Below are 72,089 nucleotides of genomic sequence, written 5' to 3' on the forward strand. Positions count from 1 at the left end.
TATGTCTGCACAAAAGGTCAAGGTATACTTAGTTCTTTCCCTAGCTCTTTCATTTCAATTTTTAGCCCCCAGTTGCTGTTATGTCTTCCCATTAATGATGCTTTCAGATTTCGATTTTTAGATGCCCGTGTCATATGTCTGAGTAGGGTGAGCCTTGGTCAAGTGCCAAGTCCTATTGACAATGTCTGATGATTTTTTTTCAAAGGGGATTAGCAAGCATTTGAATTACCATGAACGGGTGCCCTGAGTTCGAAGGAACGATGGGGCGATGCCGTAGAACAATCCTCTTTATTGCAAGCTTACTGCCTTTACTACTTGTTGGCGATTATGACTGTGTCTAGTGGTGAAAGAAGGTCTTTAAGCGAACGACTTATGTCTAGTGGTGAAAGAAGGTCTTTAAGTGAGTTAGTTCGCTTTAGGGGGGGTCAAGTCGAGTACTTTAGAGGTCATGGACGCTTGCGCTAGCCCCCCATTCAATTGAGGCAAAGCGATCTTTTGAGTCTTGGCTAAGTGCCTAGGAGTGTGAGTGCTCCTTCTGGCAAGGGTACGTGCCCTTATTATTTTTCGATGTGTGCTCGTTTTGGCATCTTGATGACTTGGATTCTTCCTTTGACTTAAATTTTTCTTTCGACTTGGGTTGCAAGTAATTAAATTTCAATAAGGGACTCTATTTCTTATTCTTGTTATTCTATAGGCTCTAACATCTTTGCAAATGAAGGAAATAATGCCCTTGGTCCAAGTATGCATTCTATGTTAAATCTAATAAATGCGGTTCAGTATTAATTAACAAGTTAATAATTCAGTGAGATCAAGTGAGCTGAATGCCTAGCTAGAGGCCGCTTCAGTTCAAGTGGAATTAATGATATTAATCCACAGCTTACTCTTGACTGAACCCGTAGGGTCACACAAATAGTACGTAAACGGATCAAGTATTTAATAGCATTAAATACTCCATCTATGAATATTCGGAACCGACGGATCTTGGTTTCAGTGGGAGCTAAGATCGTCACAGGCAAGGAATGAATACTCCGGAAACGATGATATTGCCGGAAACGGAAATATGGATCGTATCGGAAATATAAATATTATCCAAGTCGTAGATGTTGCCGGAAACGGAAACATGGTACGTGTCGGAAAATATTATCGGAAATGGAAATATTGCCAGAATCGGAAATATTGCCGGAAACGGAAATATTTTCAGAATCGGAAATATTACCGGAATCGGAAAATAATTCCGGAAACGGAAATATTAAATATTTGTTCGAAACGGAAATTAATTCCGGAATCGGAAATATTAAATATTGTTCGTATCGGAAATAAATTCCGGAATCGGAAAATTTAATCGGAAGCGCATCGTACGAATAAGCATCGGACGAGGCCTGCCGGACGAGGCCCAGCACGAAGCCAGGCCATCGCCCAGCAAGCCAAGCGCGCCGCACAAACAGCAACGCCAGGCCCAGCGCAAGGCCAGGCCCAGCAGGCTGCGCGCAGCGCGCACAGCGCGCACAGCACGCGCAGCGCGCAGCGCGCGCGGGCGCTGAGTGGGCTGCTGCTCGCGCGCACGCATGGGGCCCATCGTGGCTGCCGTGCATGTGTGTGCAAGTGTTTGTGTTCGTGCACGTTTCCTAAAACATGCAGAGTTCGGTTAATGATTAAATTCCTAATTCTATTTGATAAATTAATTAAATTAGAGTTCTTGTAGGATTCTAGGTTTAATTAATTTGTATCTGAATAGGATTTCGATTCCCTTTCCATACCGCTATAAATATGAGGCTAGGGCTCACAATTTATAACACAAGTTTCAAACTATTCAAAGTGAGTTTTTGAGAGAAAAATTCAGTCACACATTTACCTATAAAGTGCCGAAAATAATAGTACCTTAAGGGCGATTCTAGTTGGTCAATCTTAAGGCGGATCCGGACGTGCTGTGGACTATCTACGGAGGGACGACACTTGGAGTCCTAAAGACTTGTTCTTGTTCGGTTCGGGCGCAGCTAGGGAAGGCACGCAACAAAGAGTATGCATCTAATCTATGCTAAATGATTATGTGTAAATAATATGTTTTCCTGGGTTTATGGTTTTTCCGCATGATTTATGAATTGTCATATGTATCATAACCTAACAGTGGTATCACGAGCCCCTTATTATTTTCATAATCTAAATTGCATGAACATGGTTAAATATTACAAATTTGCAAGAATTAAAAGGGGTGATTAATTTTCGTAATTGTTAATTAATTGCAAATTGCGTTTATTTAATTATACGTACGCAGTTTTTCGGCAGTTTCTTCGTTACTCATCCGAATTGAGTGATTTTTGTGTCAATTCCGCATGTAAAAGGCATTCTAAAATTTTGACAAAAAAAGTATTTTTCTGCCGAACCTACTGCATATGTTTAACAAGTTTGAATGCCTAGTCTTGTTAATTATGCAATCTAATTTGTAATTATGATTAATTTGTTGAAAATTAGAATAATTTAGAATTAATTTGATTTTCATAATTAATTGTAATTTAATTAGAAACCTATGATTAAAAACCACCATAAAAATTGTAAATTTACGATAAATTTTAAATTTTTATGACCTAGACTTGAATCCATAACAATCGGAAATCAATTGGATAATAAATTTTCGATTTTTCGCCCTAAAATTATGAAATTAATATTATTTATTAATTTGTCATTAATTTTAAATATAAATTTTAAATTTTTATGCGATTCGTTCATATAACTTGCACGCACGAAGCAATGGACGCTTCGTGTTACCCTTAAGGGGTGTTGTATAATGCGGGCATGCGACGACGAGCAAGGGAGCTCGTCGCCCATGCGGCACGAATGCAATGAGCAAGGGCGTAGTGCACGAGCACAAGGCAGCAGCCCTGCCTTGTGTCGTGTGCCACGACCAATGGACGAATGGGCATGGGCGTAGGGCGAGCCAAGGCAGTCGCGTGTGGGCAGCAAGCGAGCTGCGCCACAACGCGCGCTGCCTCGCACAAGAGCGCGCAGCCTCGCGCGCAGCGAGCGCAAGCTCGCGTGCCACGAGCGCTGCGCCTAGCATTGCTCGCGCGCACAGCGAGCGATGTCGCCCGCCCAGCGAGCGATGTCGCGCGCCCAGCGAGCGATGGCTCGCGCGCCCAGCGAGCGATGTCGCGCGCCCAGCGAGCGATGTCGCGCGCCCAGCGAGCGATGTCGCGCGCGCACTGCGAGCGATAGCCCGCGTGCGATGAGCGCTGGCGCGCGCAGCGAGCATCAATGCGTGCGGAGGCTTGCGATAGGGATGCAGCAGCTATGCGACGAGCGCATGGGCTGCGCGCACATGGCCAGCAATGGCTGTGTGCGTGCGGCCTATGGGCGTGCAACGCGTAGGGTGTTTGCGTTACGATTAGATCGTTCTGAATGTTTAATTTGAAAATTTCAGTTCACGTAATTTTAATTAATTTTAAAATTAATAATTTAAATTATTTTCTTGGATTTTAATTTTGAATATTATAATTATAATAAATGTTATTTATTCTAATTATTTTACTAAAATTAAAAATCATGAATTAATTTAAATGCGGCTGAAATTAAATTAAACTTTTTGGATTCAATTATAAATTTATATGAGCTTTAAATTTTAATTAAATTTGTATGTTTCCGGTTAGACTAGAAATACATTTTTATGTTTAAAATTGGTAAAGCATATGAATTTATTGGTTTAAGTGGGAGCGCTTTTTAGTCATAAACTCTTGATTAGGTCTACAAATCCTTAAGGTTAAAACAACTTGATTAGAATTAATAAGGACTGAATAATTGGTAGATTATTGGTGCCCTTGATTAATTGCTGCAAATGTTTACGTGATGCATAATGTGTTTTACTAACCAGCTATGTGGGCCATTCATGATAATGAATGGGTGAATGGTATATATTGTATATGTACTGTTTTGCAGGTTATGAAGTGACTAGTATGGCCCAAATAGGATAGAAAATATGGTCTGCGTACCATTAATTTGAATGTAATTGGTCTAAAGTACCAAAGTTATTTTTCAATTCAAATATGGTCTGCGAACCATCAAATAGTTGTAATTAGTTATAGCTTATCCTATTTGAAGAAAATGGTGCCTCCCACGGAGATTTTCAAGACGGACTTTGAAGTCAAAGCTTCAAGATGAAGTCGGGCCATACTAGATCACAAATATCTTATGCATGTTTTAAGTTATTTATTGCTTTAAATATGTCTTAAAATGCATGAGATCAAAAGCTTGATTATGTTGCATGATTAAGGATTTTAGTTCACTTAAAATCTAACCAACATAGTAAGAGCCTTAAGTTCCAAACTTAAAAATTGAGTTAAAAGGTGCCATGCCAAAATATACACTTGCTTGGATATCCTTTACATCAATCTAGTAATAGTTTTCGCTCAGCGAGGTGTTACTTATTGGTCCTAAAGGGGCAAGGTACACAAATAATTGTGAGTACATGTTAGTTTTGGTGAAACTCAACGATATAAGTAAGGAGTCCTTTTATGTCGTGGCAAATTCGATAGGTTTACCTAATAAGTTCTTAGACGTACCTATCAACCAAGAATAGTTTCTAGACTATTAGCAAAATGCTTTTGCTTACCTAAGATGTTCTAGGATTAAGTCGACAAACTGTGCTTAGTTCTTCAATGATTTTAGGATCTTGGAATCATTTTATTCACACCTGCCGGAACACATAATTTGAATAAAATGCTTAATAAACATTGAATTATGCATTTATGCTAGAATTTAAGTTTATTAAGAGAAACTGTGAATGGTTATTTATTTGTTTATTCTTTTCAATTGTAGTTTTTAATATGGCAAACAACAATTCATTCAACATTCGATCAATTCTCGAAAAGGAGAAGTTGAACGGGAAAAACTTCCTTGACTGGCAAAGGAACTTGCAAATAGTTCTTATGCAGGAAGAAAAGGAGTATGTCCTAGATGAGGCGATGCCCGAAGCTGCAGGCGACGGGGTCACTCAGGCAGCCCTCAATCGTTGGATTGATGCCAACAAGGATGTGAAATGTCTAATGCTCGCCACCATGAGTGCGGATCTGCAGAAAACGTTCATCAACTCAGATGCTTTCACAATCATCAGTGAGTTGAAGAACATGTTCCAAGATCTGGCTCGAGTCGAAAGATTCGAGACTCATAGGCAAATTCTTGAGACCAAGCTTAAGAAAGGCGAGCCCGTAAGTCCACATGTTCTCAAAATGATTGGACTCATTGAGAATATGAGTCGGCTGGATCAGCAATTTTCTCAGGAAATGGCTATAGACACCATCCTCCATTCTCTTCATAGCGGGTATGATCAGTTCAAACTGAACTACAGTATGAATAGTCTGGACAAAACGCTCACTGAGCTTCACGGTATGCTGAAGACCGCTGAAAAGACGCTCAAAAGTGATAAGCAGGATGTGCTTATGGTGCGTGGGGGCAAGTTCAAGAAATCTGGAAAGAAGAGGAATGCTAAGAAAGGTGGCAACAAGGCCAGCCCAACTAAGCAAACTGGCGCCAAATCTGTAAAGAGGAAGGTCAGTCAACCCACTTCTGAATCCGAATGCTTCTACTGCAAGAACAAGGGGCATTGGAAGAGAGATTGCTTGAAGCTAAAGGAAGATCAGAAGAACGGAACAGTCGTTCCATCTTCAGGTATTTTCGTTATAGACTGTATACTTGCTAATTCAACTTCTTGGGTATTAGATACAGGTTGTGGCTCACACTTATGTTCCAATCCACAGGGACTAAGAAGAAGTAGAAAGTTAAGCAAGGGTGAAGTCGACCTACGAGTGGGAAATGGAGCACGGATTGCTGCATTAGCTGTAGGAACTTACTATTTGTCGTTGCCCTCCGGGCTAGTTTTGGAACTGGAAGAATGTTTCCATGTTCCAAGTCTTACTAAAAACATCATTTCAGTTTCTTGCTTAGATGCTAAGGGATTTTCCTTTATAATAAAAGACAATAGTTGTTCGTTTTATTTTAAAGAGATGTTTTATGGATCTGCTAGATTAGTCAATGGACTTTATTTATTAGATCACGACAAACAAGTATATAACATAAATACCAAAAAGGCCAAAAAGGATGATTCAGATCTCACCTATCTGTGGCATTGTCGATTAGGCCATATAAACTTGAAACGCTTAGAAAGACTTCAAAGGGAAGGAATTCTAGAACCATTTGACTTAGAGGATTATGGTAAATGCGAATCATGTTTACTTGGCAAAATGACGAAGCAACCTTTCTCTAAAGTTGGAGAAAGAGCAAATGAACTATTGGGTTTAATCCATACAGATGTATGTGGACCAATGAGTACAAATGCTAGAGGTGGTTTCAGCTACTTTATCACTTTCACTGATGACTTCAGTAGGTATGGTTATGTCTACCTAATGAAGCATAAGTCTGAATCCTTTGACAAATTCAAGGAATTTCAGAGTGAAGTAGAGAATCAATTAGGCAAGAAGATTAAGGCACTGCGGTCTGATAGAGGCGGTGAATATCTGAGCTATGAATTTGATGACCATCTGAAAGAATGTGGAATTCTATCAGAATTGACTCCTCCTGGAACACCACAATGGAACGGTGTGTCAGAACAGAGGAACAGAACCTTGCTAGACATGGTCAGGTCAATGATGGGTCAGGCCGAACTTCCATTAGAATTTTGGGGACATGCACTAAATACAGCTGCACTCACTATAAATAGAGCTCCGTCTAAAGCTGTCGAAAAGACTCCATACGAATTATGGTTTGGAAAGCCTCCAAATGTGTCTTTTCTTAAGATTTGGGGATGTGAAGTATACGTCAAACGATTAATTTCAAAAAAACTTCATCCAAAATCTAACAAATGTATCCTTGTGGGCTATCCAAAGGAAACAAAGGGGTATTACTTCTACAATACATCTGAGAACAAAGTGTTTGTTGCTCGAGATGGTGTCTTTTTGGAGAAGGATCACATTTCCAAAATGACAAGTGGGAGAAAAGTAGACCTCGAAGAAATTCGAGTCGAACAACAAACTCTAGAGAATGCTCAAGATGACATTCAGGATGAAACTCAGAGGTCTTTAGAAGAATCTGGTGAGAATCATGGTCAATCTAGAAATGTTACCCCGCGTAGATCGCAAAGATATAGATCTCAACCGGAAAGGTACTTAGGTATTTTGACGAACGAGAGCTATAACGTTCTATTACTTGAAAGTGATGAACCTGCGACTTACAAACAAGCTATGACGAGCCCTAGCTCCAAACAATGGCAAGAAGCCATGCAATCTGAATTAGACTCCATGTCTGAAAACCAAGTATGGGATTTGGTCGATTTGCCAGATGGCTACCAAGCCATTGGAAGCAAATGGGTTTTCAAACTGAAAAAGGACAAGGATGGGAAACTTGAAGTTTCCAAAGCTAGATTGGTTGCAAAAGGTTACAGGCAAGTCCACGGTGTGGATTAGGATGAAACCTTTTCACCAGTTGCAATGCTAAAGTCTATTCGGATAATGTTAGCAATCGCTGCATATTACGATTACGAAATATGGCAGATGGATGTCAAAACTGCTTTCTTAAACGGCGTTTTAACAGAAATTTTGTTTATGACACAGCCTGAAGGTTTTGAGGATCCAAAGAATGCTAAAAAGGTATGCAAGCTAAAGAAGTCAATCTACGGATTGAAGCAGGCATCCAGGAGCTGGAATATACGTTTTGATGAAGCAGTCAGTGACTTTGGTTTCATCAAGAACGCAGACGAATCTTGTGTATACAAGAAGGTCAGTGGGAGCAAAATTGCTTTCCTAGTATTGTATGTCGATGACATATTACTTATTGGAAATGACATTCCTATGTTGAACTCTGTCAAGATTTGGCTTGGGAAATGTTTTTCGATGAAGGATCTAGGAGAAGCACAGTACATATTGGGCATCAAGATTTACAGAGATAGATCTAAAAAGATGATTGGACTTAGTCAAAGCACTTATATCAATAAGGTGCTTGATAGGTTCAAGATGGCGGACTCCAAGCGAGGCTACCTACCCATGTCTCATGGAATGACTCTAAGCAAGACTCAGTGCCCAAAAACACTTGATGAGCGTAGACGAATGAATGGGATTCCATATGCATCATTGATTGGTTCAATAATGTATGCTATGATATGTACACGCCCGGATGTTGCGTACGCACTCAGTGCTACGAGCAGATACCAGTCAGACCCAGGAGAGGCGCATTGGACTGCTGCCAAGAACATTCTGAAGTACCTGAAAAGGCACAAAGATGACTTCCTGGTCTATGGTGGAGATGATGAATTAATTGTTAAAGGCTATACGGACGCAAGTTTCCAAACCGACAAAGATGATTTCAGATCACAGTCTGGGTTTGTCTTCTGCCTCAACGGAGGAGCAGTAAGCTGGAAAAATGCTAAGCAAAGCACCATTGCGGGTTCTACAACTGAAGCGGAGTACATTGCTGCACATGAAGCAGCAAAGGAAGCTATATGGCTAAGGAAGTTCATAGGAGAACTTGGTGTAGTCCCCTCCATTAAAGGACCAATAGCCCTGTATTGTGATAATAACGGAGCTATTGCACAGGCAAAAGAGCCTAGACACCACCAGAGAGTCAAGCATGTACTTCGTAGATTTCACCTTCTACGAGAGTTCGTTGAAAGAAAAGAAGTCGAGATAAGCAAAATTGGAACTGATGACAACATATCAGATCCATTAACTAAACCTCTGCCGCAGGCGAAGCACAACTCGCACACTGCAGCTATGGGAATCAAGCATATTGGAGAATGGCTTTGATGTCTCTGTTTAATGTTTTAAAGTTTTAGAGTTTAAATCTTTGTAAAACATTATTGGTTAATCATTCACAATAAATGAAAAGAATTCATTTATCCATTTAATTTGTGGTTTATTAAATGATGAGTCCCTTCAATTTGACGATATATTCAAGATAGACTGTCAGGACCAGTCCTGTGACTAAGAAATGTCTATCAAGTGAACTTGAATGTCAAAGGTTGAAAATGGTCCCTAATCGGAGTTTTCTATAAAATTGGACGCATAGAAAACGTTAGACGATTAGAATGCAAGATGACTAGTAGTTCTGTTTCTTGAACTATGTGGACATGGCAATGTCATAATCATTTACATAGATACTTACTTTGGGAAGACTAGTATCGGACGAGACCTATGAAACTTTACTGTAAGAGATGAAAGTCTGTCATAAGTAAATTTCATTAAATTATTAGACACTAAATCCTCAATACCTGAGTGATTTGAAGATTACTTGTTTGAGAACTGGTTGCTTTGACGTTGACCAACCATCGCACCGTAAAAGGAGGCTATAAAGGCAACGCTCAGGTAATCACCTATCAAACGAAGTCTAATCTCAAGATCGCAAGATTGGGATTGTCCTCCCATAAATCGGGATGAGATGCTTAAAAGTTGTACAAGGCCACTCGGAGAGCTAGAAACTGTGAAATGCATGGCCGTGCTCGGATGAATCATAGGCTATGATTATCTGTTTATTTGATCAGTTGAACTCTGAAACCGAGGAACACCTCTGGACATAATAAGGATGACAACTCTTACCTTATGTTCAAGAGCAAGCATCGAGCGACAAAGGAATTAGGAAATGCACACTTGTCCCTAAGGACAAGTGGGAGACTGAAGGAAATAATGCCCTTGGTCCAAGTATGCATTCTATGTTAAGTCTAATAAATGCGGTTCAGTATTAATTAACAAGTTAATAATTCAGTGAGATCAAGTGAGCTGAATGCCTAGCTAGAGGCCGCTTCAGTTCAAGTGGAATTAATGATATTAATCCACAGCTTACTCTTGACTGAACCCGTAGGGTCACACAAATAGTACGTAAACGGATCAAGTATTTAATAGCATTAAATACTCCATCTATGAATATTCGGAACCGACGGATCTTGGTTTCAGTGGGAGCTAAGATCGTCACAGGCAAGGAATGAATACTCCGGAAACGATGATATTGCCGGAAACGGAAATATGGATCGTATCGGAAATATAAATATTATCCAAGTCGTAGATGTTGCCGGAAACGGAAACATGGTACGTGTCGGAAAATATTATCGGAAATGGAAATATTGCCAGAATCGGAAATATTGCCGGAAACGGAAATATTTTCAGAATCGGAAATATTACCGGAATCGGAAAATAATTCCGGAAACGGAAATATTAAATATTTGTTCGAAACGGAAATTAATTCCGGAATCGGAAATATTAAATATTGTTCGTATCGGAAATAAATTCCGGAATCGGAAAATTTAATCGGAAGCGCATCGTACGAATAAGCATCGGACGAGGCCCAGCACGAAGCCAGGCCATCGCCCAGCAAGCCAAGCGCGCCGCACAAACAGCAACGCCAGGCCCAGCGCAAGGCCAGGCCCAGCAGGCTGCGCGCAGCGCGCAGCGCACAGCGCGCACAGCACGCGCAGCGCGCAGCGCGCACAGCGCGCACAGCACGCGCAGCGCGCGCGGGCGCTGAGTGGGCTGCTGCTCGCGCGCACGCATGGGGCCCATCGTGGCTGCCGTGCATGTGTGTGCAAGTGTTTGTGTTCGTGCACGTTTCCTAAAACATGCAGAGTTCGGTTAATGATTAAATTCCTAATTCTATTTGATAAATTAATTAAATTAGAGTTCTTGTAGGATTCTAGGTTTAATTAATTTGTATCTGAATAGGATTTCGATTCCCTTTCCATACCGCTATAAATATGAGGCTAGGGCTCACAATTTATAACACAAGTTTCAAAGTATTCAAAGTGAGTTTTTGAGAGAAAAATTCAGTCACACATTTGCCTATAAAGTGCCGAAAATAATAGTACCTTAAGGGCGATTCTAGTTGGTCAATCTTAAGGCGGATCCGGACGTGCTGTGGACTATCTACGGAGGGACGACACTTGGAGTCCTAAAGACTTGTTCTTGTTCGGTTCGGGCGCAGCTAGGGAAGGCACGCAACAAAGAGTATGCATCTAATCTATGCTAAATGATTATGTGTAAATAATATGTTTTCCTGGGTTTATGGTTTTTCCGCATGATTTATGAATTGTCATATGTATCATAACCTAACAGCAAATTGGTTGGACCGAATCATGGATTGCCTACGTATCCGCCTTAAATAGATTTAATTTGGAATCAGGTCTTGCGTAGTTCTTAGCCTAGAAAATGGTTTCTTAGAATGCCGATTTTAAACAAGTACGTTCTGAGGTTGAAACATATTATTTGAAACGGTAGAATAAGTGAAGTTTATTATTATTTTAATCTGCTGCCTTGCCGTAAGCCAAAAATTTGTTTTATATTATTTTTTGAGTACATAATTTTTTGGTACGTATATCGGAATACGTGTTGAACCCCTCCAAGTGTTCGTTATTTTTCCGTGTATGTGCGGATAAAATGACGAGCACTTCTGGGCAAATTTTAGCAAGCAGAGAGTTTCAGCGCCCAGGCTGGGGCGCTAAAGATTCCGGCGCCCAGCTCTGGGCGCTGAAAATGATTTCTGGGCGGATCTTTTTTGGTGCGCTAAATACTTCTTTTTTAGACTAACTTTAGAGACGCTTTGCAAAGTTTTTTTTATTATTTGTTTTTTTTTATTTTTTTTATTTTTTTACGTTAAGCGTAGAACGTACTCTTCATTTGTTTTTTTTATTCGTGACTCAAGACGGCTTGAAAGACGGGTCGAATGAGTTAGGATAAGTTGTATATGTATTGGTCAAGCATGAGGATTATATCTGCTAGGACTCACAATTTGCAGCTTCGTGCTAGTGTCGTGAGTTTACATCAACCAAGGCCGATGAGTAGCATGGGGACGGCTCAAAGGTATATCAACAGGATGTATCCAAACAAGTTATATGGTCATTATGCTTATGGTGGTGTAAGAGCAGGTTTTGGATATAATGGGTATGACGCACGTGTCAATGGCCGTACGTGGTTTGCAGTTGATAACAAGTTCAAGAACAAGGGTCGAGGTAATGGTTTCTTGGGTTATGGCAATGAGAACATGGATGGGTTAAATGAGCTGAACAGGGGCCCTAGAGCGAAGGTGTCTAAGAACATAAGGACTGGAAAGGGTAGACATCGTAGAACTTTATGTAGCTTTTGTGGCATGATTTGGATTGGTTGACTCAATTCTTTTCCTTCGTCTGTTTGGGTAAATTCCGCACTTTGGGGGGTACGGGCTAACTCAATTCTTTCCCTTCGTTTACTTGGGTAAATTTCGCACTTTGGGAGGTACGGGCTAAGTACTTCATGGCTCGCTCTTTTTTCGCTCTCCCTTTTCTCTTTCTCTTTTTTCTTTTTGCTTGGGATTTCTCCCCAACATAAATCCTTCACATTTTTTATTTAGGCTAAAAGGTAGATGGTTGTGGTCTTTGAGTCAGGAGCAAGACTGAGTGAGCCTCGTTTGGTAGGCCTATAGTGGACCTTTAATTTTAGTAGGCCTAGGGTGGACCTTTAATTTTTGTTGGCCTAGGGTGGACCTTTAAATTGTCTTACTTTGCAAGCGTATTTAGTCGTTTCTTAAAATGTGCAAATAGCGTAGATTCAAAATGTTGTTTTTACTTTATTGTAATTTAACGAAAGAATTACATCGAAAATAATTTTTTTTGCTTCTTTTCAGATTCCAATTTTCGGGATTTAATTGGAAGTTGTGATTTAGACTCGAACTTTCATTAATCTTTCTGATCATAACCCGTGTATGACTACAAGGAGGTGGCCTAGACTCAAAATAATGACGTGGCGTAAGCCTATAACACTTGATCAAGCGACTCTCAGACTTAGGCTAATTGGACCATACCTTTCGTTGGTTGACACTTTAGATTTTAACCCTTGGGTGTTCATTTGTCCTGCGCCATTTTTCTTAATGTTGGCATGGTAGTTAGTTGGGGAGATCGAATTTTTATTTTTGCAAGACTAGAATCATTAGTGCGGCTTCCCTCTTAGTGTGTATTGCTTTACCCCAATGGTAGCCTTATGGTATGCCGATTTGGGTATTTTCATGGTTGGTCATGTTGCATTCATGGAAAATCTTTTAGTCCGTACTTAGGAGTATTTAAAGGAGCGAGTGGCTCGAAAGGACTATGATAGTCGTGACCCAATGTGATCATAAGCCTTGAGGCCATTAATTTTTTGTTGATGGTATTGACACCTTAGGTTCACTTTGGGGGTTGTGCGACTATGGGGGAATGATTTTCAGAATGTGACTCTTTCCATTTTGCAAATACTATAATATATTCTTTTTATTGGTGAGAGAGAGTATGAGGCCGTAGATTCTTAGCAAGGGATGACAATTACATATGGGTGCTTATTGATTTAAATGTTAGGAAGGGAGACTCAATATGGTTTAACCTTTTAACTTGCAGAACGACACCAAGCATTAGGACCGATTATATGGATAAGACAACTAAGACTTATGATCTAGATTGTACTTCGGCATAGCCTAGTCTAGACTCGGATTTATTTTTTTATTCGAACATTATTTTTCCTTGAAAACTTCATTTGAACATTATTTTTTGAATACTTTGCCCATGTGACATTCAAGGTTATTTCAATTAGCGTGCTCGGTTTTGGAGCCGAACATTGTCGTCATAGGAGGCCTAACAATGAAACAAAGAACCGTGACGACACAAAGAGTTATTTTATTTTTTACAAGTTGCTTTTAGAATCGAGTGCCTTTTCATACGCCCTTGCAGCAATTTCTACGAAAGGTTTTTTTTTTGCTACGTATATTTTTTTTACGCGGGCACCGAGACTGCTGCGCCTGACCAAAAGGCCAGGAAGCAACTTCAGCGCCCAGCAAAGGGCGTGAGAAATATTGGCGCCCAGCCAGGGGCGTTGAAAATGCGTCCCTGGCTGATTCTCGTTTCTCGTTTGCGTATACTTTTTGTTTATGCGACTTTGATTTTGCGTGCTTGCCTAATAACGTCCTTTACGCGTTGTGCAGCGTTTGTGGGATTCGTTACGGGCCATCCCGAGCGTCGCTTATTTTTGTGGCGATCGTTCGGGTTTGCGGAACACGTATCTTCGTATAACTCTTTGGCCAATTGGTTTATGAATGTTTGGGCAATTTTTAAGGTCGTTGGTTTTCTAGCATTATTTGTCACACACAATCACGTATTTCGCTACACATAACTAACATTACATCATGAGGCAATAATAATATGTCATGTAGTTTATGATAGGCTTCTATGGGTAGTATTTGCGCCTGGCTTGGTACCGCTTCTATCGCAGATCCAAAACATGCCCTGGTCGAGGTAGTGCCTTCAACAGACGAATTTCGCCCAGGAGGCCAATCACGATGTAAGCCAAGGGGGCATGCACCAATGAGAGGGACCTAATGGGCGAGCGATTGGGTTTGGGACGGGTGTACTACTAGCGAAAGTGCCGAGTGGACAACATTCGAAGCGTATGCACCCCCCGGTTAGCGATGGGTATCCTTACTCCCAACTCCCGGGATGAAACATCCAAGGGAGCCAAGATTCGTTATGCGGTTCTGCCCGTTCACATTAATATGCTGATTTTCAGGTCGTCCCAACTTGATGGGGAAATAAACGCGGGGTGGGATCGTTTCACCCTTCGGCTATTTTGATTACCTACAAGCACGAGTATTTCCTTCACTATCCCCAGTGGAGTCGCCACTGTGAGGGGGTCGAAAAAGCGCGAGGCTAATGCGTGACCTCGTCCCTCGTGGGTGTGACGTTTCTTTTTGTCAAATCAAGTGTAATTGGATTTCCTTTGAGTTTACACCCAATTGACTAGTAATATAGGAGTCGCCATTCATTTTTTAACGACAATGAGAAAAACTGACAAAACCCGGTTATCGTGACATAAAGGGAGTGCAATTATGTTTGACCACGACGGCCGTAGGTTCCCTTGTGATCCCTGGTGTGGGGATCTCTCAATATACACCCGCAAGGTAGAGATTGAGGGTTCGGGGGACTGTAACTACCGAGAGGAGTACTCGCTCGTCGATAACTCCAGAGGCAGGATATCCTTACTAGCTCAGCATAAATAATTGAAGGGACATGCGTTAACTATTAAACTAATCTGAGTTGATTTTAACAATATGCAACATATAATACTAGATTGATCGCGATTATCTGATTTAGATTGTATTAAGGGACCTAGCATGATAATCCAATTTCCCAAAAATATTATCTTTATTAGGCGTGATAGAACAATCAGATTCAATTAGTTTAACAGTTCATAAAAGGGCGAGGAAAGCAATTAAATCACGCGAAGGGGCACATTACGACGCACCCTTGAGAGGTGCGTCACGGTTCTCAGAAAACTAACCACTTTGACTTTGCTATTTCTCCTTTTATTTAACGAATCTCAAGTTACGGGACAGGATACGTTCTGTTCGATTTTTGGATCGATTGCGACAGAACGCGTGATCAATTTCGCAGCGTGAGGCTTAGGCTTAGGCTTAGGGGTTGGAGTCAATACTCAGAATATGAATTGTGCGTTGTGTTTTTTTCACGTCGAACTTGGGCTATATTTATAGAAAAGAGTTCGTGGAAAGATAGAATTGTAGAGCTCTAATCCACGGGGAATTAGGAAAGAACACGTCCCAGGTAATTTCAGGGCCCAGGCCTGGGCGCCGAAGATTTCGGCGCCCAGAGCCAGGCGTTGAAAATAGGATCTGGGCTGTTTTCTTAGTCAGACTCGGATTCCTAGAATCCGGAGTGTTTGAGACTCAATCGATTCTTTTAGTGCGTATTAACCTTGTGACGGAATGCGTCTGGGCCCGTTACGAACTCTAGGCTCGTTAGGATTTCAATTAATACGTGACTCTTATTTTCGAATCATATTAGGAATAGGATTCTCTCGTAATTTCTATCTCATTTAGGATTTATGTTGGAGTGCAACACCTAATTCTGACAGGTTTCTATCTTTTATGACTTGCCACTTTTAACAACTACCCATTACGGCAGTTACTATTTTTAGCAGGTTTCCATAAATAGCAGGTTTCGGGTGAAATGAAAAAGGGGGATTGAGATTCGTTATTTCATAGGAGATGCGTTGTCAAGTGGAGATTTATGCTTTCATCATCGAACCTTCCCTTTCGGGAATGAGGACAAAAGTAGGTGTCTACACCCCTCATGTGGTGGCCATTTCTCTTTAATTGTTGGGATTAAGTGGTTGATTAACATGGCCATGGTTGCAATCTGATTTACTTACTTAATTGGTTTTGTCTCAATTGTCCCCTTCACTCTGTTTTTGGATGATCTCTTTGCTGCCACTGCATCTGTGAATGGAAAAATCCCTAGTTTGCCATCAAACTCACACTGCCCATCTTGTCCCCACCTTGGCCTTGCTACTGCTGCCATGAACATGAAGTTTGGTATTTTTGTTCTTGATTTTGCACTTCTGTGTGGATATGGTTCATTGTTTTCTAAATAAACTCTTTGACTTTTCTGCGTTAGAAGAAGCATTTCTCATCTATGTGAATGAAATCATACATGCTGTAATATGTGGGATCATTTGGTACAGTGTAATCCATTACGAGTCTAAGTACCCACCTCATCCTTGCCATCTTGCATTCTTCTGAAATGCCTGGATGCAAAGGACTTTAGTGTGGATTAATCTATTTCCTTTTCACCATTCTCCAAACTGTGGTTGCACTCAAATTCGCATCTTTGCAAGATCTCTTATGCCTGTTCTGCCCCCCATGCTTATTGATGATATAGAATCATATGTCACTTGAATTCTTTTCCTAGCTACCACATTTGTGATATTTGCTTTCATAAAGATATGAATCCATGGCTTCCTTCTGTCTCCTTGCTTTGTTCCATATCCCTCCAATTGTCTTCCTTGTGTAACCAAACTTTTTAACAGCCACCTCAATTGTCCCATAAATATATGAGTTTTTCTGAATCTTTAATTTTTCTGCATAGTAGGAACAACAGGACTTCCAGCCTCAATTCATTGTTAATTCTAGGAGTCTTAGGCCTATGATGAATCTGTTGAGTTTCTGATTGATGTTGTGGAGATGGTATGGACTCTTCATGTGGTGACATGTTCAAATCAAAAAAAAGTGGAACTGTTTGTAGTTTTGATGTACCTGATGTTTGATTCTGCTATTGTCCCTCTTCACATTCATGTGGTACTTCTTGTGGTACTTCATTAATATCTGGAAGTGGTTGATACTCCTCAAATTCCTCATATTCATGAGCATTTACTTCAATTTCAGCATGTTGTACCACATCAGCAGTTGCGTCATCATCATCAGATTCTGATTAGTGTTTGTGGCGTCTCCCTCATCATCAGAAAAACCGAGGAAATCATCCTCCTCTTGATCTGAAGCCATTAATGCCCCCTTGACTTTGTTGAATTTCAATGAATTGAGGCAATTAATTTTCTTGTTTGTACTCACTTAAAGTGCTCTGGTAGAACTTTGTATTTATGAGGGAATTTGTGAGAAATTTAGTCCTATTTATAAATTGTGTACTTTTTTTAGGGAAATGTTTGGAGGAAAAAGTTTTAGGGAAATGTTTGGAGGGAAATTTTTGGAAGGAAATGTTTGTAGGGAACCGTTTGGAGGGAAAAGGACTTTATGTTTTGGGAAAGTCTTCCCATCCGTTTATTTTTACTGCTGAATGCTCATTGGTTGAAAACAATGTTTGAGGAATCTCACCTCATCCAACTCATGTAAAATGTCCCCACTTAAATCAGATTTTTTTTTCCCAGATTTTTGAATATTTTAATCAAATATCTCTCATTTCCCTTATTTCTTTGTTATTTTCTCTCTCCTTACTTTATTCTTTAAAAAAGAATATGTTACACACTCTTACACACAATCATTTCTCGTACACCCAATCATTACACTTATACCCATACACACAAAAATTTCAGTTTTCTTAAAATCCACCCAATTTCAACAATGGGAAGAACTTAAAGGAACGGAGGGAGTAAATAGAAAGGGATATAAGGATATTTTGGGAAAAAAATATATGGCTAAAAATAGAACAGATTCAAACTGGGAAGAAAGAACGTCCAAAATAGAAACGGGAAGAACTTTTATGAACGAAAGGAGTATAACATTTACTCCCTCCGTCCCATTATAAATGCAACGTTTCTCATTTAGGGTTGTCCCAATTTAAGTGCAACATTTCCATATTAAAAGTGGACCCCATTTAAAATTACATATATGCTCCTATTAATTACATATATCTACCCACTAAACTACCCTTAATTACTCCCTCCTTTTTTTTGCATTAATCACCATTACTGTTAGGACTTAGGAATGGCAGTAGCTATCTCTTTCTAGATTCTACATTTGCTTCTCCCAATACAACTCCACCTGCTCTCAAATTTGATACTCACAAAGTTACTGTTCATCTTCAACTTTTGCTCTGGATCGAACCCACTTCAAAAAATTGGAGGTCTCCAATTTTATGCACCGTACTCCATAATAGGTATTTTTTTCCTTTTTTACTTATAACAAATGTGTGAATTTATGTGTATAATTACTCCGTAGTAGATCTAAGATACTCCGTCGTACTTGTGGTTGAATTGATTTTAGGAATTTGGGTGCAGTGAGACAAAATTAGCAACTTGTAGCTTAATAGTTCAAGAATTTGTTTAATTTTTTCTTTTTCTTTTCATTGCTTGGTGTTTCAAATTTTAGCATGAAAAATTACGGAGTGGTACTCTCTAATTTTGTTTTACTCCGTATCTTTTGCAAAGTGATCACCTTAGTTTCGTTTTCCAGTGTTGTTGGTTGATTTCTCTTGTGAAGTTTTGATTTTGTTCATGTCAATGAAATTTCAACCAGTTTTCTCATTCAAAACAAAATCTTACCTTTTCTGGGTTATCCAATTTCCTTAATAATAATCGAATTGTTCGTTTCCAGTACAAACTCAGAGTACAATCGCATACCCACAATCACGCAAAGACAATAGTTTGTGCTTTCATCTTTATATACTCGGCAATTGCATGGGAGACATTGAATCTAATACCGAAAGAGTAATCACTCCTATTTTAGAGTTTGAATACCTTGAGGTGCCTGATACACCTGAACGGAACCTTTCAATTTTAAACAGTGAAGACCCGGTCCTTTTCGCTCCGGACAGTGAAGAACCGATTCTTTTTTCTCCAGACAACAAGGACCCGGTCCTTTTCGCTCCGGACAGCGAAGTTCCTTTCCTTTTCGTTCCAGATAGCCAAGACCCAGTTCTTTTTGCTCCTGATACAGAGGATCAACTTCTTTTTGCTCCTGATACAGATGATCAACTTCTTTTTGCTCCTGATACAGAGGATCAAATCCATGTTATTCCCAAAGCTATAGATGAAATCGCTGAAGAGACTCAAAGGAAAGAACAAAATGTGCCAAATGGGGTGGACGATACACCTGACCCATTTCTTGTCGAGTTTCCTAATTTCCCAGAAGGAGTTCCCGAGAGCATTCTTGTTATGTATCGAATTTGGTTCCCTGAGCTTTTCCAAATAAGGAAAAATACACCAGGGAAACAAAGTCGAGGTACAACAAGCTTAATGTTTCAAATGCCTATTGAAATATGGTCATATACTGATATCTATTGTTTGCCAATATACAGATGAGTTCTTTTCTTGCTCCCTCCTTTTTGTCTTTATGATAATTGTTCTTGATTGGTATACTTTTGGCTGCTTTGGTTATATTGGGTTTCTATGCATATTTGTTTCAGTTGTGCCATGGCATAAATTTTTTATTACAAGTGATTACTAGATTAAATTGATGGATGTACTTTTAACTTTACAAATGTATTTAAGCTGCAATTAATTTTCAAACCGTCAAAATATCACTCTTAATTGATGCAATAGTTACAAGCACTTACATTTCAAGTACATAATGTTTACATTTTTCTTACAAAAGCATATTGATCATGCTCTTGCACTCCCCTCTCCCAAACCCTAAAACAGTACCATATGCAAAAAAGCATCTTCACCATACTAATATTTTACACATCCAAGTACAGAGTACAATATATTTACAAAAGTTGTTAATCACTTAATCTTCGAGTTAGACTATACAAAAACCTGCTTATGTCTTTAATTTCACATATGTTCTTCTATACAAAATATTATGGCCTTCCGTTATCATGGTGTTGTGATGACGAAATTGATGTTGCATTGACTTGATTTTGAACCCATTCCATGCTTTCTTGTACTAACTGATTTGAAAGCTCTACCGATACTGGCAACAATCCCTCTCTTTCCAAAATATGCTTCTTGTTGTGGGGGTTGATGTAGTTATTGTTCCCTTTCACCTTAAGTATTTCACACATCACATATTGTAAGCTCAAGAAAATGCGATTAAGAAACCTTGGATCATAACCATTGAAAGCATCCTCAAATGCCTCAACCAATTGGTCAATATTTCTAGGCATTACTTGTTCCTTCAATGCTTGAATAGCTCGGAAAAATCCCAAGTCCAACACGTTTAGGTCTGGTCTTTGTGGTGGTTGATTAATTAATCGTATGTCTAGTCCATCTTGTGTGGCTGCTTGCATAAACTGGATGTCGTCCCCTGTAATATGGGGCTTGGCATTATCTTGTTGTATCCACACAGTAGTTGAAACATGCCTTGGCCACTTTTGTCTGATGGCGGGAAGCACTTTGTCAATGAGTTTTTGCCTGATAACTTCTTTGGTGATGGATTGGACTACCTGAAGGAAATAATGCCCTTGGTCCAAGTATGCATTCAATGTTAAGTCTAATAAATGCGGTTCAGTATTAATTAACAAGTTAATAATTCAGTGAGATCAAGTGAGCTGAATGCCTAGCTAGAGGCCGCTTCAGTTCAAGTGGAATTAATGATATTAATCCACAGCTTACTCTTGACTGAACCCGTAGGGTCACACAAATAGTACGTAAACAGATCAAGTATTTAATGGCATTAAATACTCCAACTATGGATATTCGGAATCGACGGATCTTGGTTTCAGTGGGAGCTGAGATCGTCACAGGCAAGAAATGAATACTCCGGAAACGATGATATTGCCGGAAACGGAAATATGGATCGTATCGGAAATATAAATATTATCCAAGTCGTATATGTTGCCGGAAACGGAAACATGGTACGTATCGGAAAATATTATCGGAAATGGAAATATTGCCGGAATCGGAAATATTGCCGGAAACGGAAATATTGTCAGAATCGGAAATATTATCGGAATCGGAAAATAGTTCCGGAAACGGAAGTATTAAATATTTGTTCAAAACGGAAATTAATTCCGGAATCGGAAATATTAAATATTGTTCGTATCGGAAATGAATTCCGGAATCGAGAATTTAATCGGAAGCGCATCGTACGAATTAGCATCGGACGAGGCCTGCCAGACGAAGGCCCAGCACGAAGCCGGGCCATCGCCCAGCAAGCCAAGCGCAACAACCACACGCCAAGCATACGACCAGGCCCAGCGCAAAAGCCAGGCCCAGCCGAAGCTTGGGCGCGCGCGCGGGGCTGCGACGAGTGGGCTGGCGCTGTGCGTGGGCCGCAAGGCCTGCGTGCGGTGCTAGCGTATTACTCGAAGTGTGTTACTCGAATGCTAAGGCTACCGGGATTCGTCATATGATTAAATCTAATCCTAAAAGATTTAGTTTATTTAATTAGAGTCCTAGTAGGATTATAATTAAATAAATTAGTATCCTAATAGGATTCCAAATCCTTTTCCATAACTCTATAAATAGGTGCCTAGGGTCACATATTCATAACGAGTTTTCAAGTATTCAAAGTGAGTTTTTGAGAGAAAAATTCAGTCACACAATTGCCTAAAAGTGCCGAAAATAATAGTACCTTAAGGGCGATTCTAGTTGGTCAATCTTAAGGCGGATCCGGACGTGCTGTGGACTATCTACGGAGGGACGACACTTGGAGTCCTAAAGACTTGTTCTTGTTCGGTTCGGGCGCAGCTAGGGAAGGCACGCAACAAAGAGTATGTATCTAAACTATGCTAAATGATTATATGTAAATAATATGTATTCCTGGCTTTATGGTTTTTCCGCATGATTTATGAATTGTCATATGTATCATAAACTAACAGTGGTATCAAGAGCCTCTTATTATTTTCATAATCTAAATTGCATGAACATGGTTAAATATTACAAATTTGCAAGAATTAAAAGGGGTGATTAATTTTCGTAATTGTTAATTAATTGCAAATTGCGTTTATTTAATTATACGTACGCAGTTTTTCGGCAGTTTCTTCGTTACTCATCCAAATCGAGTGATTTTTGTGTCAATTCCGCATGTAAAAGGCATTCTAAAATTTTGACAAAAATAGTGTTTTTCTGCCGAACCCAGAATTCTCAAATTCGAAGCCAAACTATGACTTTTCGGAGTTTTAGTTTTTCGAATGCAAAATTTCGTAAATTTAAGATGTTAAATTAAATATTTGCGATTCTTGTTGATAAATCTTGAATTTTTGATTGACCTACTGTATATGTTTAACAAGTTTGAATGCCTAGCCTTGTTAATTATGCAATCTAATTTTTAATTATGATTAATTTGTTGAAAATTAGAATAATTTAGAATTAATTTGATTTTCATAATTAATTATAATTTAATTAGATACCTATGATTAAAAACCACCATAAAAATTGTAAATTTATGATAAATTTTAAATTTTTATGACCTAGACTTGAATCCATGTTAATCGGAAATCAATTGAATAATAAATTTTCGATTTTTCGCCCTAAAATTATGAAATTAATATTATTTATTAATTTGTCATTAATTTTAAATATAAATTTTTTAAATTTTATGCGATTCGCTCATATAACTTGCACGCACAAAGCAATGGACGCTACGTGTTACCCTTAAGGGGTGTTGTATAGTGCGGGCATGTGACGACGAGCAAGGGAGCTCGTCACCCATGCGGCACGAATGCAATGAGCAAGGCCATGGTGCACGAGCACAAGGCAGCCGCCCTGCCTTGTGTCGTGGGCTATGAGCAATGGACGAATGGGCATGGGCGAAGGCAAGGTCGCGTGCCACGAGCGCTGCGCCTAGCATTGCTCGCGCGCACAGCGAGCGATGTCGCCCGCCCAGCGAGCGATGTCGCGCGCCTAGCGAGCGATGGCTCGCGCGCCCAGCGAGCGATGTCGCGCGCCCAGCGAGCAATGTCGCGCGCGCACTGCGAGCGATAGCCCGCGTGCGATGTGCGCTGGCGCGCGCAGCGAGCACCAATGCGTGCGGAGGCTTGCGATAGGGATGCAGCAGCTATGCGACGAGCGCATGGGCTGCACGCACATGGCCAGCAATGGCTGTGTGCGTGCGGCCCATGGGCGTGCAACGCGTAGGGTGTTTGCGTTACGATTAGATCGTTCTGAATGTTTAATTTGAAAATTTCAGTTCACGTAATTTTAATTAATTTTAAAATTAATAATTTAAATTATTTTCTTGGATTTTAATTTTGAATATTATAATTATAATAAATGTTATTTATTCTAATTATTTTACTAAAATTAAAAATCATGAATTAATTTAAATGCGACTGAAATTAAATTAAACTTTTTGGATTCAATTATAAATTTATATGAGCTTTAAATTTTAATTAAATTTGTATGTTTCCGGTTAGACTAGAAATACATTTTTATGTTTAAAATTGGTAAAGCATATGAATTTATTGGTTTAAGTGGGAGCGCTTTTTAGTCATAAACTCTTGATTAGGTCTACAAATCCTTAAGGTTAAAACAACTTGATTAGAATTAATAAGGACTGAATAATTGGTAGATTATTGGTGCCCTTGATTAATTGCTGCAAATGTTTACGTGATGCATAATGTGTTTTACTAACCAGCTATGTGGGCCATTCATGATAATGAATGGGTGAATGGTATATATTGTATATGTACTGTTTTGCAGGTTATGAAGTGACTAGTATGGCCCAAATAGGATAGAAAATATGGTCTGCGTACCATTAATTTGAATGTAATTGGTCTAAAGTACCAAAGTTATTTTTCAATTCAAATATGGTCTGCGAACCATCAAATAGTTGTAATTAGTTATAGCTTATCCTATTTGAAGAAAATGGTGCCTCCCACGGAGATTTTCAAGACGGACTTTGAAGTCAAAGCTTCAAGATGAAGTCGGGCCATACTAGATCACAAATATCTTATGCATGTTTTAAGTTATTTATTGCTTTAAATATGTCTTAAAATGCATGAGATCAAAAGCTTGATTATGTTGCATGATTAAGGATTTTAGTTCACTTAAAATCTAACCAACATAGTAAGAGCCTTAAGTTCCAAACTTAAAAATTGAGTTAAAAGGTGCCATGCCAAAATATACACTTGCTTGGATATCCTTTACATCAATCTAGTAATAGTTTTCGCTCAGCGAGGTGTTACTTATTGGTCCTAAAGGGGCAAGGTACACAAGTAATTGTGAGTACATGTTAGTTTTGGTGAAACTCAACGATATAAGTAAGGAGTCCTTTTATGTCGTGGCAAATTCGATAGGTTTACCTAATAAGTTCTTAGACGTACCTATCAACCAAGAATAGTTTCTAGACTATTAGCAAAAGGCTTTTGCTTACCTAAGATGTTCTAGGATTAAGTCGACAAACTGTGCTTAGTTCTTCAATGATTTTAGGATCTTGGAATCATTTTATTCACACCTGCCGGAACACATAATTTGAATAAAATGCTTAATAAACATTGAATTATGCATTTATGCTAGAATTTAAGTTTATTAAGAGAAACTGTGAATGGTTATTTATTTGTTTATTCTTTTCAATTGTAGTTTTTAATATGGCAAACAACAATTCATTCAACATTCGATCAATTCTTGAAAAGGAGAAATTGAACGGGAAAAACTTCCTTGACTGGCAAAGGAACTTGCAAATAGTTCTTATGCAGGAAGAAAAGGAGTATGTCCTAGATGAGGCGATGCCCGAAGCTGCAGGCGACGGGGTCACTCAGGCAGCCCTCAATCGTTGGATTGATGCCAACAAGGATGTGAAATGTCTAATGCTCGCCACCATGAGTGCGGATCTGCAGAAAACGTTCATCAACTCAGATGCTTTCACAATCATCAGTGAGTTGAAGAACATGTTCCAAGATCTGGCTCGAGTCGAAAGATTCGAGACTCATAGGCAAATTCTTGAGACCAAGCTTAAGAAAGGCGAGCCCGTAAGTCCACATGTTCTCAAAATGATTGGACTCATTGAGAATATGAGTCGGCTGGATCAGCAATTTTCTTAGGAAATGGCTATAGACACCATCCTCCATTCTCTTCATAGCGGGTATGATCAGTTCAAACTGAACTACAGTATGAATAGTCTGGACAAAACGCTCACTGAGCTTCACGGTATGCTGAAGACCGCTGAAAAGACGCTCAAAAGTGATAAGCAGGATGTGCTTATGGTGCGTGGGGGCAAGTTCAAGAAATCTGGAAAGAAGAGGAATGCTAAGAAAGGTGGCAACAAGGCCAGCCCAACTAAGCAAACTGGCGCCAAATCTGTAAAGAGGAAGGTCAGTCAACCCACTTCTGAATCCGAATGCTTCTACTGCAAGAACAAGGGGCATTGGAAGAGAGATTGCTTGAAGCTAAAGGAAGATCAGAAGAACGGAACAGTCATTCCATCTTCAGGTATTTTCGTTATAGACTGTATACTTGCTAATTCAACTTCTTGGGTATTAGATACAGGTTGTGGCTCACACTTATGTTCCAATCCACAGGGACTAAGAAGAAGTAGAAAGTTAAGCAAGGGTGAAGTCGACCTACGAGTGGGAAATGGAGCACGGATTGCTGCATTAGCTGTAGGAACTTACTATTTGTCGTTGCCCTCCGGGCTAGTTTTGGAACTGGAAGAGTGTTTCCATGTTCCAAGTCTTACTAAAAACATCATTTCAGTTTCTTGCTTAGATGCTAAGGGATTTTCCTTTTTAATAAAAGACAATAGTTGTTCGTTTTATTTTAAAGAGATGTTTTATGGATCTGCTAGATTAGTCAATGGACTTTATTTATTAGATCACAACAAACAAGTATATAACATAAATACCAAAAAGGCCAAAAAGGATGATTCAGATCTCACCTATCTGTGGCATTGTCGATTAGGCCATATAAACTTGAAACGCTTAGAAAGACTTCAAAAGGAAGGAATTCTATAACCATTTGACTTAGAGGATTATGGTAAATGCGAATCATGTTTACTTGGCAAAATGACAAAGCACCCTTTCTCTAAAGTTGGAGAAAGATCAAATGAACTATTGGGTTTAATCCATACAGATGTATGTGGACCAATGAGTACAAATGCTTGAGGTGGTTTCAGCTACTTTATCACTTTCACTGATGACTTCAGTAGATATGGTTATGTCTACCTAATGAAGCATAAGTCTGAATCCTTTGACAAATTCAAGGAATTTCAGAGTGAAGTAGAGAATCAATTAGGCAAGAAGATTAAGGCACTGCGGTCTGATAGAGGCGGTGAATATCTGAGCTATGAATTTGATGACCATCTGAAAGAATGTGGAATTCTATCAGAATTGACTCCTCCAGGAACACCACAATGGAACGGTATGTCGGAACGGAGGAACAGAACCTTGCTAGACATGGTCAGGTCAATGATGGGTCAGGCCAAACTTCCATTAGAATTTTGGGGACATGCACTAAATACAGCTGCACTCACTATAAATAGAGCTCCGTCTAAAGCTGTCGAAAAGACTCCATATGAATTATGGTTTGGAAAGCCTCCAAATGTGTCTTTTCTTAAGATTTGGGGATGTAAAGTATACGTCAAACGATTAATTTCAGACAAACTTCATCCAAAATCTGACAAATGTATCCTTGTGGGCTATCCAAAGGAAACAAAGGGGTATTACTTCTACAATACATCTGAGAACAAGGTGTTTGTTGCTCGAGATGGTGTCTTTTTGGAGAAAGATCACATTTCCAAAATGACAAGTGGGAGAAAAGTAGACCTCGAAGAAATTCGAGTCGAACAACAAACTCTAGAGAATGCTCAAGATGACATTCAGGATGAAACTCAGAGGTCTTTAGAAGAATCTGGTGAGAATCATGGTCAATCTAGAAATGTTACCCCGCGTAGATCGCAAAGATATAGATCTCAACCGGAAAGGTACTTAGGTATTTTGACGAACGAGAGCTATAACGTTCTATTACTTGAAAGTGATGAACCTGCGACTTACAAACAAGCTATGACGAGCCCTAGCTCCAAACAATGGCAAGAAGCCATGCAATCTGAATTAGACTCCATGTCTGAAAACCAAGTATGGGATTTGGTCGATTTGCCAGATGGCTACCAAGCCATTGGAAGCAAATGGGTTTTCAAACTGAAAAAGGACAAGGATGGGAAACTTGAAGTTTCCAAAGCTAGATTGGTTGCAAAAGGTTACAGGCAAGTCCACGGTGTGGATTAGGATGAAACCTTTTCACCAGTTGCAATGCTAAAGTCTATTCGGATAATGTTAGCAATCGCTGCATATTACGATTACGAAATATGGCAGATGGATGTCAAAACTGCTTTCTTAAACGGCGTTTTAACAGAAATTTTGTTTATGACACAGCCTGAAGGTTTTGAGGATCCAAAGAATGCTAAAAAGGTATGCAAGCTAAAGAAGTCAATCTACGGATTGAAGCAGGCATCCAGGAGCTGGAATATACGTTTTGATGAAGCAGTCAGTGACTTTGGTTTCATCAAGAACGCAGACGAATCTTGTGTATACAAGAAGGTCAGTGGGAGCAAAATTGCTTTCCTAGTATTGTATGTCGATGACATATTACTTATTGGAAATGACATTCCTATGTTGAACTCTGTCAAGATTTGGCTTGGGAAATGTTTTTCGATGAAAGATCTAGGAGAAGCACAGTACATATTGGGCATCAAGATTTACAGAGATAGATCTAAAAGGATGATTGGACTTAATCAAAGCACTTATATCAATAAGGTGCTTGATAGGTTCAAGATGGCGGACTCCAAGCGAGGCTACCTACCCATGTCTTATGGAATGACTCTAAGCAAGAATCAGTGCCCAAAAACACTTGATGAGCGTAGACGAATGAATGGGATTCCATATGCATCATTGATTGGTTCAATAATGTATGCTATGATATGTACACGCCCGGATGTTGCGTACGCACTCAGTGCCACGAGCAGATACCAGTCAGACCCAGGAGAGGCGCATTGGACTGCTGCCAAGAATATTCTGAAGTACCTGAAAAGGCACAAAGATGACTTCCTGATCTATGGTGGAGATGATGAATTAATTGTTAAAGGCTATACGGACGCAAGTTTCCAAACCGACAAAGATGATTTCAGATCACAGTCTGGGTTTGTCTTCTGCCTCAACGGAGGAGCAGTAAGCTGGAAAAGTGCTAAGCAAAGCACCATTGCGGATTCTACAACTGAAGCGGAGTACATTGCTGCACATGAAGCAGCAAAGGAAGCTATATGGCTAAGGAAGTTCATAGGTGAACTTGGTGTAGTCCCCTCCATTAAAGGACCAATAGCCCTGTATTGTGATAATAACGGAGCTATTGCACAGGCAAAGGAGCCTAGACACCACCAGAGAGTCAAGCATGTACTTCGTAGATTTCACCTTCTACGAGAGTTCGTTGAAAGAAAAGAAGTCGAGATAAACAAGATTGGAACTGATGACAACATATCAGATCCATTGACTAAACCTCTGCCGCAGGCGAAGCACAACTCGCACACTGCAGCTATGGGAATCAAGCATATTGGAGAATGGCTTTGATGTCTCTGTTTAATGTTTTAAAGTTTTAGAGTTTAAATCTTTGTAAAACACTATTGGTTAATCATTCACAATAAATGAAAAGAATTCATTTTTCCATTTAATTTGTGGTGTATTAAATGATGAGTCCCTTCAATTTGACAATATATTCAAGATAGACTGTCAGGACCAGTCCTGTGACTAAGAAATGTCTATCAAGTGAACTTGAATGTCAAAGGTTGAAAATGGTCCCTAGTCGGAGTTTTCTATAAAATTGGACGCATAGAAAACGTTAGACGATTAGAATGCAAGATGACTAGTAGTTCTGTTTCTTGAACTATGTGGACATTGCAATGTCATAATCATTTGCATAGATACTTGCTTTGGGAAGACTAGTATCGGACAAGACCTATGAAACTTTACTGTAAGAGATGAAAATCTGTCATAAGTAAATTTCATTAAAATTATTAGACACTAAATCCTCAATACCTGAGTGATTTGAGATTACTTGTTTGAGAACTGGTTGCTTTGACGTTGACCAACCGTCGCACCGTAAATTAAAGGAGGCTATAAAGGCAACGCTCAGGTAATCACCTATCAAACTAAGTCTAAGCTCAAGATCGCAAGATTGGGATTGTCCTCCCATAAATCGGGATGAGATGCTTAAAAGTTGTACAAGGCCACTCGGAGAGCTAGAAACTGTGAAATGCATGGCCGTGCTCGGATGAATCATAGGCTATGATTATCTGTTTATTTGATCAGTTGAACTCTGAAACCGAGGAACACCTCTGGACATAATAAGGATGACAACTCTTACCTTATGTTCAAGAGCAAGCATCGAGCGACAAAGAATTAGGAAATGCACACTTGTCCCTAAGGACAAGTGGGAGACTGAAGGAAATAATGCCCTTGGTCCAAGTATGCATTCAATGTTAAGTCTAATAAATGCGGTTCAGTATTAATTAACAAGTTAATAATTCAGTGAGATCAAGTGAGCTGAATGCCTAGCTAGAGGCCGCTTCAGTTCAAGTGGAATTAATGATATTAATCCACAGCTTACTCTTGACTGAACCCGTAGGGTCACAAATAGTACGTAAACGGATCAAGTATTTAATGGCATTAAATACTCCAACTATGGATATTCGGAATCGACGGATCTTGGTTTCAGTGGGAGCTGAGATCGTCACAGGCAAGAAATGAATACTCCGGAAACGATGATATTGCCGGAAACGGAAATATGTATCGTATCGGAAATATAAATATTATCCAAGTCGTATATGTTGCCGGAAACGGAAACATGGTACGTATCGGAAAATATTATCGGAAATGGAAATATTGCCGGAATCGAAAATATTGCCGGAAACGGAAATATTGTCAGAATCGGAAATATTATCGGAATCGGAAAATAGTTCCGGAAACGGAAATATTAAATATTTGTTCGAAACGGAAATTAATTCCGGAATCGGAAATATTAAATATTGTTCGTATCGGAAATGAATTCCGGAATCGAGAATTTAATCGGAAGCGCATCGTACGAATTAGCATCGGACGAGGCCTGTCAGACGAAGGCCCAGCACGAAGCCGGGCCATCGCCCAGCAAGCCAAGCGCAACAACCACACGCCAAGCATACGACCAGGCCCAGCGCAAAAGCCAGGCCCAGCCGAAGCTTGGGCGCGCGCGCGGGGCTGCGACGAGTAGGCTGGCGCTGTGCGTGGGCCGCAAGGCCTGCGTGCGGTGCTAGCGTATTACTCGAAGTGTGTTACTCGAATCCTAAGGCTACCGGGATTCGTCATATGATTAAATCTAATCCTAAAAGATTTAGTTTATTTAATTAGAGTCCTAGTAGGATTATAATTAAATAAATTAGTATCCTAATAGGATTCCAAATCCTTTTCCATAACTCTATAAATAGGTGCCTAGGGTCACATATTTATAACGAGTTTTCAAGTATTCAAAGTGAGTTTTTGAGAGAAAAATTCAGTCACACAATTGCCTAAAAGTGCCGAAAATAATAGTACCTTAAGGGCGATTCTAGTTGGTCAATCTTAAGGCGGATACGGACGTGCTGTGGACTATCTACGGAGGGACGACACTTGGAGTCCTAAAGACTTGTTCTTGTTCGGTTCGGGCGCAGCTAGGGAAGGCACGCAACAAAGAGTATGCATCTAAACTATGCTAAATGATTATGTGTAAATAATATGTATTCTTGGCTTTATGGTTTTTCCGCATGATTTATGAATTGTCATATGTATCATAACCTAACACTACCTTTGTCTCTAAAGTACCCCTCGCTCTATTTTTACTTCTCCTTTTAGCCGGTATTTGTTCCGTGAATGGAAAAATACCAATTTTACCATCAAAGAGAACCTCCCCTATTTCATTAAATTGTGGTCTAGCCACACTTCCAATGAACATTACTTTTTTGATAAACCTCCGTGATCTGACTGCCCTATAAGGTTTTGTTTCATTCGGAGCCAAGTAAAACTTTTGACTTGTTTTAGACATACAAAACCATTTTTCATCCACGTGAATGATATTGTACATTTCACTGAACCTTGGTATTGTTCTAATTGTGGCTGGGATGATGTGACCTAAGCACCACTTCATCCTAGCCATCATATGTGTCGGTGTGAGATCTGGTTTGATTGGACTGCTATGAGATATGACTTCGCCCCTTTTGACAAGCCTATGTAATGTTGATTTTTTCATATTCACTGCTTTTTCCATGGATCTCAATGTTGTCCGTTTCTTAAGGGGAACTGACATGATAACTTGAGGATCTACTGTAATTCTTTTCCTCCCCACTCTTCCTTTTTTTCTATTATCAACATTTACATGCTGGCCATTTTTAAATTGCTTAACTACATGCTTTTTAATCCTTGAAATTGTGTATCTAGAAACATTGAATTGTTCAGCAATTTTATTTATGAGACCCTTTGGAAGCTTAAGATTATTAGATTTTGCAAGAATGAGATCTTTTACTCTTGCTCTTTCGATGTTATTCAAGACATGAATTTTATGTTGATTTGTAGGTGGCTCTTCATATGTGTCGTCATCAGAACACCATTCAATGACGTGGTCATCTTCTGGATATTCCGACCGCCACTCAAAATCAACCTCAAAATCAGATTTAGCAGAGGACCATTCATCATCTGAATGTTGAAAAAAAGAATCAGTTTTGCTTTCATACCTCTGTTCAGCTTGATACGGCCTTAAGTCTTCTTCACATATATTTTGCGGTAAAAGTACCTCAGTCCCAGATGTTTCCATGGATCCAAATTCTTGAAATGTATCTTGTGTTTTTGACGGTGATGTTAGAGAAGATGATTGAAGCGCATCCATGGATGTAGAAGCTTCTCTTGAAGAGTTTCCCGACCATAGAGTAAGTGCCAATTCACCCCCTTCATCAAATGAAGCTGCCATGGAGTAATTTTTCTGAATTTGCTTAATTATGATGTTAAAGTTTGAGAGTCAAAGCACTTTCTCAACCCCTTTGTAATTTTGTTTTGATGAAAGTTGTACTCTGTATGTGTAGAAATTTCTAAAGATAATTGTTGTAATGAAAAAAAGCTACTGGAATAATCTTTTATGCAAATGAGGTGTTTTGGATTTTGTGTCAAATTTAAATTGCTCCTAATGTGAAAATTGGAGGGAAAATTGGAAATCTCTTTTCTTTTCCTGATTAATCCGGATGATTAATTTCAAGTACGTGGTCCCATTAGCTACTATAATTAGCAATGAAAAAAAATTCAAAAAGTATTTTTTTTCTCTTCCTTTTTTATTCCTAAAAACCCGTGCCATACCTCAAATGTGGCACTTAAAATGGGACGGAGGGAGTATTATTTTATGGTAACTTTTAAACATATTGAGTTAACTTTTGCCTGGTTCGTCCATGTTACGAGTTCATACATACGGAGTACTCGAATTAATTTATATAAACTTTTAGGAAAGATCGTCTAACGGTTAGACCACTTTGTTGCCACCAAATAAAACTGATTAGTTAAGCACTGAACCAATTAGTTAAACAATGAAACTGATTAGTTAAGCAATCAGATCAATTAGTTAAGATTTTATGAGTTTTAGTTAATAATAAGTTTGTTAAAAAATAATAAATATTTGTCTATTTGTCTATTTGTCTTTATACCTTAACTATTTTGTTATTCAATTAGTTATGATTTTATTACTTTTAGTTATGTTTTACATTATTTTAGTTAACACCAAAAAAAAAAATGATCTAACCGTTAAACGTACTTACCCAAAATCTTTTGATTAATTTAACCATCCAATAACCTGATTCAAGTTTTAAGTTTAAACCATAGAAAATTACGGGGTTTTCCATTTCTTAGATTAATCCACAAAAAATGTTGAGGAGAGCAATAGCAGCCGTCGCCGGCGGCGGCGTTACCCAACCATGGCGCATGACATCTCGGAGACATTCTTCCGTCGTATCCTCCGCCGTCAACAACATGCTACTTCGCTCTCTCAAAGACCATTACGTTGAAGTCTCTAAGATGACTCCACCTCCGGTATACTTCCCGCTTTTTTCTTCCCCAATTTCTCCAATTTTGTTAAACCCTAAATTTTGTTAAACCCTTAATCGATCTTGCAATTAATTGAATGTTTGCAGAAGGTTAGCCCACCTGCTGATTTCACAATTCTGAAGGGAGCATTAGACTCGAATGGTCCGGTGCTGAAAAGGAGTTACAATAACGAGGAAATTAGCATTTCTGTAATGCGATTAGCAAATATAGTTGAAGATGAAGATGGTAATGATGATGATGAGGGAGAGATTAATCAGCTGTTTGTTCATGTTGATGTGTCGAAGCCTGGGATGAGTAATTCTTTGCATTTCCTATGTGGGTTGTATCCTGATGCTTTGGGGATTCACTCTGTTGCTCTTAGACCTAAGTCTTCTGAAGAGGGGTTTCTTATGGTTCCCAACAACTACACCGGCCCGCTTTTCGAGTTCGTTCCTTGTCTCTCTCTTTCGATTTTTGTTGGGTTTGTTTCTTTGTTTGCCAATTTATCGAAATGTATCTTGTCTTGTTGGTTACTTGATAGTGTTGGTTACTTGATAGTGTTTGTTGAGGAGGAACGCTAAACCTCAAGTGGCTGGCTGGACACAAGTAACCCATATATAACCATTTTTAGTACCAACATAGTACTCCAATATGGCTATATCACTACCAATAATGCAAATGATTTGTATCGGTACTTCTTAAATCTTAACTATGTTTTGGTTTACCAATACCATACTAGTCTCTAGTACCAATACTTAATGGGTACCACTACGAGCCACTTGTGGACATAGGCCACTTGATACTTAGAGTTCCTTGTTTGGAGAGTTGTTGTGTTTGTTAGGGGTGTTGGTTTAAGTGTCCCTAAATCCCAAATCTATATACATATTTTTTCTTGGTGTAGAGAGAGGCACAAAGTGCAAGGCGATGGTGATGGATTTGATCCCAGGGTACCACCACTCAAAACTTTGCCAACTAAGTTAGTTGACATCTGTATATGCTAGTCATATATGCTGGGGCAGTGCGGGGTGAATAGGCCCCCAAATTTAAATTTCAGATATAATGTAATTAGTTTCTTAAATACACGTAAAACAAAACTGGAGTAGTGGTTAAAGTGCATTGATACTAACCCAATGGTCCTGGGTTCGAGTCCCTTGACAAGTAGAATTTCTTTTGATTTTGAACCATTCAGTCATTCTTCCAAACTTCTCATCCAATTTCCCAAGAATCCTTCATCTCCCATATTAATTTCATCATTTAATTCCTTATCAAATCTCATTTTCAACGGCTAAATCTTCAATGTTATCATGAAATTGATGAATAAAACGGTGTTTATCTTCAATGTTATCGTATTTATTTAAAATATGAATTAAGGGGCCCCGTTTTGAGAAATTGCACAGGGTCCCTTAGTTTTGGCGTGAATGTAACCCCGACACTGCATATATGCATGCGTTGCGTGCGTTAATTAAATAAAAAATCAATATTATACGTAGTATAAATGATGAAGGTTAATGGGAGAATTCAAGTACAATTTTTGACCCCACCTCAACAACTCCCTTATCGAATAGAGCTAATCAAATTATTAACCTTTCTATTTTTGTTTTGATAATCAAATATATTTTTGTATAAAGCTAAGTCAAAGGTATTTAAGAGTAAAGGTGTTGAATATCAGTTTATTGTTAGCAAAACCAATTTTTTTTAATTCTAAAAAGAAATTAAGTGGAGGTATTACGGGTGGTTCACATTTTTGATGCCACCTTTAGCATTCCTTTATAGAATAGAGATATTATACTACAGCACATTTTATTTTTCCTCCAAAATCTCACATGCTTTTTTTAATTAAATGCTTTTTAGAAGCTAAGCTCGACCACCAATTAATTCTTCTTGGATCCTCTTAGTTGTATTTTAGATTTTATTGTCTCTTTTGCATAAAAAAAAAAGAAAAATCTTCTTGGAAACAATAATGACATTAAAATATTCAATGTGGAATAAATTACAAAGTGAGTCCTTTTATTACTGCATTTAAATACGTACAACTCCCCCCCCCCCCCCCCTTTTTTTAATAGTTGTTGATATTGTAAATCATTGATTACTAACTAATGTCCACTTCAGTGTTTAAAAAAACGTGCTTAAGCCTTGAAGCTCGAAGCTCTAGGGTAAAGCGCTTAATTAGGTCTGAGCGAAGCTCTTGTGATTGAGGGGAAGAAAGGAGAGGGAGGTAAGGAGGAAAGAAGGAAAAGTGGTTTCCCTCCCTTTCAAATGGAAAAGGGTTTTCCACCTTTGAGGGAGTCATCGAAAATTGTTTTCCATCCCTTATCCAACCAAACAACGTAAAATGATTGAAAAGGGGAAAATTGTTTTCCATGAAAACGTTTTACGCTCTACCAAATGAAGCCTTAATCCTTAATAATAGAAAGTAGATCAAGAGTCCAAAAGAAAAGGAAAAATAAGAAAGAAGAAGAAAAAAGTCTCATCAACTGACCCTAGCATCTGGATAAACACTATGTTATATGCTTTATTTTTGTTAAAACAAAGAGTAATATATTTTTGGAAGCAAATCTGATTTTTATATATTTTTGTGGTTAGTAAGATACATATGCATAATAGTAAAAAACCTTACTTCTTAAAAAGTGCGCTTCACTTCGATGAAGCGCGCACCTTGCGCTTTTTCATACTCTGGTCCACTTTGATGTTACCTTTGTCGCGCTTAAGCTCTAGGACTTATATCGCTTTAGTGCGCTTTGTGCTTTTTTATACACTGGTCCACTTTGATGTTACCTTTGTCACCCATATAAAAGAATCATTTGAATAAACTAAATGTTCAAAAAAAAATTGAAATTGTGCATTGTATAGGTGCTAACTAGTATTATAATAAATCTAATTATTAATTGATGAAAATAATTAATAATTAATGAAGAAGAGAAAAGTAGTGGAATTTTGAAGAAGCACCTAGAAACTTTATTACTCCCTCCGTCCCAAATTACTCGTTACACTTACCTTTGTACAAAGTTTTAGGTGATAAGTGGTTGTTTGGTTATCAATTGTTATTTTATTGAAAAAGTAGATGTGATAGGAGTCAGTGGGGTATTTTTTTAATTGAATGAGAGATGGTGTGAGGACAAAAAAAATATAGTTGGAAGAGTGAGACAATATAATAATTGTGAGGTCATTCCTAATTTAGAAGTGTAACAACTAATCTGGGACGGACGAAAAAGGAAAGTGTAACAAGTAATCTGGGACGGAGGGAGTATAGTGCAACAATTTGTAGAATTGTGTAGAAAGTTGTCTTTTTATCTTGCTCGGTGAATGCGTTGGCAGCAAGTTGTAAGGACTGGTTCTTGAAATATTTGTCTTCTAGATAAATCGGTGGAGTGCTCTATAAATGTGAGCATAATGTAATTGGGGTGTTCCCATTGTACTCTCAATTATTGTTAGTGAAGTTTTGTCCCTAGATACTGTGATTTCCCTCTTATTGTTGAGAAGGAGTTTTCCACATAAATCGAGTGTGTTGTTTATTTATCGTACTTTATTTTTCATTCATGTTATTGTGTTTGTTGTTGCTCCATTCCCAACAGGGGGTTAAAGGTTTATGTAGCGAGTTTTTGTCGATTTAGTCCAATGAGACTATGGTTTATTTGGTGTGTGAATGATAGGTAATAGGTAAGGTAAAAGGTCATTCTTTTTGTCAGTGGAAAGCATTACCGAGTAGGATGCTGAAATTGAAGATATTTTTGGCTAAGTAGGAGAATTTCACGAGGTCACTAGACATGGATATAGTGAAGTGATGTGTTGAAGTGATGTGAATTGGATAGCTTGATGATATTCGGGGTAGAGATGGATGAATTTACATGCTTCCTTGATTGCGGGATTCGATGAAGTGGAATAGGCAAAGGTCAATGATTGAGCCTCGGAGGACATATGAAGGGTGTGTGATTGATGGAAATGGTCGTGGTATGAACTTAAGCTATGATTTGGTTTACCAATGATGAACTTTTGTGAACCTACTACCCAGTTGAAATGATAATGTGTTAATGGTATAACAACTGAGGCACTAAGTGCTGAAGATTATATGTAGCAATGTAGCATGATGCCAAGAAGATTATAGGTGGAAGTAGCGCATAGGATACGATTTAAGAAACCTAATATCAGGGATTGGTTGGGCAAGTTCAAAAGGGTTTTTGAACTTTTGGGAATCCCTCAAAAACCTATTTGTTTAGGTGAAATAACTGAGAATCTGGATGGTTGAGAAAGTCATTTACTAAAAAAATCATTACGCTTATATTTATGTCCTAGAAACATTTTTATATCTAATGCTTTGTTCAAGCTTGAAGGTTCACGTCTGACGTTCACTTAGGTCCACTAGAGCAAAGTTTTGGCAGTTTTTGGCTATTTATCCATCAGGGGTATTATGATTATTGTATACTGCAAACTAGTTACATCTGACAATGAAGGTGATCTACTTGTTTAAACGATTCTTGTACTCTTTGATTAACAACGTGTAATATTCTGGGTAGGATGAATGTAGGAACATAAATCCTTTTTTGTTTTGAAATATCTGTGAGCCTATTTCAAAAAATTTAAATCAAGTGCAAGTAAGTGTTTCCTACTTTTATTTGACCTAAAATGTAGTAATTAACTTGATATGGATTAGTTTTTTTTGAATAATAGGCTTTTGGCATGTATTGTATCTAGTCTTGACTCTTTCAAGTACCGTTGGGTTCTAATTAAGCTTTTGCACTGCCTTTCATCTGTTTTTCATGATCTATCCCCTTCACTTAAAGTTTCATTTAGAATAGGTTTGAGTTGGCCCCTCGTTAAACAAAGGTTAGGTATGTTGAATTGTTTTGTTATCTCCTAATTGAATGCTTTAATTCAGGATGGATTGTTGTCTAATTCTTGATATTGAATCATGAAGTTAAAACTGTTACCTTCTGTGGCTTCTATGACCTTGAGAACCTTTTACTAAATACATACACAGCTTTATATTGCTTACAAGGAGTAAAAATATATGTCAATGGACTTGCAAGCATCTAAAGTACACTGACTACTCATAGATATAATCAGTAATAAGGCACCCTACCCAGCTTTATGTTGCTTACAAAGAAAAATAATAGATGTCAAATGTATGTTCATGGACTTGTATTTGCAGCATCTAGGCCAACTTGCAGAGCACATTGACCAGTCACGGATATAATCAACAATATTGTACAGGCAAACGTTAACCTGATACGTTAGGGTCTGTATTTGTCTATGTCGCTTTTGTTATTTCATTGTGCTCATTCCCCTGAAGTCAACACAAAACTGGGAAATCAGGTTGTACTACTAATTATAGATATGCCAAAAGCGCCAACTTTTAGAGCCAATGAAATGGAAGGATGATGTTTGCAATAAAAGTAGAGTGGCTGAAGGGCGAATTAGGCTGAATATTGTTCATTGTAACTTCGAACGAGTTTCATGGGACTGTTTTTTTAGAACTATCCGTTTAGAATCCATGTATCAGATTTTTGATTTGATAGAAAAAGAAATCCTTATTGAAAAAAATGGTATTTGTGCAATGGTCTGACACAGTTTTAGATTTTGATCTTTCACTAGGTTAATTGGAGGAAGATCATCTAATCATCAATCTTTTTGAATATTTGGTCAATATGTGTGTTTTTTAGGGTAAGATGAAGTGGCCTACGGCCGGAACCCCACACGGGTTAACCCGACCCGGGTTAGCGGGCTAGACACACTGAGAGTGGTGGGGTGGTAAGGGAACCCTCCCTCAAAGTGCCCCTAGTGGGGATTGAACCCCCAACTTTTCGGTTGGAAGGTAAAATCATTTCCACTAGGCTAAGACATTGCTTGGTAGATTTGATCGATAGTGCATAGTGCAGTTTATAGTCAAAATTCAGAGCAGGGAGAAGTTGGATCATTTGTACAGGTTACTTGTAGCTGAATGTTTTTTGCGTAGACACGATATTCTTTACAATACTTATCTTTGGTAGAATAGAATCCTGCAAATCTGTCAATTTATGCTTAATTTTGGCATATTTCGACAGTTCATATGCTTGTGTTTTTTCTTGCTAGAAAGATCAATGCTTGTTAGAAGACAGAAAGTTAACATGTTAGGTATTTAGCCTTACAATAAATATTGAAGTATATCGTTAAGCTTGTATCTCATAGATAATTGTAAATATATCTTCTTTTGTAGCTTTGGAGGGTATATTGGTGTTTATTCCAGATTGGGAGTCATTTAAGCGATGGTGATTGGGTTGGATGGTTGAATGATTGATCACAAATTCAGAAATTATATTTTTATCTACTCTCAGCAAAATGGAAACTGATCTAGTTGAGCTTTTATTCATAGGGATTTCTTGTTTTCTCCTCTTTAGAAAGGTCCATGCTCCGTAAGTCCAAATTAGTACTGATTATGGAAGATAGTTTCTTTATAACAGATATGGGGGTCTTAGAGTTGAGACTTGAGAATAACAGTTCCAGAATCTACGTTGGCTCGTGATTGGGTGCACATTATTTCCTAATTCATTTGATGACGTTTCGTTTATTTGACTATATAAGGTTATAATAGTTCTTATTAGCAAATATTTTAAAATGGTGAAATGGTAGAGATATGTTTCTTGAAATGTAATATTTTTTTGGATGTCATTTTTATCATTTGACAGAAATCTTGATGAAGAAACAAGAGATGCCTTTCACAGTTTTATCGAAGAACGTGGGATAAATGAGAGTCTTTTTCCTTTCCTTCAAGCATGGCTTTATGTGAAGGATCATCGGAATCTCATGCGCTGGTTCAAATCAGCTGGCGGTTTTATCAATGGGCAGCAAAATGCTTGATACTCCGTAAGTTGATAGTCTTTTCAAATTTTATTGGCAACTTGGTGGGATATATACTTGTTTTGAGCTTAGTTAACATGCGTCTCAAACCATTTCTTGCGCGTCTACAGTATCTTCTATGCTCTCCAGTTTTGCACCGTGAATAGATGAGGAGATTCTTCATGTTTGCTGAGTAGAAATTAGTTGAAGCTTTTTGTGATTTATGCTTCATCTCTTAATGTTTCACATTCTGTACTAATTTTTATCTAAATGCTTTTTTTATATTTTTTTTTACGCACAGCACACCTGTATCCGATTGGGAAATTTCCGTTGCTTTTTGTCAGCTTCATTCTAGGTATTTTTAGTTGGTATATTTGTCTGGACAACTCTTTATTCAGATTCTTTGTGCTAACAAAAGAGTATAGGAGATGACAGAAAAATTCCACGCATTATCTTTTGTGACATTTACTCCGTATATGTTAATGCAAGATCTTGAAACGTGCCATTACTTTTATTATTCTTTTACCCGGATTTGGTAAACACAATCCTAAGTATAAACATCAAAATCATTTTTTAAGATTGTGGTAAAATTACGCGTTGCTTGGGTTTTCTCTTCTTAAAGCGCACGCACTAGATTAAGAGGGTATCGGGTTGGGCCGGGCCGGCATTGACAGGCACAAGCACGAAAAAAAAAACATGGCTGGATACGAGCATAAACCGTTGGTTGGGCTGGGGCCACGTTTTTGGGAAAAGGCAAGACAAAATGTAAATTTAGTGAAATTAGGCTTAAGCACGACAGATTGTCAGACCCAGCACGAGGGTGGCTTGGGCGATGTCTGAGCTGCAGTTTTGAACGGCACAACCTGGCATGTAACAAGTGGGCTTGTTGTGAGGGCTTGTGGATCGCTCGAAGCACAGCACGGCCCACAATTATCTTTAACTAAGGATGATGATAGTCTTGGGGCTTTGCTTGTCATTTACGGATGAATGATGATGATAGAGTAGTTAATTATTGGTTTACTTTAGCGAGTTGGTGATGAATGAGTGATGAACTTATCTTCTAGAAAAAGATAGTCACTCAAAATCAATTGTACTTAAATCTCTTTTAACAAACTAAAAGCAAATATATTAAAGATTTCCACTTTTGTCTTACATGTTATTCAAGCAATTATATTCAGGGTTTCAACTTTCAGGCGAGCTTAAACCCTTTGGGAGCTTATTCGCAATGAGGATAATATGAATCGATCGCCGATCATTGGAAGTAGCCAATATGAGGGATGATAAGGGGAGTAGTTTCTGCTCCTTTCCTCAAATTGCATAACTAATCAGTACCATTTAACCACCGATCATTAGAAGTGAGTCAAGTGACCATGTTATGAAGCGAGGACTTATTATTGAAACCGTCCACCACTTACGAAGGAGAATAATTGGAACAAATATCTCGTCCCAGATGAGGATAACAAGTATCGATCACTGACCATTTGATGTAACCAAATATGTGGGAATAAAGATGGTTGTGAGTTGTGCCTTGTGCTGAGCTTCACGTACCTTAGGCCTGAATTGTCAGATCCATGCCAAGCTCATTTGTTTTATGTCGGGTCAGGCTGAAAGTTTAAAAAAGGCAACCCAAGACTACGTCCCCTCGTGCAGGTCGGGTCTTACCCCGTGCATAAGATTAAATGTACTCACTTTAACATTCTTTGTTATGTCAGATTGTGTCATGTTGTGTCGGGCCATGCTTTTTCCTAAAAATTGTGGTCTGAGTTCAGACTACGACTTCGTGCTTTAATCCGACATGTGTTTTTCAATAACTGTGTTGGGCCATACTTTTTTCGTGTTGGGCTGCCGTACCCGGTGTCATCTTTACAAGAATGATGAGAGGAGTAGTTTCCACTCCTTCCCTCATTTTGCATAACTAATTGGTACCTACAAATTTGTACGTACTAACACGTAAATCGAGGACAAGAACATTTAAATTGATAGGAGTATATAACAAGCCAAAATAAGGCAGGTTGTTTTTTGAAAGGGAGTGGTAGAAGGCTGATGGCCTGAGGCATATGACCCAAATTGTGTGGAAAAGAAAATTGGGTACATTTACTAATTTGTAATTTGTCTTCACCAAAAGAAATTACATTTAATTAAATTAAAAATATAATAAGAAAAAATAAAATATATACTTAGTATATAGAGTATATAATTTGTGATAGATCTCAATTGCCAAACAATATTACCTGGCTATTGGTTTATGTAGGGACATTACATTTAATATGCTAAACTACAAAAATACCCCACAACTAAATTCAGTTGGAAATTATTTTTAATTATATTTGAAATTTGGACATTTGATTTTGATTTTAGGTCATATGTTGGACAAGGATCTAATGGTGGACCATCTTGGTGAATAAAATAGGTGAGAAAATTAGATGTTCCATCTCCCATGAGATCAAATCTGGTTATAGGAGGGGGAATTAATTAGAATTTTAATTTGAAACATATCATGATACCTTTTGATACTTATTCTGTATTTATCAGTTATGTTACTTTCAATTGCCTATAAATAATGTAGGTAACGTGATGTAATTTAACAGTTAGTAAAATTTAATTTAACATGTGGTGTAAAAAAATTAAGATACTAAATATGTGACATTTCTATTATGACACACTTTTTTTTTGGTACGAAAAAGTAACAAGATTAGAAATTTAACAAACCATCATACAACATGTTCTAATTGTTATGTTTCTCTACTCATAATGGGTGAAATACTACAGCCACATATGGCCCAAAAGTTACGAAGCAAGCATGCTTCCAAAAAGTTTGTTTCATTGTTTTCTGAGATATCATCAAAGATGCAAGGGGGGGGGGGGCAATGTTAATGCACTGATCCAACAGACTCAGCTGGCTCCTGGCTTTTCTTGCTATGTAATCCACCTCCACGAGCTGTTGTCTTCTTCTGAACTTCAACCATAGGTGTCCTTGGCTTTTTAGCAATTCCCTGCATTTTCCATACAAATTTGTGAGTAATGAAACAGGTGCTTGGTCACTGCTGATGTTGTCCACTGCTTCTTTGCAATCAGAGATTATTGTGGTATTTTGCCACTCCTTAGCTATGGTCCATGAGGTGGCCATTAAGATTGTTTGTGCTTCTGCTGCAGTAGCTGAAATAGTGGTGAATGTTCCAGCTATTCCAGCAAGGAACTTGTGGTCTTCATTTCTGCAAACAATGGCACAGGAGGCAAGAAGAGTAGAAGCACAGAAGGATGCATCACATTTAACAATAAACTTGGTTAGGATTGAAGTTTCCATATGCATTGGTTTACCCTGTTTCATGGTGTCCTTATCTCTGTTTTCAAATTCATTTGCTAACCATATAGTTTGTTTACACCAAGGACCAATGGTCTTGTTTTCTTTTTCGAAAACCCAAAGATTTCTTCTATTCCACAACCTCCAAGGCAAAAAGCAAAAGCAGTTTGGTTGGGAATTTCTTGATAAGAGGGTTCATTACATTTTAAGTTTTCCAAAATCCAATTTTCAAAATCAATGTGAAGATGTTTGAAATTATCAGTAAACTCTATGTTATCCCAGAACTCAGTAGCTCTAGGACAGTGGAGAAACATATGTTCAATATCTTCCTGGGTGTGGGGGCAGAATTGACAGTTGCCATTTGGTATTACATGCCTGCTAGCTAGGTGGGAAGCAGTTGGGAGCCTTTCCCAAATGATTAGCCAAAGAAAGAACTGGATCTTTGGAGGGCATCTGGCTTTCCAAACACAACTCCATTTTTCATTTGGGGTAGTCTCTGGGAATTTATTATTCCAAACTTCATTATAGGCACTTTTTAGATTGAATTTGAGACCTTTAGACAGGTTGCAGTAAGGGGATTCTTCTCCAAAAAGGGGGAATGGGTATTGCATGGATCCAAGTTAGAATATTGGTAGGGAGAATGAAGGGCAAGCTATTCAAGTTCCAGTGTTCATTCCTCATAACAGAGCTTAGCATTCTACTGTCTTCTCCTGTGTTCAAAGGGACATGGATAATGGATCTTAAGCTACCCTTCCCAGTCCAGTTATCATGCCAGAAGTTTATGTGGGTTCCATCTCCAATACACCAAGAGGTAAGTCTGTTAAACAAATCCCACCCCTTTCCCACATTCTGCCAGATGTGAGAACCTTTTGAAAACCTTGTTGGGTTGATTCTATTGGTAATATACTTGTCCTTCACTAATTTAGTTCCTAAGTTATCTCCAGTGTGGAGCTTCCAACAGAGTTTGGTCATCTGGGCTTGATTTAGGATAACTGCTGATCTCACGCTAAGTCCTCCTATTTCTGTATCTCCACAGGATTTTAACCAAGATACAAGATGGGTTCTTCTATTCTGGTTGTTTGAATCCATAGATATTTACCACAAAATTGATCTATTTCTTGAAGAGTCTTTTGGGGGAGGTACAAGGCTTGCATTGAGTAGCTAGCAATGGTACTTAGGGTGAACTTTATGAGGACTAGTCTACCAGCTTTGCTAAGACACTTTGCTTTCCAGGGGGCAAGTTTACTTTTGATCTTCCTACAGATTTCAGAGGTTTGGCTCTTGGTTGGTCTCTTATCTGTTAGGGGAAAGCCTAGGTATGTTCCTAAATCTGAACTTGGGTTCACATGAAGGGACTCACAGAACATATCCTTCTGGCTTTGGTTGGTATGCTTAGCAAAATAGATTTTACTTTTGGAGTTGTTCATCTTTTGACCTGAGCATTCCCAAAACTTTCTCAACACATATTTTGGGCTATTTAGGGTGGAAGGGGAGGTATCTCCAAAAAGTAGGAGGTCATCAACAAACATTAAATGGGTGATAGATATTCCATTCTTCCTTAGGTAAAAAGGTTTCCATTTTCCTTCACTAGCAGCCTTTGTGATTAGATCAGACAAGTATTCCATGCATATTATAAATATGTAGGGAGATATGGGATCTCCTTGCCTCATTCCCCTAGTGATCTTAAAGGTAGGGGAGGGTTTCCCATTAATGATGACTGAGGTGGAAGGGGAGGCAACACAGTTTAGGATTAGGTCAGTAGAGTTCTTGTCAAAACCTTTTCTAGCTAAACAGAATCTAATAAAGTTCCATTCTAATCTGTCATAAGCCTTTTCTAAGTCAATTTTGAGTGCAAACCAACCATTTTTCCCTTTTTTTTATTTCATTGAGTGAAGGATTTCAGTTGCTGCAATGTAATTCACTTCACATCCTCTTCCAGAGAGGAAACTGTTTTGATTAGGGGAAATAATGTTCTTAAGAAAAGGCCTAATTCTGTTCACTAGAATTTTTGACACAATTTTGTAGCTAGCATTGCAGAGGCTAATGGGTCTAAACTGTTTGATTGTTTTTGGGTGATCAGTTTTGGGGATGATGCATATTGTGGCATCATTTATGGATTGGGGAAAGGATTTTGTTTGGAGCACATTATCCACAAACTTATACAGGTCTTTCCACAAGTTTCCCTAGTGTTGTTGGTGGAAATAGGCATGTAGGCCATCAAGTCCAGGGGCTTTCAAGGGACCTAGGTCAAAGACTGCCTTTCCTATCTCTTCCACATTTGTGGCATGGTCAATGCTGATGTCATTAGTGTAGTGGTGGCTTTGACGGGGGGGATACTAATTTCAGAGGAGAAGAGTTTGGAGAAGTAGTTTACAATGTGATCCACTAACTCATCCCCTTCAACATCACCACCAACCTCATTCTTAAGTTTTGAGATTTTATTCCTTCTCCTTCTAATTATCACTGATGTATGGAAGAAGGTGGTATTCTTATCCCCACTTTTGATCCAGTTCTTTCTTGACCTAGTCATCCAAAAGGCTTCTTCTTGGTCATAAATGAGGTTTAACTCCTTGGAGAGTTCCTCATTTAGTTCCAAAAGATGTCTACAGTTTGGTCTAGCCTCTAAAGCCTTTTGAGTACCACTTAACCTAGCAGACAGTTTCTTCCTTTTGTGAAAGATATTACCTATATTACTCTTAGCCCAAGAGGTCATTGTTTCTGAGATATTGTTGAGTTTACTGACAATTTCAGACCTATCAGCAATAAGTTCATTATCAATCATATTAGAAAAACCTGGCTCTGCATACCAAAGTTGTTCCAGTTTAAAGGGTTTTTTATTTAAAACATTTTGGTTATTTGGTATGTCAGTTACCAGTTTGATAGGATTATGATCAGAAGTTTCTCTAGGAAGGGTGTGGACAGCAGTGTTTGGAAACAAGTTTAACCAATGCATATTAACCCAGGCCCTTTCTAGTCTTTGATAAATTGGATTATCCTTCTGTTTATTAAACCATGTGAACCTACTTCCTACACATCCAGCATCAATCAGACCACATTTATGACACACTAATACACTATATATATTATCAATTATTTTAATGGTCTATAACAATCAATCTATAATGGATAAATTCTAAATCAAGTGTATAATAAAATTAGCATAATAAAGTTTATTATGAAACTATTTTTAAAATATACGGATACTTTATCGTGTACCCATATTCTTTTATAGATATTATTGAATGAGAAGTATGCTAACTTTTTAGTTTCTTAGTTTCTTTATTTGTTTTAAGTAGCTTTGTTAGTCCTCTTGTTTAGAAAAAAAAAAGATAAAAGAAAGAAGAAAGAAGAAAGAAAGAAAGAAAGAAAGAAAGAACAATGTGGACAACCAAACAACAAATAATAATTGAGGAGATAATACATAAATTTTGATTTGATTAATAAAATTAGTGTTGTCATAGGGTGATTGGTTAGCATAAAGTGTGTGATTTGACATTTATAATTTCTCTTAAGAATAAGTGAGGCTCACATTCCTATTTCATAGGAATAGATGGAGACAAGGGGTGAAGACGAATAAGAAAAGGGCATATTACTCGTGTATGCGTATTCTTCTTCAGCTTAGTGGTCAAGCGGGTCAAGGAATGTCAGTGGGGCGGAATGGTGAGAGACTCGTCTTGATCGTATCTATCTAAGTTACGTGGGGATGGAGTTTAGTTGGTTATGGGACGGTGATAGGCAAAAAAATTATACCTTTGTTAGTCCTTAATTACTCAAATTAGTTAACAGTTACTGACTTATAAGTCTTATTAAGTCCAAAGCAGGAATATCACTACCACAAAAATACACTTAGGATCCGCTTTTTTAGAGAACCGTAGTATTATCGACTGAATCATTAATCTACTTTTCTTTGTTAATATGAAATCGACATGAAATTAAACACAAACAATGATAGGTCGATCAATGAACCTGATTTATCAGCCCTAGTCTTCTTTATTAAGCCAAAATCGACTGAAACTAAATACAAGTACATTCGTTCAATGAACCTGATTTGTCAACCTCGCTTTTCATTATTTCGATTCTGAATATTTGAAACAGTGTTAATTTTTTATTTTTTTGACAACGACTAATGAAATTATAAATCATTGTGTATGGATATTTTTATTTTGAAAAGTGTTTAAAAAAATAAAAAATAATAATTAAGAAATAGAAGCTAAGAATCTTCCATGGAATAAGATTATAAAGAGCATCATGAGCATGTTGAGCTCTTGCGAATAAAAATGTCCCCATTGATCGAGATGGTAGCAAGAATACAAGAGTAGTATGGAAAGTGATTAACAATTTCAGAAAACGACTATTATCTTCAATCACCCAATTGCACACCATTCAATGCATACGTGGGCCCTTTTCACCATCTTCTGCATGCATTTGCTTTTTCTATAGATTTTTATTACTCCATACTCATAACATTAGCCGGGGCGGAACCATAGGGGCTAGACCTGTTAAAAATCTACCTGATTCGAAAATTTGATCCGAACCCGATTTGAAAATATTGTGTCTTGAACAAGATTTTGTGACCATAAATCCGATTTTATCCGAACCCGAACAATTCGGAAAGTAATGGGTCAAAATTCGACCGAATCCGTTTCTGACCCGACCGATTATGAAGTACCTGAAAAGGCACATAGATAATTTCCTGGTCTATGTTGGAGATGATGAATTAATTGTTAAAGGCTATACGGACGCAAGTTTCCAAACCAAAAAAGATGATTTTAGATCACATTCTGGGTTTGTCTTCTGCCTCAACGGATGTGCAGTAAGCTGGAAAGTGCTAAGCAAAGCACTATTGCAGAATCTACAACTGAAGCGGAGTACATTGATACAAATAAAGCAGCAACGGAAACTTTTGGTTAAGAAAGTTCATTGGTGAACTTGGTGTAGTCCCCTCCATTAAAGGACCACTAGCTCTATATTGTGATAATAATGGATTTATTGCCCAAGCTAAAGAGCCTAGACACCACCAGAGAGTCGAGCATGTACTTTGTAGATTTCACCTTCTACGAGAATTCGTTGAAAGAAAAAAGTCGATATATGCAAGATTGGAACTGATGAAAACATCACATATTTATTGACAAAACCTATGTCGCAAGCGAAGCACAACTCGCACATTGCAGCTACAGGAATCAAGCATGTTGGAGAATGGATTTGACGTCCTTATTTAATGTTTTTAAGTTTTAGAGTTTAAATAACTTTGTAAAACATTTTGGTTAACCATTCATAAAAATGAGTAATTTAATTTTATCATTTAATTTTGTGGGTTGTTAAAGGATGAGTCCCTTCAATTTGACAATATATTCAAGATAGACTTTCAGGATCAGTCATGTGACTAAGAAACGTCTATCAAGTGAACTTGAATGTCAAAAGTTGAAAATGTTCCCTGGTCGAAAGTTTTCTATAAAGGTGGACGCATAGAAAACACTAAACAACTGAAATGCAAGATGACTAGTAGTTCTATATTTTGAACTATGTGGACATGAAAGTGTCGCAATCATTTGCATAGTTACTTACTTGATATGAATAGTATCGGACAGACCTATAAAGCTTTGCTGCAAGAGATAAAAATTTGTAATCAGTAAATTTCATTATCTTATTAGACACTAATGCTCAATACCTGACTGATTTGAGATTACTTGTTTGAGAACTGGTTACTTTGATGTTATCAACCGTTGCACTGTAAAAGGAGACTATAACGGCAATGCTCAGGTAATCACCTATCAAACAAAGTCTAACCTCAAGATCGCAAGATTGGGATTTTCCTCCCATATATCGGGATGAGATGCCAAAAGTTGTACAAGACCACTCGGATAACTAGAAACTGTAAAATGCATGGTCGTGCTCAGATGAATCATAGGCTACGATTATCTGTTTATTTGATCAGTTGAACTCTGACATCGAGAAATACCTCTGGACATAATAAGGATGACCAGTCTTACCTTATGTTCACGAGTAGGCATCAAGCGGCGAAAGAATTAGGAAATGCACACTTGTCCCTAAGGACAAGTGGGAGACTGAAGGAAATAATGCCCTTGGTCCAAGTTTGCATTTAATGCTAAGTCTAATAAATGCGGTTCAGTATTAATTAAACAAGATAATTATTCAGTGAGATCAAGTTATCTGGATGCAAGCTAGAATCCGCTTCAGTTCAAGTGGAATTAATAATATTAATACCACATCTTACTCTTGAATGAACTCATAGGGTCACACAAATAGTATGTAAACGAATCAAGTATTTAGGTGAATATAATAATCAGTAAATACTCTAATTATGGATATTCGGAAATGATGGATGTTGGTTCCAGTGGGAGCAAAACAAATAATCAAAAGGTAAAAAGAAAGAATATTTGCCGGAAATGAAGATATTATCGGAAACGGAAATATGGTTCATGACGGAAATATAAATATTATCGAAGTCGGGGATATTACCGGAAGCGGAAATATGGTTCGTATCGGAAAATATTAACGGGAATAGAATTATTGCCGAATCGCAAATATTGTGGAAACAAAAATATTACAGGAATCGGGAATATTGTCGGAATCAGAATTATTGTCGGAATCGGGAATATTACCGGAAAAGAAAATATTGTTCGAATAGGAAATAAATTTCGGAATCGAAAAACAAATCGGAAGCACGACGAGCGACAGACCAGCGAGCAAGGTCGGCCCATCGCTCACCGAGCGAGCCCACGAAGCACAGCGCTAGCGCCGAGCACAACGCCTAGGCCAACGCTAGCGCGCAAGGCACATGCCCAATGCGCGTAGCGCCATCGCGCATGGGTGTGCAGTTGGGCTTGGTCGTCAAGGCTACTTGCGCGACAAGTAGCTTGGGCCACAAGCTGGCCGGTTTTCCTAAAATTCTATTGCGAGGGGGTCGAAAAAACACGACGGGGCGCCTCTACGAGAGTATATGGCATGCGCGACTTTTCCCCTATGGATGTGGCAAGCATATTAAGTAAATAGGAACTAGCTGTGGGCGTTAGCCTCTTTTTTACTAGTCTGTAGGAGTCGCCATTCAGTTTAAGAAAACTGACAAAATTCGGTTATCGTGATAGCTTGGAATGCAAACATATTTGACTCACAACGGCCATAGGTTCCCTTGTGATCCTTGGTGTGGAGATCCCTCAACGTACATCCAGCGGAGTAGAGATTGAGAGGTCGGGGGACGTTTACTAATACGGGGAGTGCCCAGCATTAGCCCACGCGACGGTGCTTACTAGTTCAATGCGACGACGAAAGGGACATGTGTTATGCTACATTACTAATCTGAGTTGATTTTAATGCACAGATAATTAACTAAACAACATCGGGAAGTTATTTAGATTAATTCAAGGTACTTAGCAATAAACCGGTTGTCCAGAATTATCTTATTAGGCGTGAGTAATACAACAGATTAAGTGAACAGATTTATAAAGGTGGTGAAAGCAATAAAAAAGGTAGATTTCAGATTATAGTATAGCGTACGTTATACTGCGGTTCTCAAGAACACTTACCACTTGCCTTAGTAGAGCCTCCTTTTAGCTTCAGAACAACCTTTATACTGACTTTTAGATCCTTATCTTTTCCTTTAATTATGGCAGAGTATTCCCTAAAATTCTTCGTTTTAGGCTTGTGAATTGGCTATAACTTCGTCAGTAATTCAGACAGTTTGAATTCTTATGCAGGCAGATTTTTGCTTAACAAGAGTTAATATGGCATAACTATTACGAATACGAGACGAGACTTTGGCAGAGATTTTAGAATACTGGAGAGGGAAAAGAAGATTCAGAATACCAGAGGAGTGAGACTGAATTGATGATCGAAATTGGGGTGCAGAGGGCTTTATTTATAGTGTGGGTAGTCGAAATAAGATAGACATTTGAAGAATTCGAGTTTCGGTGAAAATCAAATGGCAGCTCCAGAAAAAAGTAGCGCTGGCCATGCGAGCGCTAGAATAAAGTGGCGCTTGCCACTGTAGCGCAATAAATTTTTAGCGCAGATAAGATAGAATTTGAAGAGTTTGAATTTTAGTCAGAATCAAATAGCAGCGCTAGAAAAAAGTGGCGTTGGCTTTGTGAGTTTGAATTATGCTAATTGATTATGTGCAATTAATTCGGATTCTGGCAATTTATGGTTTTTTCGCAAGCAATTAGATTGTTTATAACCTTATAGTTTTTTTTTGTTTCTTAAGCTTAAGATGGGAAGGGAAGAATTGTACATTTGCGTAGTATAATTAAGTAATTTATTCCCTTTTGCCTTTTGCGTTCATTTTGCTTTAATTGATTATTATTATTCATTTTAAGAAGATTATCTCTGGAACGCATGCGACGCGTAAATAGTGACTATCTATTTTACGTTTTACTAAAATTAGTAAAAATAAAAACAAATTAAAGACAAAAACATTTTATAATGTAAAAGGGAATTAACTTAAAAGATATTTATGGAGTAGTAAAATTGCCAAATAAGGTTCACGCGTTTCTCTCTCTAGTTTTCCTCTCCTGCTTAGCAGTGACGCCATGGCTAGGAAAGCTAAAGCTCGGATGAAAGCAACTACATCGATCCAGGATCAAGCTAATACTCAATCAAAGGGACCTTCTGAGAAGATCTTGGAGGATATCAGTGATGGAATGGAGCATTTGGACCTGTTGAACATTGATACCCAGATTGTTGGTGATGGGGGTTTTGGTGAAATCCTTTCACCAACTGCTGCGCTGAATGATTTGCGACTTCAATCTGCGACGAGGAGATCGTTTTCAGAGTGGTTGTCAGTCGTTCACTCACGTTCAACCCCAATTCCATGGGTGGATGAAATTGAAGGTAATGCTTCGCCATTGCCGACCTTACAATTTTGGGAAATTAGGGGGGATTTGAATGCGGATTTTGATACTGTGGCCAATAATAATCAAGCTCATACACATAATTCCCATGTTAATGCAAATAATTCATCGTCATCGATTAATCACATAGAAATAGAGGATTGTGTTACGATTGGGATGGAGGATATTCAGGAGGAGGTTGATTACTAGAACTCTGCTATTATGTTGTATGTAGTTGGTGCTAATCCACCAAACCATGTCATGGAAGGCTTTGTTCGACGAATCTGGAGGAATAAAGGAGTGACAAGGTGGTTTTGGCTGCAAAGGGGGTATACCTAGTACGTTTTACTACAATGGATAGGAGGGATGAAGTTTTGGCTTCCACCAGGCCTTTCTTTGATAGTAAACCTGTAGTGCTGAAACCTTGGACCCAGGATATGGATTTTACAAAAGAGGACCTGAGATCTGTCCCTATTTGGGTGAAATTGCACCAACTGGATTTCAAATACTGGGGTGAGAGAAGCCTTAGAAGGATTGTGGGGAGGTTGGGAGTGATGAAACATGTAGATAATGCCACTGCAAAAAGGGATAAACTCCAATTTGCAAGGGTTCAGATTGAGGTCTTGGTTGAGCAGTCTTTCCCTGAAACAATTAAGTTTATCAATGGGAGGAAGGAGTTAATGGAGGTAAGGGTGGAGTATGAATGGAGACCAGTAGTATGTGCTCACTGTAAGGGGGTTGGTCATGATGTGGCCAAATGTAGGAAAGCTACTGGGAAAAGGGTGTGGGTTCCAAGACAAAATAATGCTAACACTAGTGTGGTGAATGTTAACACTGGTGTGGTGAATGTTAACACTGGTGGGGTGATTAGCAGGAACACTGGGGTAGTGATTGCTAACACTGGGGTGGTGAATAGTAGGAGTACTGGGGAGGAGATTGATAATACAGATGCAGAGAGGTTTACTCCTGTGATGAACTCAAGCAGGAGAGCCATGTCAAGACCTTTGAGGGTCAATACTGCTAATCAGTTCCAGGTTTTAGGAGGGGAAATAGATGAGAGGGGTGTTATGGGTGATGACAACCAGGTTCATGTAGCTGGAGGGGGGAACTCCTCTGGGTGCAATGGATAGGATTATCTGTTGGAATGTAAGGGGGATTAACACACTGAAAAAGCAAAATGAGGTGAGAGCTCTGTTTCAATCTCATGGTGCTGGTGTTGTTGGTCTCCTGGAAACCAAGGTGCCTATTGCTAAGCTTGGGGCCTTGTATATTAATATGTTTAGTGGATGGTGTTTCACCTCAAATAGTAGTAAGTGTAAGGGGGGAGAGTTATTGTGGCTTGGAATCCCAACTCTTCCTAATCTAACAGTGTTGGGCATGTCTAGCCAAATGATTCACTGTCTTGTGTGTCCAGGGGGGGGGGGGGGGAATGAGTTCATGTGCACTTTTATCTATGCCTTTAATCAACACTCTAGAATAGAAGAATTGTGGAAGGATTTGTGTGAAATTGGGATAAATTGTACCAAACCTTGGGTGGTCATGTGTGATTTCAACTGTGTGTTGAATGTGGATGAGAGAGTGGGGTCCCCTGTTAGACACCAGGAGATGGTGGATTTTAGAAACTGTGTAAATACTTGTGGAATGGAGGACATTAAGGCTGCAGGTCACTTTTACACATGGAGTAACAAGCAGGCTGGTGATGCTAGGGTTTTCTCTAAAATAGATAGGGTGATGGCAAATGATGTGTGGGTTCAGCTGTTTCCCAGTGCTGTAGCTGAGTTTTTGTCTGAGGGAATGTTTGATCATTGCCCTATGGTGGTTTCTGTCTACCCCACTCACAATGCTAAAAGACCATTCAGGTATTTTGACATGTGGAAAATGGCTGAAGGGTATGAAGATCTTGTTGCTAGTAACTGGAAGAAGGATGATGCTGGTGCACTGATGTATAAGGTGGTGCAGAAGCTGAAAAGATTAAACGGGGCATTTAGGAAGCTGAACAAGGAGGGTTTTAATGACATCCATGTAGCTGACTTGAAAGCTTTCAATGAGTTACAGCAATGCCAAAAGGAGTTGCATGATCAACCAGGTGATAGGGGACTTGCAGATAAGGAAGCTGATGCAGCAAGCAAGTATAGAGTGACTCATGCAGCTTACCTGTCTTACTTGAGACAGAAAGCTAAGGAGAGGTGGATTAAGGAGGGTGATGAGAATAGTGCTCTATTTCATAAAAGCATAAGAGCTAGGGTAATGCACAACTCTGTGTATTCAATTCATGATATGCATGGTCAGTGGGTGAATCAAGCTACTGCAGTCAATGATGCTTTTTTGCTTGGTTCTGCTAGTGCTCATAGAAGCCAGATTATGCTAGATATTGTTAATGTTGGTCCTGTTCTGGATCAGACTCAGGGGCAACAACTGGTTATGGCTTTCACTGGGGAGGAAGTGAAGAGTGCCATGTTCTCTATTGATGGAGATAAGGCCCCAGGACCTGATGGTTTTGGTAGCCACTTTTTCAAAGAGAATTAGCACATTGTTGGGAAAGATATAACTGCTGTTGTGCTTGATTTTTTCAAGACTGGTAAGCTATTAAAAGAAATCAACACAACTGTCATCACCTTGATCCCTAAAACCAAATGTCCTTCCAGTGTTACTGAATTTAGACCCATATCTTGCTGTAATGTCATCTATAAGTGTATCACTAAAATGTTGTGTGAGAGAATGAGAAATGTTCTCCCTTGTCTGATTGCTGAAAACCAGGGTGCCTTTGTACATGGGAGATTTATAATGCATAACATCATGATGTGTCAAGAGGTTGTAAGGCAGTATGGGAGAAATAATGCCCCCCTAGTTGTTTGATCAAGCTGGATATGCAGAAGGCATATGATACTATAGAATGGGAATTCCTGAAGGAGATGTTGCTTGGGTTAGGTTTTCCTATTCAGATTGTGAACTGGATTATGATTTGTGTCACTACACCCATGTTTTCCTTTATGGTGAATGGATCACACCATGGTTTTTTTGCATCCAAGAGGGGACTTAGACAGGGTGATCCTCTGTCTCCCCTTAAGTGCATGTTTCAAGCTTTTCTCTGATACATCTGGTTTGAAGGCCAATATCCAGAAATCAGCTATTTATTGTGCTGGCATGCAGAAAGAGGTGATTCAACAAGTGGTGGACCTCTCTGGTTTTACTATTGGTTCCTTTGCATTTAGATACTTGGGGTTCCAATCTATTTCAAGAGAATCACCAATGCAGATTGTGAATGTCTAGTGGAGAAAATGTTGGCTAGAATCAAAATTTGGAGCTCAAGAAACCTCTCTTTTGCTGGTAGAATCACCCTTATCAATGTTGTCCTCATGAGTATTCATTCTTATTGGGCTCAGGTGTTTGTCTTGCCCAAGTATGTGTTGCATACAGTGGACTCCATTTGCAGAGCTTTCTTATGACAAGGCACTTATTTTAGTTCAAAACCAGGGTATGTGGCTTGGGAGAAAGTGTGCTCTGAGAAGAAGGAAGGGAGGTTAGGAATCAGAAACATCCAAGTTTGGAACATTGCTACCTTGGGTAAATATGTTTGGGCCATAGCAAAGAAGCAGGATTCTTTGTGGGTAAAATGGGTGAATGCCATCTATGTTAAAGGAGGTAATTGGTGGGAGTATCAGCCAAGGGCTGATAGTGGTTGGTATTGGAGAAAGATATGTGAGGTTAAGAATGTCTTGAAACTACATTATGATGAGAATGCTATGGTTGCTATGCCTTTTTACTCTGTGAAGAAGGTGTATCAACAACTAATTCAACACAACCAATCTGTCTCCTGGTGTAGTGCAGTTTGGAACAAATTTTCGATTCCCAAAACTAGAGTCATATGCTGGTTAATGCTGCAAGGAAGATTACAAACAAGAACCAGACTTTGCAGATTTGGTGTATGTGATAACAAAGATTGTCTCATCTGTGAGAGTCATGATGAGACTCATAAGCACTTGTTTTTTTTACTGTGTTTATAGCAGGAAATGTCTTTTAGAGGTGAAGCAGTGGCTGGGCATTCCAATACACATTGCCAAGTACATGGCCCTTGTCAGATGGATAAACTGGAAGAGTAGGGGATGTAGGTTTCAGAAGCATGTGATGTATGCTGCACTCAATGCAACAGTGTACACCATTTGGAGAGCAATAAATCATGTCCTCTGGAACCAGAAACTTCCCACAGTGACCATACAATTAGTTTCATAAAGAGTAGTGTTATTGGTAGAATGCAACAGCTGGGAATTCCTAGTCTCGGTAGTAGTGTGAATACTTGGTGGCAAGATAGAATTTCTGTATAGTGTGTCTTTGTAGAGTGGGTGTTTGTTCATGGATGTCTATCATGTTTTTTGGTTGTGTTTCTAGCTCCTTTTGGGGGAGTTTAGCCTAAGTTGTAAATCTGGTTACTTTTTTTGCTAATGGAAGCTTAATCTTACTTATCAAAAAAAATAAAAATTGCCAAATATTAAAACTTAAAAAAAATATCATTAAAAAGGAAAAACGTAATTAACCAAATAAGTATTATTGTGTATGAGTTTTTAATTACAAGCAGCACATTAAAAAAACAAAAAAAATTACAAGCACACATCACTTGTATAGAAAGTTAGCCTTTTTAATTTATAAAAAGATATAACATACGTTGTGGCTAGCTAAGATAGTAAGAAGTGTACATTTTAATTTATGGGTTCTAGTGTTCGATCCTTGCTACATGCTTTTTGGTTGTCAATAACATGTCATAATTTAATAGTGATGAGGAGAGCTCTACGTGGCACATATATATTCTTGTAAACGTCTTTTAATATATTAGTATAGATAGATTAATTAATTAAATAATGCAAGTGTGTTTTTATGTACCGAATACTCGTGCCAATTGGGCAAATATACTTGTTTATGGTGCATGCCCAATTAGTAGAAAGTACACCCGGTTGTATGTAGCTCTCCATGGTCGTTTTATATTTTTAATCATTTAAAAAACACATTTTAATTGTTTTAAAACACATATTTATCTATTAAAAGCACATTTACAAAAAAAAAAACATCCGCTTTAAAAGAACATATTGTTAAGTACAACCTATCACTAAAATAAAAAGATTTTTCTGGAAAAAATGTATGTGCTTTTAAACTGTAAAAATGTGCTTTTGTATTGTAAAATTATGCTTTTAAACCGCAAAAATGTGATTTTCTAAATTGAAAAGAATGTGATTTTAAATTGGAAAAATGTGCTTTTAACCCGGTTGCACGTACAGCTACATATAATCGGGTGCACCTTCTAATTTCGGGTGGATGCCAATATGTTGCTTAGTTTAGGGATAAGTTATTAAGTGGGATCAAAGAGAATTTTATAAATGATTAATTAATAAAACACACAATACATTAATTATAAGTTTTTTTTCCGAGTTGAAATAGCTACTCATCTTTTAAAGGTGGGTTACATTAATTATAAGCTTAGATGGTAATGAATGAATCTAATCCGATCACTAACAATTTATCTCGATCATACACTATAATTTTACTCTATTTTCACTAACTTTTTTTTACCAATCTTGTCTTGATCCGATGGTTATTCGGTTAGAATTTGACTGTCGATACCTTGAGGATAAGTACAGATCTTGATGATGGCCTATGGTTTGAAAATTCAACATATTACTAATTACAAATACATTAAATCAACAAAAGGTTTTGCATCCACAAGATGTATAATAAGTTTATTGTATATCATGGTAATTCTACCCATTTTTTTTACTTAACCATTTTTTAATTGATTACCTTTTATATTAACAATATGTTTTTTTAATTTATAAATATTTTAAGGGTTACATAGTTACTTTTACACCAATAGTTATTTTCAAGGGATAATTTTTATTAAAGAGAAAAATTTTATCACTAGAAAATAGATAACTTTTACATTATTTTTATTTTTGTTGGTGAAGAATAACTTTTACATTATAGTAGGGTGACTTTTAAACATTTTCACTTAACTTTTTTTTATTGTACACCACCTTTAACTAAGATTTTTGTTTGTTTGTTAATGAGTCACGATGGCAATATAAATTACAAATTGGGGGGGGGGGGGGGGGGAGGGGGGAATTCGAACCTGAGACATATTAACAAAGAAATTGCGTTAAAGCAATATGCCAATAACATTTATATGTATATTTTAGCTTATACTTCTTCCGTTCTTATTTACATGACATAATTGGTTTTTGGACACTATTCACACAAGCTCATTTGACTTTATTTTGTGATTTGTATTTAAGAAAAAACATAGTCGTGTGAGATTTTATTAGATTCGTCATTCGTGCATTGGCAACCGTACCTAAATAACTGTGTCATCTAAGAAAGAATAGAGGAAATATATACAATTACTAATTTCATAAAACTTATGAGGGGTCTGATCTCAAATAATTTCGGTGGAAGATTCTCCGCTCCGATTGAGGCCGCGCCACAGAATAACCAATCTCAGCCATTTTAAACCGAACCGTGTTTGAATGGAAGGTTATATGACTTTTGAGATGGGCGATCATCTCAAACAAATTTGTTAAAAGTTACATGTTAATCCATGTCTTTGCTTAATATAATAGTTATTGGTGCTAATAAGCTTCAAGGCAAGCACTATATAACCTTGCGGGTCAATCATACTAATGAATTTAAGTAATTAATTACGGAGTAGCACTTAAAGATATGATCAACTCAACGTGTTATGCAAGACATGACTAATTATATTGCTTAGGTGCTAATAATTAATAATAATAATATAAAAGGCCAATCATGTGGTACAAGTGGATGTACATGTACATAAGGAGAAAATCAGAAAATAACACTCTTGAACGAAATTTGAAAGTGATGGATTAATGTAAGTTTTTGGTTTTATATAATCATGAGCCACCACCAATCACCAGTAATTCACCGTATCATAAATATCAGGCGAATATAACACATCATTAGCAGCTTAATCGGTTCAGTGTACTATAAATATTAGGTGAATATATAGTACATGTCATTAGCTTCTTAATTGAAATGTTGTGTATACGAAGTATTAAAAAGTTAAATACAGAGTTCTTCGTATTTATCATAAATTAGAGATATTTATGTGAACCTTGTATGTGCTTGAATATAAATAGTTTAATAGTTTACTAGTATGTGCCCGTGCTAATGCACGGGATAACTAAATTTATAATCTTGCTAAATCAATACACTGTATAATAACTAACAATATTTATAGATAATCAACATCGCAATGGACATGAATACTCCATATAATGTTTGGATAAACATAAAACCAGATTAAGAAACTAATTAAGAACAATAAAGAACAATTTTAGAAAATCATGATGACCTTTGCAAATAAAAACTTCGAAAATGATTATGTGGTTAATTTTAATTTGTGGATGCCCTGCCATAATAATAAGGTTATATATCCTTCTAATCCATTCAAATAATTGTCGTGACTCGTGAGTCACCACCCACATTATTTCATTTTCTTCTTGTGAAACACGTAGAATAAAAGTAAATGAATTCATATGATGCTTACGTAAATATTTTGTTGATATGCTTCATAATTTTTAGTGTTTATAAACTTGAGTTTTTATAATCCTCCAAACTTATTAAATCAAAAATTATATTTTTTACCAAAGGATCTTTTTACTACATATTTTTTTATTCCGTATTACGGGAATGCTTTACCCTCCAAATTTAGTTGTCAAAATTTAAAATTCAATCTATGTCATGTTTCTTTATTTGTGTGATTTTGATGGACATTGTTATTTGTTAGAGATTGAACCGGAGATTTCGGAAGATAACTTTATAGTGTATTTTTAAGATTCTAACTAAACCAATTTTCTCATTTGAAATCTCTATTTATTAGGATTTTAGTATGTATAATGGAGATTGAAATTATATTATTTAATTTCTTCCCTACTCTGTATAGTGTGTATCATTTTCTACGTACTTGTTCTTTTTACTTTTTATAGTGTACTATATACATATTACTTATTTTAGGTTTATTTCTGAAATTATATTATTTCTTCCTATTGTTGATTTTTTATGCTTATTTCGGAAACTTTGATTTTTATTAAGTTAGATTGTAATTATTTAAGATATATAAATTTGATTAATTGAGTTATATTAAATTTGTATTTAAATTTCCTTTTTTAAAAAAATTATCCTTTTTTTTTTCTTGCTTGATTGATGGCTGATTAAAGATGTGATCAATTAATTGTCTTTTGAGTGAGTATGATGTGGCATAGCTAAGAGGGGAGTATTGAGGGTTTGCTAACCTCTCGTTATCGACCACTCTGCTTTAATAATATAGATAGATTGTTTACTCCGCAACTCGTATCGCCACACTATTTGTCTTTATCGGTGTATCACATAATAAAATCCTTTGAAACCCAAAAGTTTATTTTAAAAAAAAAGTTTCGAAATAGAAGTTTTCCTAAAATAAAAAGCCATAAAATAAAACGTAACGAGAGCTTGGGGAAAATAAGGCCCCCCCACCTCCAAAAGCCAAAAAAGAAAAAAGAGCATAATATAAATTCTTCCAATTTCATTTATATCCGGAACAAATACCATGGCAGAGAATTAGTGTAAATAAGATAAGAGGAATATTCTCATCTTATCTACCTATTTTTATTATATACTGTAGCACAAAGAGAGAAAAAAACCTCATTTTATGGTTTAAACCTCATTTTTTTCCATTTAGATATTGCAGATTGATGTCTGAGTTAACAATATTATCCTTTCAAAAAATTACGGAGTAATAAATTTAAAAACTTATACGCGTGTAAAAATCATTGAAGATACGGAGTGCTATGAAAAGAGAGTCCATCAAAATTATCTTACCCAAGGGAAAGGTCGAACTTAAATGGTACTCGATCGTATTCAATCTGCACCATCTTTCAAAGTCATTTTAGCCTGTATGTGAAAGTCATCATAAAAGTTACTCAGTATTTATTAGTTGTATCATAGCTTATATGTCACAGCTTGTGAAATATTTTGATTACTTGGGAGCAGTTTATCAAAACACATATGTCAAACATGGTAGAAAATATTAATTTATAAAACAATTACTAAAATATAAGCATACGACATAAATTGTACATGTATATCTATAGTACCGCCTTGAGTCTATTTACTACTCCCCCGTCCTAAAATATAGTGCCTGTTTTTCATTTTGGGTGTCCCAAAATGTTGTGCCTGTTTTCCATTTTTGGTGTCCCAAAATGTAGTCTAATATTTAATGTTTGTACCTAGAAAATAGTGTGTCCTATCATTAATGTTTCTATCATGAAAATGTGATCCCATAATTTATTAGTTTTTGTCCTTTTGTTTAAAAAATAAAATAAATTGTGTACTTTTCTACTAAAGTACAATAAAATTAATAAGTTCATCATGTTATTTTTCAAGTTTCTTAATGCCCGTGAAAAAGGTCAAACGAGCACTATATTATGGGACGGAGGAAGTACATATAAGCATACAACACAAAATTGTACGGAGTCATGTATATATTGTACACACTTGAGTCTATTTGCTAAACATTTATGTTGCACGATATAAATTTACATACAGATTTGAGTATATTTATTAAACATACATATATTGTACGATATAAATTTTACAAGTAACGTTTTGACTAACACTACAGGGTAACTCAAACGCCACCGCGTAACACACCTATAACCTTGGGGCAATTTGCCGGTATAACCTACGTTGCAAAATTCTCACCTAGATTGAGCCTTATTTTATAATAATCAAGTTTACACGTCACAAAACCGTGTAGATTTGATCCCCTCCACCGGTGTTCTTTACAAAAAATCAACATCCATTTATTTTCTTTTAACTCATTTTGGTAACAATCCTACATCATTATTGCTTTAGTTGGCCATGATCCAACGATGTGTGTTTGTTCTAATCTCATTGATTAAATTAAGAAACTAAATTAAGAAAGTAAAATATATGAGGTGATCAATATTTTGGTATATGACAATATACCGATAATTTAAGGTAAAGGAGGTTAGCTTTCCTTTGAGTATCTTTTTATTTGTTTTTCTATCCTTTTTGTGGTGAGTTATATCCATTTCACTAAACAGATAAAATTGATCAGGTAATTTTATCTAAAACTACGTGATGTCGTGATTGTTTCATGGTTTGCCAAAGAAAATGATGAAAAATGGCAAAACTAATGTATCATGATTTGGTAAAACACATGTGAATTTTCTTTTCCCAACCCTCCAAGTGAAAGTTCCAACGGGGATTAAAATTCCCAAAATCAATCTAATTAACTTGTAAAATAATACTCCTTCCGTCCCGGAATACTCGACTCGGTTTGACCGGCACAGAGTTTAAGGGACTTGAATTGACTTATTTAATTTAATAGGTAGTAGTTGATAGTGGGGTATTATTTTAATGTAGTTAGTGGGAAATGTGTAAATGGGTGGGGTTGGGGGAGAGTAGGGGTTGAATTTTTAATTATTTTTTGTATGGAGTAGGGGGTAGGTGGGTTAATAGGGTGGAGTGAGAAATAATATAATATTGTTAGAATATTTCCATTTTTAGAAACAAGTCAAGTATTAAGGGACGGCCCGATAAGGAAAACAGGTCAAGTATTCCGGGACGGAGGGAGTACTACTTTGGTTTACGGGAGGACGTATGTTTTCACATGTAGTACTCTGTATTTCTTAGGAAATGAAATTACATGTGAAAACATACGTCCTCCCGTAAACCAAAGTAGCATTATTGTACATTACTCCGTACATTTTTTGCTTGGACAACAAAAAGATAGCGAAAAAAGATAAACAATTGCTGGTAAAAAAAACATAGAACTTGTACAACGTATAATGTGGGCATCAACACATTTTAAAAGACGATTCATCTAATAAACACAAGAGCTGACACTTTGCCATATAGCTTGCCCAACATTAAAATGACTTTGATTTTTGTGTGCGCCCCAAACGTCGAGTGGAACACCTGTGGTGTGTAGCTACGCACTCGTGGGACACGTGCTTGCGTGGCACAAAAGATAGAAAATCCGGAATGACTTCAAAGCATTTTTTTAGCCCTTGTTTCTACTTACCTTGTTTCACTTATTTTAATACATAAGTTCAAATGAGATTAATTTATGAAAAATAAGAGATGTCAAAACATAATTTATAACTATAATAAGTTTGGATAAGTGAAACTTAGAAAAGTAAAACATATATTTGTAAATATCAAATTTGTGCAAAACAAATTTAAGAGTATGAACTAATTACATGGGGTGTAGTCGTTTCTTTGTAACTAATAAACAACAAGTTTGATAATAACAATCATGCACAAACCTAGATCATGCATATCTTTGGTTTGCCAAAACTCGGTTCAGTCATTATAAGTTTTAATCGGATCACATACTACGTATTCATCAGTAAAATTACTCATCTATAATCACCAAAATTTAAAGCAACAAAATAATTTAAGTTTAGCACTAATGAAGTCAACATATTACATAAAGAACAAGGTCATGTTCATTTTATACTGTTTCTACTCATTTCAAAACCAACAAGTTTAAATAAGTTTATAATTTTATATTAGATAAGTTTTAAAAAAAAAAGAATTATCTAAATTTAATTTACCAGTAAAATAAGCTATGATATATTTATAAGGTTACTTGAGTACAAATAATACATAATTGATAATCTAAATCATTATTGTCAAAACATGATAATTTAAAAACACAAGATACTAGAACTATGGGAGTAGTAAATTTTAAACACGAAGTACTCCATATCAATCTTCGACCAAACACAATCAATCATAAATCAATAAGTCCCCTTCACCCTTCACCCAAATTGGAATTTGAAAGTTATTCCCTCCTTGATAAAGGAAGAAAATCAAGCAAGATTATTCCATCAAATGGTCAGGTAAAATAAAATGCATCCTAAATATATACACAGTACTCCGTAGATATCTCAAATCACATATTTTTTTAACGGGTAAATCACATCAAATTTGACATGAAAATAAAACCAAAATACCAAATTTTCATTTTATTTTTGACGGAAATATATAATACAAAATTAGGTAAAACTTGACATGGAAATAAAACTAAAATACCAATCTTAATTTTTTTTTTGGTTCTACTACGAGGAGTTCCCACCGCCTTCCAACACGCAATCAACTATTAGTCAATAAAAGTTACTTTTTTTTTCCTTATTTAACATTCATAAAAAAAAATCGAGCGGACTACCTTAATCATTCCAGCAAATGGTTAAATTAAAAATAAACATACCAATCAAAAATGGATAGTAATAAAATTAATAATAGTAAAAATTAAAAAATCCCTATCCCATTAAATTCCATTTCTCTCTATAAAAACAATCCCATACTTCTCACACTCCTCTCCTCTTCTCCTCCTCCTCCCTTTCTCCCCCAAAACCCTCCATTTTCTCTCTCCTTATCTTCTTCACCCAGGGGAAAAAAAATTTAATTAAGATATGGGTGTTGTTCTTCTTCCAGATCTCGGAACAGAGATATTGATTCCAGTTTGTGGGGTAATTGGAATTGTATTCTCTTTGGTTCAATGGTACATCGTTGCTCAGGTTAAGGTTTCCTCTGATTCTGAGCGAAGTAGCAATAATAAGAACGGGGTTTCTGAGAATTTGATTGAAGAAGAAGAAGGTCTTAATGACCAAAGTGTTGTTGAAAAATGCGCTGAGATTCAGAACGCTATTTCCGAAGGTGTATTATTTTTTTCATTTTTGTTTTGGTATTAAATTGAGATTTATGTTTGATTATTTTTCTGGGTTTGTTTTGATCTAATTTGTTTGGTTTGATTTGGATTATTTTGTTAATTTTGTTGGGGGTTTTCGCACATTGATTGATTTGAAATACTGGGTTCTTTTTCATTTGAATGTGTCAAAAGATTAAATCAAAATGGGTTGCATTAATTTTGTGTTTTTCTCCCCATTTGCTTGACATTTATTGATTAAATCGAAGTTGGGAGTTTTATTTACCAGTGATTCGTGTATTTGAGGTTAAATGCATGTTTTTGATTTGGGTTCATATTTAAATGCTTATAATTTTAATAATTGGTGGATTTGATCGAGCTTTAATTATATATTTAAGCACTAAAGTTTGAATTTTCCTTTTTGATTAATACGGAGTACTAGTTTTGGAATTTTAAAATGCCTGTATTATTTTGTTAGATTTGGTTTGTGATTTTGATGCTTAGGTAGAATTGGACTCTACAATTGTTAGTTAGTGGGGAAAGGACTCCCCCTTTAACCTGCAAGGCCGCGATTGAATAGATTTATTTTATTACTCGGAACAGCATAATTTGGTAATATTATATGGCTTGCTTGATTGCTGTTAGATTTATTGGTAGCTCACACATTTTTAGCTGCATTGTCATTTCGGTTGAATTTTTGGGTTAACAGAAGAGCGGAAAGCTTTCGAGTTTGTCATTGTCATTTAGTTGCTCTATAGTGTAGTAGCTCACTCTTTTGAGAGTTAATTTAAAATGGTTGCATCTTTTTATTTGGCATACTTGATTCGAATCCTGTAGGAAACTGTGAAGTACATAATTTGTGAAGTTTTATTTCAATATTATCAACAGCTTAATATGCTTGTTCTGTCAACCTTTTGATTTTGACTTTTTATTACTTTTGTCTTCCAGATCTAACTGCATAGGTTATAGTATATGTTGTTCTTGCTTTTGTTCTAATGATAGTTGATTATAGAATTTATAGTTCAGGACTTGCTTATTTTTGTGGGGGATATTTTGATTTTTAGGTAATCTTGGTTGTACTTTATGTAGGGAAATGTTCAATAAGCTATGGTTTAAGTCAGTAAGTTTTAGGATGCATGAAAAGATTCGGAGTTGCTAGGTTGCTGTGCTGTAATTGTTTGTTAGTCATGTTGTTTTGATCATGATTATGCTGATTTTGGGCCTGATGCCCACGAATGTGGGGATAGTGTGCCACTATGAGATTGCAGTATGGTAAAATTAGTTATATAATATTGTCAAATCCTAGGAGTTCTCAATTTAGATCTGATGTTTAATTATATCTTTAATGTTTTGCACATGGTGTGCAGACTTGCAATTCAAGGCCTTTTGTCACTTTCTTTTTTAGGTCTAAAATATGCACATTTGCTCCGTATGGCATCATGTTTGTGCAGTTGGGATTTGTTTTTCTAGTGAACTTGTGCAAGTGTGAACTGGCTCAGGACTAATATATTGTGAAACAGCTGCTCGTGATCTTGTTTTAGCGGCATCACTGGGAAAAGGGGGACAGTAAGGCTTGTGATGGTCGGCCTTGTACTGGTAGTGTGTTTTAGTCATTTGTTTATTCCCCCTTCCTATTTAGGACTAGTTTAATCATTATATTATTCTTCAATCTTTTTGTGGTATTTTTTTCCAGGTAGCCTTACTTTTTTTTTCCTTTTTCTTTTTTTGAGGTTTTGTTTTACGTGGATACCAGACTCTGTGTTAAACGGAGTGTGGGTTATATTGTGTTCTAGGCCTTGATGTTAGAGTCTTAGTGTTGTCTTTAACCCCCTCTGTATAGGTGGGGGCTTTTGGGAAATCCTCTCAACAACTAAGACATATCTTTGTGGAACACTGTGGCTAGTAATCAATGCTTTGCTTAAGCGATGCGTCCTGCTTCCAGGATGACCAAGTAGTTTCAAATACTTTCTTGTTCATGTATAGCTTCTTGCTGATTGTATGATATTAAGCTGCCCCTATTCTAGTTTCAATGTTTTACGAGTATTGTTTTAAAATGTGGAATTTGGTGACTAGTTTCTGGTTGGTATGCCATATTATTCCGTTTGGTGTGTGTGTGATGAAAGTGTCGTTGTCAATGTTGTGTGAAAGAAAACCTGACCAAATAGCGCATTGAATCTTGTACTTATAGGTTCTTTTGAGTTTTGTGGTGGTTCTTCTGGTTGCACTGTCATTTTTTAATCACGATTTAGCTTTATCAGTGGACAATATTTTCCTATACTCTATGTTGCTCACACTCTTATTTGGGTGTCGTGTCCGACAAGGGATCGGAGGATCAGACACTCTAGATGTATTACACTTTATATAAGGCCACTATATATTTGGGTGTTATGTCGAGTCGGAGGATTGAAACCTGACACCCTCCGTCAACCAGAGTGTCAAAGTAACATAGCATGTACCTATACCTTATTTCACTTTATGCTGGATGACAATGGCTGGTTCTTTAATTATAGATTGAGTGGCCAATTTCTTTGACAATGGCTGGTTATGGGAAAGATCCTTATGTATCTGAATTCTTTTCCTAATAGATCATTCTTCTAATGTGCTGTCCAAGTCTAGCGAATCCCTCCACCTAGTCACCCACTCTATTTCCTTGTAACAATTAGTCGATAACCTTTTGTGCTTTGCTTTTACAGGATCAACCTCCTTCCTTTTTACCATGTACCAGTATGTTGGTGTCTTCATGATTGCTTTTGCCGTGTTGATATTCCTTTTCCTTGGATCTGTGGAGGGATTCAGTACAAAAAGCCAGGGGTGCACCTATGACAAAACCAAGGACTGCAAACCTGCACTTGCCACTGCTGTCTTCAGCACTGTGGCCTTCTTGCTTGGTGCTATCACCTCTTTGGCTTCTGGTTTCCTTGGGATGAAGATTGCCACATATGCAAATGCACGAACAACACTAGAGGCTAGAAAGGGTGTTGGTAAAGCTTTCATTGTAGCATTCAGGTCTGGAGCTGTCATGGGCTTCCTTCTTGCTGCAAATGGTCTTTTGGTGCTTTACATTACTATCCTGCTCTTTAAGATTTACTATGGTGATGACTGGGAAGGTCTTTTTGAGGCTATCACTGGTTATGGTCTTGGAGGATCGTCCATGGCCCTTTTTGGCAGAGTTGGTGGAGGTATTTACACAAAAGCTGCTGATGTTGGTGCTGATCTTGTCGGTAAAATTGAACAAAACATCCCCGAGGATGACCCCAGGAATCCAGCTGTAAGCCTTTTTTGTGGAGTGTTTGATATTTTTTGTTTTTAACTTGAATGAGTTCTTTGTATGTTTAAGCTGTGGGACTTACATGGGTGTCTAAATTTCTAGGTTATTGCTGACAATGTTGGTGACAATGTTGGGGATATCGCTGGTATGGGTTCAGATCTCTTTGGATCCTATGCTGAGTCATCCTGTGCTGCTCTAGTTGTGGCTTCAATTTCCTCCTTTGGGATCAACCATGAATTTACTGCAATATTGTACCCACTGATCATCAGCTCTGTGGGTATTCTTGTTTGTTTGATCACAACCTTATTTGCAACTGACTTCTTCGAGATCAAGGCTGTTAAGGAGATTGAGCCTGCACTCAAGAAGCAACTAGTCATCTCCACTGCTCTAATGACTGTTGCAGTTGCAGTTGTTTCATGGGTTGCCCTTCCTTCTTCATTTACCATTTTTGATTTCGGGGCTCAGAGGGAGGTGAAGAACTGGTAAGCAGCTTTTCCTACTCTTTCCCTCTCTTACATCATACTGTTAGCATGCTCTGAACCAAAACTTCTTTTATATAGCAATAACTTTACCGTCTTTTTATCCCTAGTATTTGTACTTGCTTCGATTTTCCACATCATACAAGTAGTCATAGTGTGTGTATCAATTTTGTTTGGGCTTGACTTTTGTGTGGATAATTCCACCACCTTAACGTCCTTCCTCACATAGTACGACTGGATATGATTCTGATCCTCTCCTACTAACGGGGTAAAAAGGAGTAGGTTCATAGTATTGTGGTCTCTTTGTTCAATTGGTATCAATACTAATTGCTTCTCTTTAAACGTGCAGGCAATTGTTCTTATGTGTTTCAGTTGGCTTGTGGGCTGGGCTCATCATTGGATTTGTTACTGAATACTACACTAGTAATGCATACAGGTATCTATCTCGGCAACTAACTTTTCTTATGGTCTACTTGCTACAGTAATTTTTTGGGTTAACTCTGATATTTTTTATCCACAACTGTAGCCCCGTGCAAGATGTTGCTGATTCTTGCCGAACTGGAGCTGCCACAAACGTTATTTTTGGCCTGGCTTTGGGTTACAAATCAGTCATTATACCCATCTTCGCCATCGCCGTCAGTATATTTGTTAGTTTTAGCTTTGCAGCTATGTATGGTATTGCTGTAGCTGCTCTTGGCATGCTGAGCACCATCGCTACTGGATTAGCTATTGATGCATATGGCCCCATCAGTGATAATGCTGGAGGTATTGCTGAGATGGCTGGTATGAGCCACAGGATCCGCGAGAGAACCGATGCCCTTGATGCTGCTGGAAACACAACCGCTGCTATTGGAAAGGTCCTGCACTTTTTATAACTTGGAGCATAATTCTTCAGGATAATCAATAATCAATAGATGGCTGATCAAATATGGGGTTGTCCGAGGCTTAGGATGTGTTTCGGGCTTCAACCCTACTAACCAGCTGGGTTAACACCATGGTCACATGGGCCACCCATCTATGATCAGCTTTGAGTTTTTTTTTATTCCAAAAAATGATCTTCTCTTACCAACTTTTTGTTCCTCTTTTCAGGGTTTTGCCATTGGTTCTGCAGCTCTTGTTTCTCTTGCTCTCTTTGGTGCCTTTGTGAGCCGTGCAGCTATCTCAACTGTCGATGTCTTGACCCCAAAAGTTTTCATTGGTCTTCTTGTTGGAGCCATGCTTCCATACTGGTTCTCTGCCATGACCATGAAGAGTGTGGGAAGTGCAGCTTTGAAGATGGTTGAAGAGGTCCGTAGGCAATTTAAAGAAATGCCTGGCTTGATGGAAGGCACTACCAAGCCTGACTATGCTAACTGTGTCAAGATCTCCACTGATGCTTCCATCAAGGAGATGATTCCCCCTGGTGCTCTAGTCATGTTGACACCATTGATTGTCGGAACCTTATTTGGTGTTGAGACTCTTTCCGGTGTTCTTGCTGGTTCTCTTGTGTCCGGTGTACAGGTAAGAATATGTCCTGATTTTACAATTTGGTAAATTCCAATTCAAAAGATTAAAAATAAGGAAGAGCGTCTTACTGGAGTTGGAAATGATGACCTTATTTCATTTTTGACATAGTTAGGTATAATGTTTTGACTTATTTTCTGCTTATGTGCTGTGATGGTCGGTTGACTAACTCGAACGGGTATATTCTGGTGATGAGTCTTTTGAGTTGGGATTCATTATCAGCTACCCTATTATTTTATAACTTTACCTTTTTTAGTTATCATATAACTGTTTGGAAAAAGTCAAATTTGGTTCAGTAAAAGTCGGAACATGGAATTCGGGTATTTGGGTTTGGGTTTCTTTAGCCAGGTCTAACTAACTGGTATCGGCATGCATGTATATTATTTTGCCGTGTTTCAGAAGACAATCCTTACGCTTCTCTTGCATTACAGATTGCTATCTCTGCATCCAACACTGGTGGTGCTTGGGACAACGCCAAGAAATACATCGAGGTAAGCAATCGATGCCCTTGCTTTTGCCTTCCACTTCATATCGCGAAAATCTTCTAAAAAAAACCCTGCTGTCTATGCAATGAGTTCATTTTAATTAATTGTAATGATATCAACTGGGTCATAAACTGCAGGCTGGTGCTTCTGAGCACGCAAGGACACTCGGCCCTAAGGGATCGGATGCACACAAGGCAGCGGTGATTGGTGACACCATTGGTGACCCTCTTAAGGACACGTCTGGACCGTCACTCAACATCCTGATCAAGCTTATGGCTGTTGAGTCACTAGTGTTTGCCCCCTTCTTCGCTACCCACGGTGGTCTGCTCTTCAAGATCTTCTCCTAAACAAAAACAACAGGGCAACAGAGGGAGGGAGGAAGTTCGCGGTAATTTCTGCCCCATTTTGTCGCCTACAAATTCGGTGGTTTTTAAAATTTTATCGCACAATTTTTGAACATCGTTAGAGGACAAGGCTGAGGGACGGCTCTGTCCTGGCTTTTGTATCCAAGGGCCGGGTAGGAGATTGTTGTTGATGATGATGATAATTTGGGTCAGTCTTGGTTAAATAGAGTTATATGGTCAACATTATTCATTTTTTTTATGTAAGAACCGGGATCTGTAGTTGTAATGTAATCATTTTGCAAACCTGTTTAGGGCATAATCCTTTTTCATCTTAGAAGGTTTTTGTGTTCGTCAAAGAGAATCTGTTTTGAGTTTATGTGAACACAATATTCTTACAGATCATTCGCCGTCATCCCATATTATTAATTAGTGCAATGATCCTCGTTATGCAGTATGAACACTTGACACTAATGTGGGAATCAACAGATTGTCTCGTGTTAACTGTTTCAATTGGATGAATTACGGTACAAATCTGTTGTTCGTGTTAGATTGAGCGTACTAAGTGATAGGACTCGAGTAGTATATTAATTACCCACAAGGATCATTTACAAGACAATTAACCAAATAATACAACTCCAATACACCATAAATAATCCACCAAATAAACAACCCAACACTCAATCAATAATGGGCAGCAACGGATAATCAAATGAGGAAGAACAAAATGCAATCAACGCACATGATACATGGAAAACTCATTCGATATGAAGAGTAAAAACCACGAGATTTGTGAGGAGTCCACCCTTATAACCTTCTCTTATTATGATCAAAGTTGAGGGGAAAAATACCCAAATCAGTCATATAAAATTACAAAGGTTAGCAACCCACCAACACTTCCATACACAAGGGATCAACAATTAAGAGATAAAAGATGAAGAATATCACCCAATTTCATAGGTTCTGCCCAGCTGCGACCACGGAAAAACAAGAGCTCATAACAATGATCCAACCACTTAAAATGAGGCCTTATGTGTCCCCAACAAGCTGATCAAAAATCAACACGATCCGACGGTTAAAACTCCGGCAAACGAAAGTTTCGTGAAGACTGTCTTGAAAGCTACGAACACCTTTCTTCT

At 37.7% G+C, this 72,089-nt stretch overlaps 5 protein-coding genes across 6 annotated transcripts; 4 read left to right on the plus strand and 1 right to left on the minus strand.

The window, feature by feature from the left end:
• The first annotated feature begins 18,938 nt into the window (after positions 1 to 18,938).
• LOC110793901 (uncharacterized) lies at positions 18,939 to 19,562 on the plus strand. Its single transcript, XM_021998836.2, has one exon. The coding sequence runs from the start codon at positions 18,939 to 18,941 to the stop codon at positions 19,560 to 19,562; it is 624 nt and encodes a 207-aa protein (XP_021854528.2).
• Positions 19,563 to 20,062: 500 nt separating this feature from the next.
• On the minus strand, positions 20,063 to 32,099 carry LOC110793906 (uncharacterized). The gene is made up of 2 exons (XM_021998843.2): positions 30,945 to 32,099; positions 20,063 to 20,647 (listed from the first exon to the last, which is right to left on the minus strand). Exons 1-2 carry the CDS (start codon positions 32,097 to 32,099, stop codon positions 20,063 to 20,065), a joined length of 1,740 nt encoding a protein of 579 aa, XP_021854535.2.
• Positions 32,100 to 32,994: 895 nt separating this feature from the next.
• LOC110793902 (uncharacterized protein At2g39795, mitochondrial) lies at positions 32,995 to 40,455 on the plus strand. Of its 2 annotated transcripts, XM_021998839.2 has the most exons (4): positions 32,995 to 33,202; positions 33,304 to 33,641; positions 39,856 to 40,033; positions 40,138 to 40,455. In XM_021998839.2, exons 1-3 carry the CDS (start codon positions 33,038 to 33,040, stop codon positions 40,025 to 40,027), a joined length of 675 nt encoding a protein of 224 aa, XP_021854531.1. In that variant the 5' UTR covers positions 32,995 to 33,037; the 3' UTR covers positions 40,028 to 40,033; positions 40,138 to 40,455. The 2 variants fall into 2 exon arrangements, with proteins under 2 accessions (XP_021854531.1, XP_021854530.1); XM_021998838.2 differs by having other exon boundaries at positions 39,856 to 40,455.
• Positions 40,456 to 52,506: 12,051 nt separating this feature from the next.
• Positions 52,507 to 54,679, plus strand: LOC110793907 (uncharacterized). Its single transcript, XM_056836134.1, has 2 exons — positions 52,507 to 53,238; positions 53,327 to 54,679. The coding sequence occupies exons 1-2, from the start codon at positions 52,507 to 52,509 to the stop codon at positions 54,677 to 54,679; spliced, it is 2,085 nt and encodes a 694-aa protein (XP_056692112.1).
• Positions 54,680 to 64,495: 9,816 nt separating this feature from the next.
• On the plus strand, positions 64,496 to 71,350 carry LOC110793903 (pyrophosphate-energized vacuolar membrane proton pump). The gene is made up of 8 exons (XM_021998840.2): positions 64,496 to 64,885; positions 67,568 to 68,142; positions 68,245 to 68,624; positions 68,971 to 69,057; positions 69,148 to 69,478; positions 69,711 to 70,121; positions 70,556 to 70,615; positions 70,747 to 71,350. Exons 1-8 carry the CDS (start codon positions 64,642 to 64,644, stop codon positions 70,954 to 70,956), a joined length of 2,298 nt encoding a protein of 765 aa, XP_021854532.1. The 5' UTR covers positions 64,496 to 64,641; the 3' UTR covers positions 70,957 to 71,350.
• Positions 71,351 to 72,089: the final 739 nt, after the last annotated feature.

This window comes from Spinacia oleracea, chromosome 2 (assembly GCF_020520425.1).
Source record: "Spinacia oleracea cultivar Varoflay chromosome 2, BTI_SOV_V1, whole genome shotgun sequence".
Lineage (NCBI taxonomy): Eukaryota > Viridiplantae > Streptophyta > Magnoliopsida > Caryophyllales > Amaranthaceae > Spinacia > Spinacia oleracea.

Excerpts from the sequence above, each read along its gene's own strand:
- LOC110793901 (XM_021998836.2), top strand. The coding sequence starts at position 18,939 with ATGGGAGACATTGAATCTAATACCGAAAGAGTAATCACTCCTATTTTA.
- LOC110793906 (XM_021998843.2), bottom strand. The coding sequence starts at position 32,099 with ATGGCAGCTTCATTTGATGAAGGGGGTGAATTGGCACTTACTCTATGG. Across the intron at positions 20,648-30,944 it reads GGGGTACTTTAGAGACAAAG|GTAGTCCAATCCATCACCAA; the intron begins GTAGTGTTAGGT and ends TATTTCCTTCAG.
- LOC110793902 (XM_021998838.2), top strand. The coding sequence starts at position 33,038 with ATGTTGAGGAGAGCAATAGCAGCCGTCGCCGGCGGCGGCGTTACCCAA. Across the intron at positions 33,203-33,303 it reads CTAAGATGACTCCACCTCCG|AAGGTTAGCCCACCTGCTGA; the intron begins GTATACTTCCCG and ends GAATGTTTGCAG. Across the intron at positions 33,642-39,855 it reads TACACCGGCCCGCTTTTCGA|AAATCTTGATGAAGAAACAA; the intron begins GTTCGTTCCTTG and ends ATCATTTGACAG.
- LOC110793907 (XM_056836134.1), top strand. The coding sequence starts at position 52,507 with ATGGATAGGAGGGATGAAGTTTTGGCTTCCACCAGGCCTTTCTTTGAT. Across the intron at positions 53,239-53,326 it reads TTATGGGTGATGACAACCAG|CAAAATGAGGTGAGAGCTCT; the intron begins GTTCATGTAGCT and ends ACACTGAAAAAG.
- LOC110793903 (XM_021998840.2), top strand. The coding sequence starts at position 64,642 with ATGGGTGTTGTTCTTCTTCCAGATCTCGGAACAGAGATATTGATTCCA. Across the intron at positions 68,143-68,244 it reads ATGACCCCAGGAATCCAGCT|GTTATTGCTGACAATGTTGG; the intron begins GTAAGCCTTTTT and ends CTAAATTTCTAG. Across the intron at positions 70,122-70,555 it reads CTCTTGTGTCCGGTGTACAG|ATTGCTATCTCTGCATCCAA; the intron begins GTAAGAATATGT and ends CTTGCATTACAG.